The sequence below is a fragment of the Triticum aestivum genome, chromosome 7D (assembly GCF_018294505.1).
Source record: "Triticum aestivum cultivar Chinese Spring chromosome 7D, IWGSC CS RefSeq v2.1, whole genome shotgun sequence".
NCBI classification, from domain to species: domain Eukaryota; kingdom Viridiplantae; phylum Streptophyta; class Magnoliopsida; order Poales; family Poaceae; genus Triticum; species Triticum aestivum.
The window spans coordinates 236,732,670-236,804,758 of record NC_057814.1 but is presented as its reverse complement, the minus strand read 5'-3'; the positions used below and the strand labels follow the sequence as shown (position 1 = coordinate 236,804,758).

Sequence of the window (72,089 nt, the reverse complement as noted above, 5' to 3'; positions counted from 1 at the left end):
TCCCACAAGCTTGGGGGAGGCTTCTCCAATTACTCAATGCTTTGCCTGATCATCCTCTTAAGAAAAATGAAATACTTGATATCTTTTATAATGGACTAACCGATGCTTCCAGAGATTACCTGGATAGTTGTGCTGGTTCTGTTTTCAGGGAAAGAACACCAGATGAAGCTGAAATTCTATTGAATAATATGTTGACCAATGAAAATAATTGGACACTTCCTGAGCCAACTCCTAAGCCTATTCCTAAACCAACTCCGAAGAAGAGGGGTGTTCTATTTCTCAGTCCTGAGGATATGCAAGAGGCAAAGAAATCTATGAAAGAAAAAGGTATAAAAGCTAAAGATGTTAAGAATTTACCTCCTTTTGAAGAAATACATGGTCTAAATTTACCGCCTGTTGAAGAAATATATGATCTTAATCCTTCACCTATTGAAGAAACTCATGGTCTTGATAACCCGACACGGGTAGTAAAGGTAATTTCTCTCTATAGATATGATAAAGCTGAAATCCCTCCTACTAAGTTTGCTAGCCAATGTTTGGATGAGTTTGATAACTTTATGGTTAAGCAAGAAGATTTTAATGCTTATTTTGCTAGACAATTGAAACAAAATGCTTATATGATTGAACACTTGGGTGATTATATGTCTAGAGTTAAAGGTGAACTTAAACTCATTAGTAAACATGCTTCTATGGTTACCACTCAAGTAGAACAAGTACTTAAAGCTCAAAATGATTTGCTCAATGAATTAAATAGTAAGAATAATGACTATGCTGTTAGAGTGGCTACTAGAACTGGTAAAATGACTTGGGAACCTTTGTATCCTGAAGGCCACCCTAAGAGAATTGAGCAGGATTCTCAAAGAAATAATTTAGATGCACCTAGTCCTTCTAAAAAGAAGAAAAAGAAAAATGATAGGACTTTGCATGCTTCTAGTGAATCTGTTGCTGAAACACCTGAGAATCCACATGATATTTCTATCTCTGATGCTGAAACACAATCTGGTAATGAACATGGACCTAGTGATAATATTAATGAAGATGTTCATGTTGATGCTCAACCTAGTAAAGATAATGATACAGAAATTGAACCTGCAGTTGATCTTGATAACCCACAATCAAAGCAACGTTATGATAAGAGAGACTTTGTTGCTAGGAAGCACGACAAGGAAAGAGAACCATGGGTTCAGAAACCCATGCCTTTTCCTCCCAAACCATCTAAGAAAAAGGATGATGAGGACTTTGAGCGCTTTGCTGAAATGATTAGACCTATCTTTTTGCGTATGCGATTAACTGATATGCTCAAAATGAATCCTTATGCTACGTATATGAAAGAAATTGTCACTAATAAAAGAAAGATACTGGAAGCTGAAATTTCCACCATGCTTGCTAATTACACTTTTAAGGGTGGAATACCTAAGAAACTAGGAGATCCAGGAGTACCAACTATACCATGCTCCATTAAAAGAAACTATGTTAGAACTGCTTTATGTGATCTTGGAGCCGGTGTTAGTGTTATGCCTCTCTCTTTATATCGTAGACTTGATTTGAATAAGTTGACACCTACAGAAATATCTTTGCAAATGGCTGATAAATCAACTGCCATACCTGTCAGTATTTGTGAGGATGTGCCTGTTGTGGTTTCAAACGTTACTATTTTAACGGACTTTGTTATTCTTGATATTCCCGAGGACGATAGTATGTCTATTATTCTTGGAAGACCTTTTTTGAATACTACAGGGGCTGTAATTGATTGCAACAAAGGCACTGTCACTTTTCATGTTAATGGTAATGAGCATACGGTACACTTTCCGAGGAAACAACCTCAAGTTCATAGTATAAATTCTATTGGAAAAATTCCATCAATTATTTTTGGAGGTTTTGAATTTCCTCTACCTACTGTCAAGAAGAAATATGATATTCTTATTATTGGGGATGTGCATATCCCCGTTGAGGTAACATAGTGTTATTCGAAATTTTCTCCGGTTCCATGTTAGTCTGAATGAGTTTGTTAACAAGACATGATCAACCTTGTTAGTGGATTCCTTTTGATGAGCATGAGATGGATGAAGTTAGAAAGCACAACCTTCTGTACCTTCTCTCTACTTTCTGTTATTTAGTTGAAATAAAGCAAAAATAGTATTTTTCCTGTCAGTTTTCTGAATTATCCGTGCAATATAAAAATACCCCGAAAATAAAAGTTCTCCAAATGCCCTGAAATTGGAATATGTTTTTTTCTGGAATATTTGAGAATATCTGGCACTGAGAACACATCAGGGGGAGCAAGTACCTGGCCACGAGGGTCCAGGGCGCGCCCACCCCTACAGAGCGCGCCCCCTGCCTCATGGGCCCATGGTGGCTCCCCTCCACTTATTCCTGCACCCACACACTTCTTCTTCCTCCCAAAAAAATCACCATCCAGCTCAAGCACGAGTTCTAGCTCATTTTGCTGCGATTTTCGATCTCCTTCCTCAAAGCACCTCTCACAAAACTGCTTTGGGAGATTGTTCCTTGGTATGTGAGTCCTCCATTGGTCCAATTAGTTTTTGTTCTAGTGCTTTATTCATTGAAAATTGTGCTGCCTAGGTGACCATGTTCTTGAGCTTGCATGTCAAATTTATATGGTTCCAAGTAGTTCTAATGCATGATATAGTCTCTAGGCACTTGTGGGAGTAGTTGCTATCAATTTTGTTGAGCTTGGTTCACTTTTATTTGAAGTTACTAAATTTTTTAGAAATTTTGCAGAGGAAGAAATATGTTTAGGAAAATGTACCAAGGTGGTACTTCAAGGAAGCAAGGACCCAGGCTTGCAATGCGTGATGCTGATGATGAGCCACCAAGGAACGCTCCAGTGCGGCCTTGTGAATGGCCTTCAGAGGACTTTATGGATCGAGCGGGAATCAAGGAAGAATTTAACGCATATTTGCGTAACGCTGATCTTGTGAGCTTCGAGGAGGAAAAGTGCCGCCAGTACCACTATATCACTAGTTCCTTTGTGAGGAGGTTTGAATTTTCATCTTCACGCAATTCTCAAACTGTCCTGTTTGATCTTTATGAAAAATCTAATACGATGGACTTAGAGGATTTTACCACTGCTTGCAAACTTCCACAATGGGGTAGTGCTAGTGAACCTCGCAAATCTGAATTTAGAGATTTTCTTGCTAGTATAACTGTGGGGGAATCTAGAGACATAACACAAGCTACAATAGGGAGTATTCATTTTCCTGCTATACATTATTTTGCTCTCTTCATATGTAGGTGCATAAATGGTAAAGATGAAGCATGTCATATGTGTGTTCCTGACCTCGGTGTTCTCAGGAGTGATGCGTTAGGAGATAAATCTTATAATTTGGGAGCCATTGTTGCACGTAGGTTGCATCATAATAGATTTAATGGAGATTTCTTTGGTGGATTTTATGCAACCCGCTTAGCTGATTTTCTTGGTGTAACCATACGTGATGATGATATTGAATTGCCTCCTACTTATCTAGACTTTAATGCTATGGTTCACCATCAGTTTGTTGAGAGGAATGAACCGCCTCTCCAGTACCGACTAATCTTTGACAGGCGTCATGCTGTCAATATTGTCCTCCCTGCTCCCGCTTTCTTTGACTTTCAGGAAAAAGGGAGACATTACATAACCAGAGAGGAGGCGGAGGAGTATAAGAGGAGGGCTGAGATAGCTCGCCTCCAAGCTGTAGCACATGATGCAATGACCACTGCATCTCAGTACGACCCCGGTTATAACTTTGGATATCCGCCAGGCCATCCGTGGCAATAAACCAACTTAGGCCAAAAGCCTAAGCTTGGGGGAGTACGTATCTCTTACCGGCATTGCATTTATGTTCACACACTCATTGCTAGATGTCGGTGCTCTTACTCTTTCATTGTACTATCCATGCTAGTTTATTTCCTTTTTCTTGCTTTCTTCTTTGTGTTTGATAAACCTTAAGAAAAACAAAAAAAAAATAGTAATAGCTTTTAGTTAGTTTACTTTCTTACTGTAGTAGTAATAATTAAAAAGAAAACCCAAAAAGATTTCTTGTTCTTCTTTTGCTTGTTGGGAGCTTTCCCGTGTAAATAGTTTTATTTCTTTTCTTTTCTTTGGGGGTCGATAGGAGAAGACCATGATGAAATTGTTGAAGTGGCTCTTATATGCATTATTGTTGAATTAACGAAGAGCCCATATTGCCTTGTCTTCTCCTGTTTATTGAATGCTCACAGATTCCAGCTTAGTCCAATGCACGTGCACTCTTATTATTTTCACATCGTTCGGTCATGCAAGTGAAAGGCAATAATGACGATATATGATGGACTGATTGAGATGAGAGAAGCTGGTATGAACTCGACCTCTCTTGTTTTTGTAAATATGATTAGTTCATCGTTCCTGATTCAGCCTATTATGAATAAACATGTTTGCAATAACAATTAGAGATCATAGTTGCTCGTGCCATGCTTGATTAGCTATGAGTTATAATGGTTTACCTTGCGTGCCAACATGCTATTAAAATGGTTGTGATGTGGTATGATGGGGTGGTATCCTCCTTTGAATGATTTAAGTGACTCGACTTGGCACATGTTCACACATGTAGTTGAAACAAATCAACATAGCCTTCACGATATTTATGTTCATGGTGGATTATATCCTACTCATGCTTGCACCCAATGTTTATTAATTTTAATGCATGTTCATGACTGTTGTCGCTCTCTAGTTGGTCGCTTCCCAGTCTTTTGCTAGCCTTCACTTGTACTAAGCGGGAATACTGCTTGTGCATCCAATCTCTTAAACCCCAAAGTTATTCCATATGAGTCCACTATACCTTCCTATATGCGGTATCTACCTGCCGTTCCAAGTAAATTTGTATGTGCCAAACTCTAAACCTTCAAATGAAATTCTGTTTTGTATGCTCGAATAGCTCATGTATCAACTAGGGTTGTCCTTATCTTCCATGCTAGGCGGGTTATTCTCAAGAGGAGTGGACTCCGCTCCTCACTCACGAGAAAATGGCTGGTCACCGGGATGCCCAGTCCCATGCTTTATGCAAACTAAATTAAAATAATTGCAAACAAAACTCCCCCTGGGACTGTTGTTAGTTGGAGGCACTCGTTGTTTTGAGCAAGCCATGGATTGATGCTTGTTGGTGGAGGGGGAGTATAAACTTTACCATTCTGTTTGGGAACCTCCTATAATGTGTGTAGCATGGAAGATATCGCCATCTCTTGGTTGTTATGTTGACAATGAAAGTATGCCGCTCAAAATATTATTTATCTCTATTTCAAAATCGAGCTCTGGCACCTCTACAAATCCCTGCTTCCCTGTGCGAAGGGCCTATCTATTTACTTTTATGTTGAGTCATCACCCTCTTATTAAAAAGCACTAGCTGGAGAGCGCTGCTGTCATTTGCATCCATTACTATTAATTTATATTGGGTATGACTATGACTGGATCTCTTTTACCATGAATTACAATGTCTAGTCAGTCCTTGATATTTAAAGGTGCTCTGCATTTATGTTTTGCGGTCTCAGAAAGGGCTAGCGAGATACCATCTTGTTATATCATATCATGATTGTTTTGAGAAAGTGCTGCCATTCGAGATTTATTATTATTGCTCGCTAGTTGATTATGCCATTGATATGAGTAAACATGAGACCTAAGAGTTATTGTGAATGTGGTTAGTCATAATCTTTGCTGAAAACTTGAATGCTGGCTTTACATATTTACAAAAACAAGAGAAAACAGAGTTTGTAAAAGTTCTTCTTTATCACTTTCAGTTTATCAACTGAATTGCTTGAGGACAAGCAAAGGTTTAAGCTTGGGGGAGTTGATACGTCTCCGTCGTATCTACTTTTCCAAACACTTTTGCCCTTGTTTTGGACTCTAACTTGCATGATTTGAATGGAACTAACCCGGACTGACGCTGTTTTCAGCAGAATTGCCATGGTGTTATTTATGTGCAGAAACAAAAGTTCTCGAAATGACCTGAAACTCCACGGAACTTATTTTTGGAAAATATTAAAAATACTGGAAGAAGAATCCACGCCAGGGGGCCTCCACCTGTCCACGAGGGTGGGGGCGCGCCTGCCCCCCCTGGGTGCGCCCCCTGCCTCATGGGCCCCCTGTTGCTCCACCGACCTCAACTCCAACTCCATATATTCGTGTTCGGGGAGAAAAAAATTAGAGAGAAGGATTCATCGCGTTTTACGATACGGAGCCGCCGCCAAGCCCTAAAACCTCTCGGGAGGGCTGATCTGGAGTCCGTTCGGGGCTCCGGAGAGGGGAATCCGTCGCCGTCGTCATCATCAACCATCCTCCATCACCAATTTCATGATGCTCACCACCGTGCGTGAGTAATTCCATCGTAGGCTTGCTAGACGGTGATGGGTTGGATGAGATTTATCATGTAATCGAGTTAGATTTGTTAGGGTTTGATCCCTAGTATCCACTATGTTCTGTGATTGATGTTGCTATGACTTTGCTATGCTTAATGCTTGTCACTAGGGCCCGAGTGCCATGATTTCAGATCTGAACCTATTATGTTTTCATGAATATATGTGAGTTCTTGATCCTATCTTGCAATTCTATAGTCACTTACTATGTGTTATGATCCGGTAACCCCGAAGTGACAATAATCGGGACCACTCCCGGTGATGACCATAGTTTGAGGAGTTCATGTATTCACTATGTGTTAATGCTTTGGTCCGATACTCTATTAAAAGGAGGCCTTAATATCCCTTAGTTTCCATTAGGACCCCACTGCCACGGGAGGGTAGGACAAAATATGTCATGCAAGTTCTTTTCCATAAGCACGTATGACTATATTCGGAATACATGCCTACATTACATTGATGAATTGGAGCTAGTTCTGTGTCACCCTATGTTATGACTGTTACATGATGAACCGCATCCGGCATAATTCTCCATCACCGATCCAATGCCTACGAGCTTTTCACATATTGTTCTCCGCTTATTTACTTTTCCGTTGCTATTGTTACAATCACTACAAAACCCAAAAATATTACTTTTGCTACTGTTACCGTTACTTCCATATTACTTTGCTACTAAATAATTTGCTGCAGATACTAAGTTATCCAGGTGTGGTTGAATTGACAACTCAACTGCGAATACTTGAGAATATTCTTTGGCTCCCCTTGTGTCGAATCAATAAATTTGGGTTGAATACTCTACCCTCGAAAACTGTTGCGATCCCCTATACTTGTGGGTTATCAGTAATCTATCTACTCCTCTTTCAAACACACACAAATACACACACACAAACACACTCGCTAGTTGTGCCTCTGTGCCTACCGCGCACACTCTCGATACGTCTTTCTCTCCCTCCCCTTCCCCACCCCCAACCCCAACAATGACAGCAGAAGGGTGACAACTCGATCTGATCTTAATCTGTCAATCGGTTTCTCTCTCAAACATTGTGTCTCTGTGCCTTGCTCAAACACACGAGATACATCTTTTTCTCCGTAGCCCCCTCGATATATAGACTTCTTGCGCGCGCACAGCTATAGTGACGATGATGCTGAACCCAATGTGCCTTGTTTTCACCGGCCTCATGTGATAGTTTTCACACTGTTTTCTGTTAATTAACAAGACAACCTTTTCTTTGTTACTACTAGTGAATCTGAAATCATTCGGGGCAGACATATAATATATCACTTCAACCCACTTATAGCAGTAACTATTTTAAAAGAAACTAGCTAGATGCCCGTGCGTTGCACGGAACATCAAGATGCATTTGTATGAGTAGTTTATCTTGTGAGAGACTAGCAAGATGCCCATGCGTTGCACAAAACATCAAGATGCATTTATATGAGTAGTTTATCTTGTCAGAGAAAAGGATGAACGAGGGAAGGCCTTATTTGCAAATGTGGAGAGGGGTGTGGTTATCTTTTTGCAAAATTGCCATAGTTTCCTTCCTATCCGTCAGATATAAATCGGACGGCCTATATTGCAGGATGGCAGGCACACCATCATCACCAACTCTGTTTTTTATCTCTAATAACTCCTATAAAAGGCTCAGTTGGTGATGATGGTGTGTCTACCATCCGTCATTTCTGACCATCAGATCTGCATCTAACGACTATGATGTAAGTCATGGCATTTCTGCAACAAGACCCCACTTCTCTTCTCCAATTTGCAGAAGCCCCTTAGTATCTTGAAACCAACCACATCCCCCCCCCCACCTCATCAAAACAGCCACAAGGAATATGTTTTGAGTCAAACCTAATACAAGTATATTTTTAGTGATATATACACCGAACTAGAGTGTTTTTCTTTCAAGTTTGTGAACATGTATTATTCTATTTTGGATCCGTTGCAACGCACGGGCACATTGCTAGTAAGAGTAGAGAAAAGGATCAACGAGGGAAGGACTTATTTGCAAACGTGGAGAGGGGTGTGGGTATCTTTTTGCAAAATTGCGATAGTTTCCTTCCTATCCGTTAGATATAAATCCGACAGCCTATATTGCAGGATGGCACGCACACCATCATCACCAACTCTGTTTTCTACTCCCTCCGTTCCTAACTATTTGTCTTTTTAGAGATTTCAATAAGTGACTACATACGGTGCAAAATGAGTGAATCTACAGTCTAAAATATGACTACATACACATCCGTATGGTACTCCATTTGAAATCTGAAAAAGACAAATATTTAGGAACGGATGGAGTATAAGAGTAGACATGGAGATATATCTCAAGCATGGTCTACAACAAAAATGTGCTGGACTGGTTAGCGCCGGATGCTCGCAACGCGATGACCTGAGTTCGAATTCTGTCTTTAGCTTTAGATTTTTATATTATATATTACTTATTTAATATATACTTCTTTCGCTACTGTACTAACAGTGGAATCCATAGAGTACTTAGAATACAAGATTAAGGATGGACTTGTTTCTTTTTAACTTTCTGTACGAAGCTGTAGCCACCCTGCAAGTCACGTGTACATTGTACATTCAATTAACTTTTTATAGAGGGAGAATCATACACGTAATTAACTCAAATGGATTGGATGTGACTCTACTATTTCCAGCATAAGAGCATCTCCAACGGCAGCCGGCAAATTTCCTCCCGCTTCCTTCCGTGGAGGATGACATCAAACGCCAGCGGCATACATTTTCACAACTCTAACCAACCAGATGAAATTCATGCAAACACGGACTGTTTTCATATAAGCATGCAAGATTTCGTATAAAAAAGCCGGATCTTCATATAAACATGATGGATTTCATTACATTTACATGAACTAAGCGGTGCTAATCCGGCTCTCTTGGTATAATTAATACTCCCTCCGTCCGGAAATACTTGTCCTAGAAATGGATGTATCTAGACTTATTTTAGTTATAGACACATCCAATGTATCCATTCTTAGACCAAATATTTCCCGCCAGCAGGAGAGGGAGTACCTAATTAATGGCCGCCCGCGGATCCCATTGTCTTCCTCATGTCCGGCAGACACTTGCGGGGTCAACGAAGGTCCTCGGAAGAGACGATGCAGCAAAGAAACCACCTGAATGCGCAGTCGTCGCCTCGGCAGTGGCCTTCATGGGACCCAAGTGGCGGCGGCCTCCCGTGTTCTACTTCTCCTCAATGATGGCGGCGGACACGGAGAAGCTGGCCACCGACTCGTCGCTCTCCACACACAGGGCTTCAGTCTCTGCCTGCATGGTGTTGCCGCAGGCACGGGAGGCGCGACCGTAGGCACGGGAGGCGCGCCCACAGATACGGGAGGCGCGACCACCGCAGACACTGGTGGCGCGGTACGACGCGGCAGCGACGACACCCGTACCGGTGTGCTCACCGCCGTGCCGACGTGGAGCAACTCGCCACTCCTCATCGAGCTGAACTGGAGCCGCGAGTTGCTGAACCACGCGCTGGATTGGGGCGGCAACTGGCTCCGTCGGGCTAAGCGAGGTTGATGAAGCACCGAGCGGCCTCGCCCGTATCCGGAGGGCTTAGCGGGCCACCCAGCCGGGTAGTATGCCGGAGAATGGCTCCTGGGAAGCCATCAGAAGAGTGGAGAAAATGGTGGAGGAGGAGATGGGGGAGCGGTGGAGGGGTGCAATTCTTGCCCGCTGTCTATCTGGCCTCGTTTAAATAGAGGGCGGACGGTAGGAGCTTGGCCGGCGTCTGGCCTAGTTTAAACTGAGGGCGGACGGGAGGAGCGCAGCCGGTGTTGCGTTTAATTCCGGCCTGCTCATGAACGGACGTGTGGCCGGAGTAGGTTTCTCGGTTTGCATGCGGGTTTAACGGAGGGGTTTGATGGAGGCGAGGAGGCGTGTTCAGCCGGGCGTGCAGCGGGCGGTGTAGTACTATTCGATTTGACAGCGGGCGACGCAGTTCCCGATACGGCTTTAATGCAGACGAGGGAGCGGTAGCGGTTCCCGAAATGTTGAATGGCCAATGATGCATCCTCCTTCATTTAGCATCATGCATGCATGAGGGAAGTAATGGGAGGAGGACCGGGAAAAGAGGCTGCACGATGTGAATGCAACGCAGTTTGCACTCATATAAAGGCGCCCCTCCATTCCAATGCATCTACCACATCGTACGCACCTAAGCAATTGCCTAAGAACCTACACTAAGCACAAAAGTGCTCACTCCAGACCCATGGCGACGATGCGCGCGAGCGGAAAGCGGCTGTGCCAGATAGTCCATGATGCCAGCCTGCGGCATGGCGCCGAGGATCGTCTCCAGACGGTGTTCGTGACCGGCTGGTGGATGGCCGCCGTCGACGCCAACTACGACTCTCAGTGGACCAGATGATCGTTGCCACCACCAACAAGTTCACCATCCTCAAGAAGCTCGGGGACGACATCGCCGTACTCCTCCAGCCCGCGCGCCCGGGGTCCTCATTGCCTGCCACCCTGATCGGCCTCCATGGCTGGAACCTCTTTCAAGCACTGGTGGCCCTGCGACTGCCCGCCGACGCCACGAAGAATGTCCACCTGGAGGTCTCGCTCGCCGTGAGGCGCCTCGCCCTGCAAGAATTCGTCGACCTACACATCCACATGTACGAGCAAATCGTGTACATAGGTATCTACAAGGCCATTGAGGACGCTATGACGTTGGCCTTCCTCAACCGGCTGGAAGCCTTGGATGCCTTTGCTGAGAAGCACGTTGACCTCACCACAAAAGCCACCGCTCCTTAGCCGCCGGTCGGTGGCCCAACGCACTAAGTTGAGGAGGAGGAGGTCGTACGTTGATGGATGCATCTTTCTTCTTGCCTCCTGTAACCACCACTGTGATCGCATCATCGTGGCCTTAATTCTTATTGTGCTATTGCATTCTCGTTCCAGTCAATACCGACATGTGCGATCCCTTTGCTTAATTATATGCATCACTGTAACTAGTACTCCATCCATCAATTTATAAGTTGTGCTTACCTTTTGCATCAACTTCGTGCAACGCACGGGCATCTTTCTAGAAACACTAGAACATGTCAGACCGCATGTGACCAAACCGACGATGCGCCAACCTAGCTACTACGTACCCTGCTTATCTGGCGGAAATAGCCCCGCCCTAGCGTTTCCAATCGTTATTTCTATCTACCAATCGTGCCAAGGAGCAGAACCAAATGTTACAATTTATACATTTTTCTCTACTCCTACTCCTATAAAAGACTCAGTTGGTGATGGTGGTGTGTCTGCCATCCGTCGTTTCTGACCATTAGATCTGCATCTAACGACTGTGAGGTAAGTTGTGGCATTTTTGCAACAATAGCCCACTTCTCTGCTCCAATTTGCAGAAAACCCCTTATTATCTTGAAAGCAACCACATCCCTCCCTCACCTCATCAAAACAGCCTGAGAAATATATTTTGAGTAAAAAGTAATATATTAGGAGTATATCAAAACAAGAGTGATTTCTTTCAAGTTTGTGAACAAGTACTACTATTCTACTACTTTGGATCCATCGCAAAGCACGGGCACGTTGCTAGTAAAAGGAAAAGGCCTGCCGCGTTCGCGTCGCACCCCCACACGCCCGGGAATCGGGAGTGCTCCACGGCCCGTCCGGCACGCCACATAGCTAGGGAAGGCGTGTTGCCTAGCATTTTCACTTTCACGTGGGACCGCCGTTGAGCAAACCGACCATTGGCAAACCACACCCCGCCCGCCACCGGGTTGGAAAACAGAAACGAGGGGAAGATCTAGCTATAGCATGGAAGCCAAGAAATTTGGTGTCTGATGGGGCTCGTGGATAGAGTGTTATTTATTCATAACTAGCAAGATGCCCATGCGTTGCACGGAAAATCAAGATGCATTTGTATGAGTAGTTTATGTTGTGGGAGAAAAGGATGGACAAGAGAAGGCCTTATTTGCAAATGTGGAGAGGGGTGTGGGCATCTTTTTGCAAAATTGCCATAGTTCCTTCCTATCCGTCAGATATAAATCGGACGGCCTATATTGCAGAATGGCAGGCACACCATCATCACCAACTCTGTTTTTTATAAGAGTATAGATATAGATATATATATATAGATAGATATAGGATATAGATATAGATATAGAGAGTAGAGATTTGGTTACCAAATCTCATGCGTGCAATGCACATGTAGCTTACTAGTTGGTTACCAAATCTCATCCGGGTTTGACACGAGCTCGTACTACGGGAGCACCACAAGGCCTTCCTATCTGTCGCTACGCACGGACACATTTCCCTCTCGGGGCCCACGGGACCGAGCTTCAGTGGCTTAGTGCACCGACCTATGAGTCAATGACATGCGGACCTTAAATGCGGCTGGCCCACATGTCATTCTCATGGTGGTGGCATGGTTCGCGACTCACTCGTTCGAGATGAACCGGCCGGTGGTGGCGTGGCCGTGGCGAGGGTGCCACAGCTGGGCGTTGAGGCGTTATGAGGCGTAGATGGCCACACCGGCGGGTACTACCTGTTGTACAGAAGTACTCCAGCTGAGGATTGATGCCCGGGACGAAATGTGTCACAGCCGCTAGATGAAAATTCGATGGTGCGGGAATACGGATCGGAGAAGGCAAACCGCATCCAATCGGGTGTGGCTGTGGTAGAAAGTTGATGGTTGCCGCAGTTCAGCTGGCCCGCATGTCATGCACACAAAGGCAGAGGAGCGGTGGGGCCGAGAGGGATGAGGCGCACGTCGGGGGATGTCGTGCCGTGGTTTGGAGCGGCGGCGTGGGAATTGCATGTGGGTGTGGCAGTGGTAAAAACAAGAAACGTGATGGTCGCCGTGGTTCAACTTCCATGGAGAAGCTGTCATGTCTGCTGACACATGCATTGCATACCACTCACTGCAAGGAGCAGTAGTAGAGAAAACTTGTTCCAAAGATAACATTTCTCCGATAAAATTCTCGAGATATCATTAGTTTTTACACATGGGATTACTCCTGCAAGGGTCAATCACAACATGTGTTTTGAAAAAAATGCATCTTGATGTTCCCTGCAATGCACGGGCATCTTGCTAGTTATAGAAGAAGGCCACACGGGCATCTTGCCGTAGGGTGTACCATCGACCCAAACTTCAATTTTCTTTTCAGATGATTAGGTGCACCGGATGCCGTGCCATGCTAAAAAATGTTTTAAAAAATAGCTCCAAATTTTTTTAAACCTGTTATCTTCAAACCATCAAAACAACCCGAGGAATATATTTTGAGTGAAGCGTGATTTACTTTTACTGATATATCTATATCAAAACTAGAGTGTTTATATTTCAAGCCCGTGAACAAGTATTATTCTACTACTTTGGATCCATTGCAACGCACGGGCCGGCACATTGGTAGTAGTAGTCTCTATCTCTATCTCTACTCTACTCTCATAAAAAAACAGAGTTGTTGATGATGGTGTGCCTGCCATCCTGCAGTATAGGTCGTCCGATTTATATCTGACGGATAGGAAGGAAACTATGGCAATTTTGCAAAAAAAAAATACCCACACCCCTCTTATACTAGCAAGATGCCCGTGCGTTGCACGGAACATCAAGATCTTGTGGGAGAAAAGGATGAATGAAGGAAGGCCTTATCTGCAAATGTGGAGAGTAGTGCGTGTAAATTGTCATAGTTTCCTTCCTATCCGTTAGATATAGATCGGACGGCCCATATTGCAGGATGGCAGGCACACCATCATCACCAACTCTGCTTTTTTATAGGCCGTCCGATTTATATATGATGGATAGGAAGAAAACTATGGCAATTTTGCAAAAAGAAACCTACACCCCTCTCCACATTTGCAAATAAGGCCTTCCCTCGCTCATCCTTTTCTCTCACAAGATAACTACTCATACAAATGCATCTTGATGTTCTGTGCAACGCACGAGGATGTTTCCTTGGGGGTCTCTCCAGTGCGGCATGGCCATAGTTGCAAGTTGACGCCCCTTGAGATGCCGACGTTGAGGGGCACTCGGATTTTGTCCGATGAGTAGGTAAGATGAGTTTGATCACGTAGTAAATGCATTCTAAAGACTACTCCCGTGTCCATTTCCTAATTCTCCCCCTGCCCACTTTTTTACAGGTTAGGCCTGGTGCGAGTGGAGATTGGCTTGCATATGTACGGGAGAGTACCAACATCAATTTGCACAACATTTATAACGGTGACATCGTTCCCGTAGAACCTTTGTCCAACATTGGGATCAGCCATGCAACGGGCCACCACCTGAATTGGTACGATGGAACCACGGTGAGATTGAAGAAGATAGCACGAACCTTGCACATGGCGGTCAAAGGTGGACGATGCTGTCTGCGGCCGATTTGTTGCGTACGAGTACGAAGACGTTGTGCTCCTTTCTAACCGCATCTTCGCGGTGACAAACCAGGGGACTTGTTTCGTATGGGACACATCCAACGATATACTCCCTCTCTCCCAGTTTATTTGTTTTGAAATTTTTCGTTTTATAAGTTTCAAATTCAAATTTAGAGCTCCCCATCACATGTTGAGATTACAATGTCCATTAAATCGTTGCGTGCATGTATAGTAAAGAAACAAATCTTGAGTTTGCCATGATTTCGTGCAGCGGTAGCACCACAAGGCCTGGCACAGGAGTTACATTTACCTCTCGGGGCCCTCGGGTCTGAGCTTCAGCGCCTTACGGCACCTGCCTTTGAATCAAAAACATGTGGACCCGATAGGTGTCTGGTCCACATGTAATGCTCCCGAAGGCAGAGGGGCAGTGGGGCCGAGAGGGGTGAGCCGCAGGTAGGGGGACGTGTGGTGTCATGGGTTCGAGCGGCGTCGTGGGAATCGCGTGTGGCTGTGGTAGAAACTTGATGCTCGCCGCATTTCAGTTGGCCCACATGTCATGCACACAAAGGCAGAGGGGCGGTGCGGCCGAGAGGGGTGAGGCGCATGTCGGGGGACGTGGTGCCGTGGGTTGGAGCGGCGTCGTGGGAATCGCGAGTGGCGGTGGATGAAACATGATGGACGCCGTAGTTGAACTTCCATGGACAAGCTGTCATGTCTACGGACACATGCATTGCATACCGATCACTGGAAGGAGTAGTAGAGAAAGCTAGGCGGATAAATAGTTCCTTATAGTCAAGCGGACCCACGCTACTACTTGTTCCAAAGACATGCACACCATCGAAATAGTCCATCTATATCAATATACATAGAGAGGGAATATTTTTTTACAAGAGAGGAAATAGTTCATCCATCCATAATGCCCTATTGCTAGTGCAACTGACGGAAATATGCCCTAGAGGCAATAATAAAGTATTATATATTTCCTTATATCATGATAAATGTTTATTATTCATGCTAGAATTGTATTAACCGGAAACATAATACATGTGTGAATACATAGACAAACAGAGTGTCACTAGTATGCCTCTACTTGACTAGCTCGTTAATCAAAGATGGTTATGTTTCCTAGCCATAGACATGAGTTGTCATTTGATTAACGGGATCACCTCATTAGGAGAATGACGTGATTGACATGACCCATTCAGTTAGCTTAGCACTCGATCGTTTAATATGTTGCTATTGCTTTCTTCATGACTTATACATGTTCCTATGACTATGAGATTATGCAACTCCCGTTTACCGGAGGAACACTTTGTGTGCTACCAAACGTCACAACGTAAATGGGTGATTACAAAGGTGCTCTACAGGTGTCTCCAAAGGTACTTGTTGGGTTGGCGTATTTCGAGATTAGGATTTGTCACTCCGATTGTCGGAGAGGTATCTATGGGCCCACTCGGTAATGCACATCACTATAAGCCTTGCAAGCATTGTGACTAATGAGTTAGTTGCGGGATGATGTATTACGGAACGAGTAAAGAGACTTGCCGGTAAGATTGAACTAGGTATCGAGATACCGACGATCGAATCTCGGGCAAGTAACATACCGATGACAAAGGGAACAACGTATGTTGTTATGTGGTTTGACCGATAAAGATCTTCGTAGAATATGTGGGAACCAATATGAGTATCCAGGTTCCACTATTGGTTATTGACCGGAGAGGTGTCTCGGTCATGTCTACATAGTTCTCGAACCCGAAGGGTCCGCACGCTTAACGTTACGATGACAGTTATATTATGAGTTTATATGTTTTGATGTACCGAAGGTTGTTCGGAGTCCCGGATATGATCACGGACATGACGAGGAGTCTCGAAATGGTCGAGACATAAAGATTGATATATTGGACGACTATATTCGGACACCGAAAGTGTTCCGGAGAAGTTTCGGATTAAACCGGAGTGCCGGAGGGTTACCGGAACCCCCCGGGGAAGTATTGGGCCTTAGTGGGCCTTGAGGGGAGAGAGAGAGCAGCAGCCAGGAGGTAGTGCGCCCCCTCCCAGGAGGAATCCTAGTTGGACTAGGAGAGGGGGGCACAACCCCCTTTCCCTCTCCCTCTCCCTCTCTTTCCTTCCCCCCTTCTTTTCCTAGTTGGACTAGGAAAGGGGAGTCCTACTCCTACTAGGAGGAGGACTCCCCCTCTCTCCTTGGCGCGCCTAGGGCAGCCGGCCTCCCCCTTGCTCCTTTATATACGGGGGCAGGGGGGCACCTCGAGACACACTTGATATACGATATTTTAGCCGTGTGTGGTGCCCCCCTCCACCAGATTACACCTCGATAATACCGTTGCGGAGCTTAGGCGAAGCCCTGCGTCGGTGGAACATCATCATCGTCACCACGCCGTCGTGCTGACGAAACTCTCCCTCAACACTCGGCTGGATCGGAGTTCGAGGGACGTCATCGAGCTGAACGTGTGTAGAACTCGGAGGTGCTGTGCGTTCGGTACTTGATCGGTCGGATCGTGAAGACGTACGACTACATCAACCGCGTTGTGATAACGCTTCTGCTGTCGTCTACGAGGGTACGTGGACAACACTCTCCCCTCTCGTTGCTATGCATCACCATGATCTTGCGTGTGCGTAGGAATTTTTTTGAAATTACTACGTTACCCTACAGTGGCATCCGAGCCTAGTTGAACTTCCATGGACAAGCTGTCATGTCTATGGACACATGCATTGCATACCGATCACTGGAAGGAGTAGTAGAGAAAGCTAGGCGGATAAATAGTTCCTTATAGTCAAGCGGACCCACGCTACTACTTGTTCCAAAGACATGCACACCATCAAAATAGTCCATCTATATCAATATACATAGAGAGGGAATATTTTTTTTACAAGAGAGGAAATAGTTCATCCATCCATAATGCCCTACTGCTGGTGCAACATCTTCTTCTTCTTCTTCCTGTTCTCATTTTCTGTGGGAGACGGCTTCGCAACAAGCTCTCTGGACCTTGCAGCTATCTCGAAACTCACACGGGCATCGAGGGCAACATATTTTATCTGCTCGTACGTCAAGGGATAATTCTCCCATCCAGACGACCTTAGCCAGCGTATCATCACCCTTCTGAAGATTTGTTCCGAGCACAAAATTTGCTACGTCGAATAGGGATGGTGTCGGTTTATCACAATCTTCTACAAGAATTTTTATTTTGGTTTGTAGGTCAGCGATGCTTTTCAAATCAAGCTTGTACGGCTCCAACTTCTGTTTGTCCCCTGCGATGGCTGCCCCACAGAAGTATATGTCCTCCCGAGACAAGAAATCGTGAAGCTCACCTGGTATGGAGTGCGCGTGTATGATGTGGTACACCAAAACATCATCTTCGAGGCACAGCTGAAGGCCGGTGGCGCGTTGGATCTTCCCAGTGGCACGCTCCGTGTACTCTGCGTCGAGACCGATGACATTCATCTCCACCTTTTGGTGGGAGTTGGATACATTGTTGATCCACTTCCGAACAACCCTTGGGTGGTCGGTGACTGTGGCAACTATGCTCAACGAGACTTCAACGAGGACATGTTTGACGCTAAAAACCTGCATCTCGATCTCTTTCGCCATTTGGAACCGCTGGACCGGAGGGCTATGGTTTGGAGAATTAGGATTAGATGGCTAGTCTAACTGAAGAAGATGATTATTTATAAGGGCTTTGGAATTACTCCAGGAGGATGTGAAGAGGTTAAAACAATGTGAATGCAGTGTGGTTTGGATGCAAATGAAGATCAAGGAGTAGTGAAGAAGCCGAGGAAAATCGGTTCCCGATGGAGAAGTAAATGGGAGAAGTTATGCGCATGCATGAGGAGAGTTGCGGTGGTTTGACTGCTGCATGCAATGGATTGGACGGGCTCTTCGGTTGCCTTTTCTCTCTCCCACGCGCACAGAATGGCACACTTGCATGCTGCAGTTTATTGGCTGGAGTCCTGCTACAGCTGCTCATGCGTACGCTAATTAATGCCGTGAATGCGGGGCATGGAGGGAAATGGGCGCATGCAAAAGGGTATATACGCAGACTAATTAGAGAAATACTGAAAAAAGTTATGCGCAAACAAAAGAGGACCGGAGGGAGTACTACTCATGTTCCTACTACGGTTAAGGAATATGCGGTTATCCTCAAAAAAGAAAAGTCCTTCTTCGCGCTTCCGCATGCACCAGAATTTGGTTCTGCTCGCAATATGGATGATACCTGGAGGATGAAGTGAACCCAGAGGCATGCTAGCATGGGAGTACTACTCACTACTCCTACTACTAGTAGTAGTACAACTGTGGTACACTTGATGGTCAAAATACTATTATTCATCCGGTCCTCACAGTGAAGTGACAAGACCCTATGCCCGAGGTGACACCAGTCCACGCGGCGTGTCCGGGTTACCAAAGTCAGCCTCACCTTGTGCACTGTGCAGTCATTGCCGCTGTATAGCATGCCTCGCCTCATCTCCCTCTCCCCTAGCACCACTCCATCTCCATCTCCGTCTCGCCAGAGATCCTGAGGTCACTCTTCATCATCTCACTGTGCCCCCGCGTACCCTCGCCTCGCTCGCCTCCCCCAGTACCACTATTCCCTCGCTAGCCGCTCCAGCACCGAAAGCCTTCTCCCCCGTAAATCAAGCCCCCCAAAACCCCACCTTCCAAACTCCACCATGGCCGAACGCGAACCGCGCATCATCCATATGAGCCGCGATTGGAGCAATCTCCCCAGTGACGTCCTCGACCTCTGTTGTTTGTGTATGGATATGTTGAGCGCCCTGCGGCTGGCTGCATGCTCGAGGGGCATGCACACGGCCATCGTCGAAGCGAGGCCTAAGCTTTTCAAGACACCCTACTTGCTGATATCTGGTCTTGCGAGATTTGCTCACCATGATACGGAGGCGTACATGATGCCCCTCAACATCAATCCAACCTCCATTAGCCGAAACTTCTTTGCAAGTATGTAGTGGGTCGCCGTAAATCATTTCCCTCGACTTCGATCCGATCACCATCGCCCGAAACTTCTTGCAGGTATGTATTGGGTCAGCATGAACTCCCACTAGATGGTTGCCGTCAAAGAAGACGGGGGAAAGTTGGTGCTCGTGAACTTCCAGACCTCCAACAAGATTATCCTTCCTTCGTTGGATGATATAGAGTTTTACCTTCGCGGTCCAAGTCATCTAGATTACGTCGTCAGTTGGACGCACCTTGAAGATTGTAATCTGCCAAGTGCCCACATGACATGCGGATTACGCAGACTTCAAGCTAATTGCGTTGTTCGACAAGGGACTCGCCTATGTTTCCGCCGGTGCCTTCTTTAGCTGCAGACAGCTCAGCTCGCAGTGGATCGTCGTCAAAGCTGATACACACTTCTGTGATGCTATTGAACATAATGGCATCATCTACGCGATCGACAAAGCAGATGGCACCACGTATTGCTGGGACGGCGCGTGTAAGTTGTTTCCGTCTGATGTTAATGATGACGCCATGACACTGTTTGAAATTTTTGTGATGATTGACATATCCCTGTTTGAGCAGAATTTGAGTAGAACTATGGCAATGTATTAGAGACTTCGTAAATCAGCTATATTTGGAATGAGTTAATTCATGCGATTGTGACCATGTCATTACAGCCAATTTGTACCCCTGAATAATCAAACTGTTAGGAAGATATTGATATTCTCCTTATTTTATAGTAATCTATATACTACTAAATATGAGTGTGTATCAATGGCCATGTTAGTTTCCTCATTTTCATGATGTAGAAACATGCATCACACTGTTGATTTCATCTAACCATACATTAGGGAAGCAAATGTGCATATGGAGAACTCTATATTTTGAAGTAGTGAAATCCTGTAATGCTTACCATGTGTACATACCTATGTTCGCCCTTCAGCAATCAATAGCTAGAATAATATGCTCACAAAATTTTTGCCCACAGAACATGAGTATATAACAATGCATGGTCTGTTAGTTTCCTTGAAGAATTTGTTTGTGAGGACAGAACATGATTACATAACATGCATGACATGGTAGTTTCCTGTGAAGAATCGATTGTGAGATAACATGAGTATAACCATGCATGGCACTTCTATATTTTCGAACCCAATATACATTTCCCTGTATTTTCCTCCCAGTTCCAACAGGGACATATCAATGTTGTTTCTTGCATTATCCTACTCATACTCTGAACAATGCTAATCTTACATTAACAATGCCTGTCCTTTTTGATATGATGCAGTGTCCCTACAGTTACTGCCCTTTGTAATCACACCACCTTTGCCAAAAACAAGGAAGCACAACTGGTTCCTCGCTCGATCAGAGGACGGCAAAAGACAGATGATCATTCGGACACATGAGTTGGAAAAGTTATATTGCAAAAACCCCATTGTATGCAAGCACCGTGAAATACGTGAGTATCCGGACAGTGACTGTTACGTCTATGAGCAGGATACCAGCTTGTTGGGGCCTGCGGGATTTTTGAGTTGGAGGCGGGTAAACAGCCTTGGTTCATACTCTCTGTTTCTCGGACTCAATTATCCGATTAACCAGGAGATCACCGTTGGCAAGGACCTTGATGGTAGAGAGGCTCTGTTTGCTATGGAAAACTGTGTCTTCACGGCGAGCCCTAGGAGTTCGGGAGCAAACTCCCCTGATTGTCAATGATACAACCTGCAACCAAAAGAAGGTGAGAATGACAAAGGCATCTGGATTAACTTTGATCCTTGGATATGTCGAGTCCGACAAGCAGTGATGTGGTTCAAGCCTTCAGGTTGATAGGTAATTGGGTTGTTGCGTCGAAAGGGTGGAGTACTGGTGTCTCCGGATCACTGGTGGCTGAACCGGGGCTACAAATTATTATGGTGTTGGATCATCCCTCTTCGAATGTCTTGTTGTCTTTGCTGCTTGTTCTGGATGGGTAGTTCTCTCTTTTGTTATGCATATTCCTTGTCATTTGGTCATCCTCGTCTATGTCACTCTTACTATGTAATAGTTGCCTCTATTTAGAATGTCATTCTCGTCTGGATCACGAGAGTCTGAGCACTGCAGATGGGTGCGTTTTGGTGGTGTAGCAGGACTTCTTATGAACTATCATCTCTTGCTGTTTATGTCAGTAGTAGTCACTAGTCAGTGTTTGAATGTTGTATATATCGTTGTTTCGAACTGTTTATTGTCTCGAACTGATGGTGGGCTAAATGAGGGCATCACCATTCTCCAGTGTTTAGAGTATATCTCCTTTTTTCAAGTTATGATTTGAGCTTAGTGTCTTTTCGATGATGTACACTTGTTTGGGCCAGTGAGGTGTCGTTGAATATGGGCCGAGTAGTAACGCAATGCCAAATAGGTCAATTATGACTCTCAGGCCGGGCTCTCAAAAGATCCTCAAAAAAAGGCCGTGCTCTCAAAAAAGAAAGAATAGGGACTCTTAGGCTCACATGTGGGCACCACCAGTGTTTTCGTGCGCTTGCACGCCGAGAGCATATTGGCGCATGTTCGAAATTCATGCTACCTTTTCATCCCCAATCAACCGCCCCTCCCCCACCTCTGGAATCTCGATTCCTACTCCAGTTCCCCCAAATCCCCCTCCTCTACTCCCTGTACTCAAGCGCACTATCATGTCGCCGGTCAACGCGGATCTCCGAGCCGGAGATCCTGAGGTCCGTCCTGCCTTCGGGCGCTGCGTGCTGTCGCTCAATAGTGGCATGGCGGCACTTGACGACCAGTTTGCTGGCAAAGTGCTGATGGTAACCATCAACGGCGACCGGCCTCCCGTCTCGCCAGACGACCTTGTCAAAGCTCTTAGCATTGCGCACGGCATCCAAATAAGTGACTTGCTCGTCGAAGTCTGTCCGCCACCGGCTGATTTCTTCATCAGGTTCCGGACAACTTTCGACTGCAGACATGTGTTTGAATCTTCCCGGCGTTTGTTCTACGATGGCGCGCTGGTGAGCTTTGATCGGTAGCACCCAGGATGGGGCTCGATGCCCTCTGAGCTTGAGTTTTTAACAAAGCTTACCTTCCACGACATGCCTCGACGTGCTTGGAACAGCGAGTCCATGAATGACCTTATCAACGACCTTGGAGGTGAGCTCGTAACTATGTTTGTTCCTCTAGACAGCTGGACTCTGACGGTTATGGCATGGATGAAGAAGCCATCCACCATACCGAAGGTGATTGGTGTTGAGATACTGGTGCAGGAACCAGGGTTGTACTATTCGTCGCCACCAAGGCTGCCGCGGACCACATTAGGGATGTACCTATATCAAGTGTTCATGCATGTCGAAGAAGTGGTCAATCCATCAATCGAAGTCCTGCCGCCGCCGCTGGTGCCCGGGTCCATCGACGACGTCCATTACAGGAGTCAACGTTAGACTTTCCCCGTGTTGCTCGGAACGATGGATGGCACAGGGCCTACTCCATCGCGCGGCGAAGGCCACTGCTTCTTTGGGAGAAGAGGCATGGCTGGCTGCCTGGATGTGCTCGAATTTGAGGTAACAACTGAATCTTGTCAGATGACCTGTTCTATTTTTTACCTAAACTTTTTTTAGAAAGGGTTGTACGTCAACTTAATGTTCTAGCAGAACTTATATATTGTGTTGTCTGTCTGTTCTCTTTGCACAGCATTCAAGATATTTCTCCGTCATTGATAAAGACGATGAACCGTTATGTACGAGTTCGTTGGTTTCAACATAGCCCTACCCGTAGCGATCCACTGCTCCCACCCTGATTGTGCCGCCTGCGTGAAATTTTTGTATGCAAGTTCAGTGTGCTATGATGTTCTATATGATTGTGTCAACCATATAAGTTTTTGCCGAGCATCATCAATGCATATGGATGAAAGATGTATTTACGAGCATCGACTGATGGGTCTCTCTCTCTCTCATACACACACACACGCACGCACGCACACGCACACGCACGCACAAGTGGGACCCGTTGAATTATTTCTTCGCTCGTGACAGCTTTTAATTAGGTTCCATTGTACTCCAACTTTTTTCTTAAGTTATTAATTAAGCTCAGTGACTTCAAAAAGTTGTACAGAAGCCTTGTTTAGGCCTTTCCGGCGTTGCTGAATGTGGGCTGAGTAGCCATCTAAGGTTGTATTGTACTACACAGGCCTTTTTTTCAACATCAGCAATGCAACTGGGCCGACAGTTGTACACAATCCGGGTCAACTTGTTATTCTCCGCCCCGCTGGGCTGCAAATCTTTCCTAGGAGGGATGCATTAGGCTTAACAAGAAATGGGCTTTAAGAAATAATAAATCGGATGTAATTATAAAAAATGGGCAGTAACTATAAAAAATGCACCAAACACGTAATTAGTTTATAAAATATTACTTTTGGATTTTGAAAATTTTAATTTCATTAATTGTTGCACGCGCAATGTTTCGTTGGATTTTTACGTAATACAAATTTATATTGAAATTGTATTTAATCTGACTAGAAATTTCAGTACAAAAATATTTCGGATCCTATCAAAATGTGGGAAATTTTATTGAATTCTGTTTTGAACGGTTGGTTGAAATTATTAATCGTTGTCCTAGCTAGAAAATGGGCTGTATTTTTAACAAACTGTAAATGGTTTGTAGTAAATTCCATTAGAATTCAAAAATGGGTTGTGCATTCTTACAAATCGCAAATGGGCTATAAGTTCTCTGCCACACACTTGTGGGTCTACTAAGTTGACGCGTATGTAAGGCTTTGTCAACTTATAGTCAACACACGGTTCTAGCAGCAGTGTCCGTTGGATGTCCATCCAACGGTTGTCGTGCTTCTTCTTCAATCTCGGATATTCTAGCTTCAGCCGCCCAAAAAATGATTCCTCCCCCTAACATCTGGGGCGCACCATTTCGGAGGCTGACCTGTGGGCCTACTAAGTTGACGCGTACCAAGGGCTTTGTCAACTTAGTCAATATAAACGATTCTAGCTGCAGTGACCGTACGATGTCCATTCAACGACCGTTGTGATTCTTCAACCTCTGGTCTTCTTGCTCCAGCCGCCCAAAGCAGCGCCGGTCGTGCCACCTGCTCCTGCCTCCCGTGACCGGCTGTGCTGCCGCGGAGGCCTCACCTCCCCCTACCACTCCCACCGCTGGCCAGGCCCTGCGGCGACGGCATCCTCACACCGCAGCCGAACCAGTGAACCCTCGTACTCCTCTCAGCGTGGGCATCCACTCCTGCGTCTTCCCCGGCTCCGCGTCGTCCCCTTCCTAGGCCTCGCCGTCGTCCACCGCCTTGGTGCTCTCGGCGCGGCATGGTCAACGTGGTCAAGGAACAACTTCCATCGGAAGAGTACTGTATGTGGAGAGGCTGACAGCTGGGTCCATGGCCGCAGCAAGGAAGTGCCTCCTTATTACGCGCAAAATAATTATTCCTCCACCTGATAGCAGGGACCCACCGGATGGGCCATCGTATTTCGCGAAAAAAAACGTTTTCCCCTGACTGCTGGGACCCACCAGCTACATCTTCGCACGCAAGGAAGTGCGTCCATATTACGGGCAAAAAATGATTCGCCCCCTGACTGTCGGGACCCACCAGCTACATCTTTACACGCAAGGAAGTGCATGACAGTCGGGACCCACCTGATCGAAGCGTACGTAGCTTTGTCATTCTGGTCGCGAACGTGTACGTACATACTGGTCGATGTAGAGGCGCGCACGTGTCGTATAGAGGCGAGCACGTAGCATGTACACGTACGTACAGCGGCCAGGCTGCAAGAAAGAAAATACGGCCACGTATGTACATACGGGCGGGGTCTCGAACACCTACTCGCGCATACGTACGGCCAGGGCTCGTGTACATGGCTGGGTCGGAACAGAGAAACTGCGTCGTCATCGTGTTCATGGGGAGCCAACCGGCTGGGTCGGAACGGAACGCGTCGTCATGTTCATCGGGAGCCAACCAGCTTGGACGGAACAACCGATGGAAACGAGGCCTAGCGTACCGCAGAATGGAGGAAACGGCCTTGTGTTCGACTGGCCATGGTCGAAACGGGATCATGTTCATCGGGAGGGGTCTGGCGTACCGCAAAACGGAGGAAACGGACTTCTATTGGACCTCCTACGGTCGAAACGGGGTCCTGTTGACTGGGAGGGGTGTGGCGTACCGCAAAACGGAGGAAACGGACTTGTGTTGGAGTGCTACGGTCGAAATGGGGGTCCTGTTCATCGGGAGGGGTGTGGCGTACCGCAAAACAGGACTCCACGGGCTACTGTTCATCCACCGTCGACCTCCTCCAGCCTCCACGGGCTACTGTTCATACACCGTCGACCTCCTCCAGCCTCCACCTGCGACTGTTCATCCACGGGCTCCTGTTCATCCAGCCTCCACCGCGCGCTCCTCCACCGCCTACTGTTCAACCAGCCCTCTCCATGGGGTCCTGTTCAACTACCCCTCCACGGGCTACTGTTCATCCAGCCCTCCACCGGCTACTGTTCAACCAGCCCTCCACCGGCTACTGTTCAACCAGCCCTCCACGGGGTCCTGTTCATCCAGCCCTCCACGGGGTCCTGTTCATCCACCGACTCGATTGATCGGGGTACTGTTCATCCAGCGGCAACAGCCTCTACTACCACGGGTTCCTGTTCATCCAACCCCCCACCGGGAACTGTTCATCCAAACCCCCTCAACAATGCTCACTGTTCATCTAGAGGCAGCATCGATCGGCTTCAGTTAGCAGCAGTAGCGAAGGAATCACACTCGCGTTCAGTTAACAGCAAGGGATCGATCGATCGCTCGGGTTCAGTAATGCGTAGCCTGCAGTGCAATCGCTCGGGTTCAGTTAGAGCCCAACGCCTCGCTCGGGTTCAATTAGAGCCCAACGCCTCGCACACACGCGCGTACGTACGAGAGAAACGCGCATCGCTCGGCCCCCGACCACCCACTGTAACCGGGAACTCCCCGATATTTTCCTCGCCCTCGCTTCTACCACGGTTTTTTTGTCATGGACGGCCCAAAGAATGTCATGCAGCTGCGTCTCCGGCCCGCCCAGGACGAAAAGCCCATTTTCTCTCATGATTTTTTGTCATAGAAGTAGGACCCCACCACATCTATGATGATACCAGGTTTTGTCACAATTATCGTCATAGAAGTGTCATAAGTATGACAGATTTTTTTTGTTCGGCCCAAAATGTCACGGATGTGTCTTTTTTTGTAGTGTATGGACTTTGGTTGACTTGCCCGATGATCGGCAAGCCATAGAGAATAAATGGATCTTCAAGAAGAAGACTGATGATGATGGTAATGTTACTGTCTATAGAGCTCGACTTGTTGCGAAAGGTTTTTGAGAAGTTCAAGGAGTTGACTATGATGAGACCTTCTCACCCGTAGCGATGCTTAAGTCTGTCCGAATCATGTTAACAATTGCGCATTTTATGATTATAAAATTTGGCAAATGGATGTCAAAACTGCATTCCTTAATGGATTTCTTAAAGAAGAGTTGTATATGATGCAACCAGAAGGTTTTGTCGATCCTAAAGGTGCTAACAAAGTGGGCAAGCTCCAGTGATTCATTTATGGACTGGTGCAAGCCTCTCGGAGTTGGAATATACGCTTCGATAGTGTGATCAAAGCATATGGTTTTATACAGACTTTCGGAGAAGCCTGTATTTACAAGAAAGTGAGTGGGAGCTCTGTAGCATTTCTAATATTATATGTGGATGACATATTGTTGATTGGAAATGATATAGAATTTCTGGATAGCATAAAAGGATACTTGAATAAGAATTTTTCAATGAAAGACCTTGGTGAAGCTGCTTATATATTGGGCATCAAGATCTATAGAGATAGATCAAGACACTTAATTGGACTTTCACAAAGCACATACCTTGATAAAGTTTTAAAGAAGTTCAGAATGGATCAGTCAAAGAAAGGGTTCTTGCCTGTGTTACAAGGTGTGAAGTTGAGTCAGACTCAATGCCCAACCACTGCAGAAGATAGAGAGAAAATGAAAGTCATTCCCTATGCCTCAGCCATAGGTTCTATCATGTATGCAATGCTGTGTACCAGACCTAATGTGTGCCTTGCTATAAGTTTAGCAGGGAGGTACCAAAGTAATCCAGGAGTGGATCACTGGACAGCGGTCAAGAACATCTTGAAATACCTGAAAAGGACTAAGGATATGTTTCTCGTTTACGGAGGTGACAAAGAGCTCGTCGTAAATGGTTACGTTGATGCTAGCTTTGACACTGATCCGGCTGACTCTAAGTCGCAAACCGGATACGTATTTATATTGAATGGTGGAGTTGTCAGTTGGTGCGGTTCCAAGCAGAGCGTCGTGGCGGGATCTACGCGTGAAGCTGACTACATAGCTGCTTCAGAAGCAGCAAATGAAGGAGTCTGGATGAAGGAGTTCATATCCGATCTAGGTGTAATACCTAGTGCATCGGGTCCAATGAAAATATTTTGTGACAATACTGGAGCAATTGCCTTAGCGAAGGAATCCAGATTTCACAAGAGAACCAAACACATCAAGAGACGCCTCAATTCCATCCGTGATCAAGTCAAGGAGGGAGACATAGAGATTTGCAAAATACATACGGTTCTGAATGTTGCAGACCCGTTGACTAGGCCTCTTCCACGAGCAAAACATGATCATCACCAAGACTCCATGGGTGTTAGAATCATTACAGTGTAATCAAGATTATTGACTCTAGTGCAAGTGGGAGACTGAAGGAAATATGTCCTAGAGGCAATAATAAAGTTGTTATTTATATTTCCTTATATCATGATAAATGTTTATTATTCATGCTAGAATTGTATTAACCGGAAACTTGATACATGTGTGAATACATAGACAAAACAAAGTGTCCCTAGTATGCCTCTACTTGACTAGCTCATTAATCAAAGATGGTTAAGTTTCCTGACCATAGACATGTGTTGTCATTTGATGAACGGGATCACATCATTAGGAGAATGATGTGATGGACAAGACCCATCCGTTAGCTTAGCATAATGATCGTTAAGTTTTATTGCTATGGCTTTCTTCATGACTTATACATATTCCTTTGACTATGAGATTATGCAACTCCCGAATACCGGAGGAACACCTTGTGTGCTATCAAACATCACAACGTAACTGGGTGATTATAAAGATGCTCTACAGATGTCTCCGAAGGTGTTTGTTGGGTTGGCATAGATCGAGATTAGGATTTGTCACTCCGAGTATCGGAGAGGTATCTCCGGGCCCTCTCGGTAATGCACATCATGATAAGCCTGGCAAGCAATGTTACTAATGAGTTAGTTGCGGGATGATACACTACGGAACGAGTAAAGAGACTTGCCGGTAACGAGATTGAACTAGGTATGAGGATACCGACGATCGAATCTCGGGCAAGTAACATACCAATGACAAAGGGAATGACGTATGTTGTCATTGCGGTTTGACCGATTAAGATCTTCGTAGAATATGTAGGAACCAATATGAGCATCCAGGTTCTGCTGTTAGTTATTGATCGGAGATGTGTCTCGGTCATGTCTACATGGTTCTCGAACCTGTAGGGTACGCACGCTTAACGTCGATGACGATCTGTATTATGAGTTATATGTTTTGGTGACCGAAGATTGTTCGGAGTCCCCGATGAGATCACGGACATGATGAGGAGTCTCGAAATGGTCGAGAGGTAAAGATTGATATATTGGACGATAGTATTCGGACACCAGAATGGTTTCGGATATTTATCGGAGTACGCAGGGGTTACCGGAACTCCCCGGGGAAAGTAATGGGCCTCATGGGGAAAGTAATGGGCCTCATGGGCCATAGGGGAGAGAGAGAGGGCAGCCCACAAGAGGGTGGCGCGTGCCCCCCCATGGGGAGTCCGAATTGGATAAGGGGAGGGGGCGCGGCCCCCCTTTCCTTCTCCCTCTCCCTCTCCTTTCCCCTTCCCCCCTCCGAAAGAAGGAGGGGGGGCAAAATGGACTTGGAGTCCTAGTAGGACTCCTCCCCCTTGGGGGCACGCCTAGGCCGACCTTCTCCCTTTCCCTCCTTTATATACGGGGGCAGGGGGGCACCCCAAAGCACATCAATTTGTTTCTTAGTTGTGTGCGGTGCCCCCCTCCACCGTTTACTCCTCTGGTCATATTGTCGTAGTGCTTAGGCGAAGCCCTGCGCAGATCACATCACCATCACCGTCACCACGCCATCATGCTAACGAAACTCTCCCTCGACACTTTGCTGGATCAAGAGTTCGAGGGACGTCATCGACTTGAACGTGTGCTGAACTCGGAGGTGCCGTACATTCGGTACTTGATCGGTTGAATCGTGAAGACGTTCGACTACATCAACCGCGTTAAACTAACGCTTCTGCTTTCGGTCTACGAGGGTACGTGGACACACTCTCCCCCTCTCGTTGCTATGCATCTCCTAAATAGATCTTGCGTGATCGTAGGAATTTTTTTGAAATTGCATGCTACGTTCCCCAACACCGCCTAGTCATCGTCTTCTTCCTCCTTCTCTTTTTTCTTTTTAGTATGTAGCCCCTGTGACCTGCACGGGGGAGGGGGGGTGTCAAGATGAATAAGAAATGGGCATGAGGTGCCGTTAGTCTGGTGGATTGGCGCGTCTGGATGTGAGCGCCAATCCACCTTTTAATTATGAACTAGTATCTTCTATCTTGTCTTCGTTGTCTTCGAACAATTTTTATTTCTGTGTGCGCATTGTACCCTCGATTAGATTGTGCTTAGACACACAATATCTCGACCCTAGTGCATCAAGACTCTGCCTAAACCTCTACCACGTGAGATACTGTTTCCCAAGCACACGCATATACTTAGAAATGTCACAACTTATAAGAGCGTCGTTGGTCATCCAAACGATACCTTCGCCTGTTGCAATTGGACAATCGAAAAATGCTTCTTCACGAACGGGCAGAGCACATAGAAAAAGTTCAAAAAAAAAGAAATGAACCAAATATATACAGTTGAGATGTTTCACTTATTTGTGCTTGCTTGGTTCTTGTTCTGATTGGACGAAAAATCGTGAAGGTTGGCCTGCCATGGCCGTGTAGCCCCCGGGCTCGTCTGTGAAGAAGAATTTTGCCGCCTTAACGTTTCAATAGAAAAAGCAGACAAGCTTTGACCATGTTGTGCGTCCACAACACGTTCATTAGTTGTGAGCGTAAGGTATGTGATATGCAGCATGATGCAGGTCATGAATGTAACTACCAGATGCAGATCATGAGTTGCTCCTGTGTGTTTAGGTATTGTTAAAGGCCGTTTGCGTGGATCTCCTGTTGGTTCGATAAACCTTGGTTCTTAACCGAGTGAAATACTTTCTGCTGCTATATTTCTTCACCCTTCCTCTTCGGGGAAATCCCAATGGCTATCACAAGTAGCAGAAGAATTTCTGACGCCGTTGCCGGGGAGACTTCATCAAACAACTCAGGGTCCCTTCATACACTTTATCATTTACTTCTTCTATTTTTTACTTGCTTTTATTAGTTCCGGTTTAAAAAATACCAAAAATATGTGTGCTTGTGTTGACATGTGCCTCCTATTTGTTTGCATCTTCGCTTGCTAAAATATGGACCCCCTTGAATTTTTCTACTTGGGCCATCTTCGATCCATTTGTGCTCATGCTGAAACCCAAACTAGCTTAGTTGAGAGAAAATCATCCTACGAACATGCTTATTTTGTGCATCACAACTTGTCTAAAAAAGGAAGACACTTATGGGATCAAATACCTAGATTGGAATGTTATGCTCTGAATTTATGCGAAATACGTGATTTACTTGTTGCTCCGAGAATCCTAAAAAACACCTTCCTTTCCAATGTGAGTTTAATGATAATGAAATCTTATCTTCTTATGCCAAGGGTGTTTATTGTTATTATGATATTAAACAAATTGAAGAATTTATAACTTTGACGTGTGCCTATAAAATTGCTGCTTTGATTAAAAGTATGATGCTACTCTTTACAAATCTAATTTTTTCCATACTTAAATATTGCTACGAAGACTCTAATGCCCGTGTTAAAGATTATATTAAGAAAATCTCTGTTGTCCAAGAAGGGATTGATTTTACATGAATCTATAGATGATTGTTATGATCCGATTGAAATATCCCCTGTTGATGAATGTGATGCTTGCTATTCTTATAATCATGATGCCAATATTAATGATGCTTATGGAGATGAACTTGGTATAGTTCCTTATGTTAAAAATGAAGTTATTGCTATTGTACCCACACTTGGTAGTCCTATTTTTTTAATTCTTCCAACAACATTATATCGGAGAAGTTTGCACTTACTAAGAATTATATTGATGGGTTGTGTTTTACCATTCTACATGATGATTTTAATGGATATAATATGCATGTCTTGCTGCCCCTACTTGCACTTACTATGAGAGAGGAAGCACGTCTCACCTTTCTATATTTCTAATACAATCAAATCACACTAGGCTTTGCCTCAACCTATTCGTGTTATCCTGGCATGCAAACACAACCAAAATAATCCTCCGGCCTGTAGGAATGGATGGAGACACGGCCAACCATGATGCACAGCTTTTCGTCCAACGCGTTGAGAATAAACCTTTTTTTTCTTATGACCGCAATAGCCGGCAAACATTCCCTTGGGGATGATATTTGCAAACATTTCTATGACAATTTTTTCGAAAACACATGACAAAGTTTTCAGAAATACTAGTATAAAATTGGGTCATCTATTTTGGAACGGAGGGAGTACAGGACAAATTTTGATGTGAAATTTGCCCTCTTCACTAGAAGGAATTGCTATCTACCCGCAACATAAAATATCGCGAAAAACATTCGCAAATGTAACCCCAGCGAACGTTGGCTGAAAAGCATTACCGTTTCCTTATTGTTTGCTCTCGCCACGAAGCCAAAGCAGCAGAGGAGCCAGCCAGCCACCGCTGACCCGAGGGCACCGCCGCCCTCCTCCGTGCGCCGGTAGCCACTCGCCAGAGGGAGAGAAGGGGAGGAAGAGCGGCCGCATCGGATGGGGGTCCTGGGAGACCGCTCGGGGTGGTGCTTCTGCTCCGGCGGCGGGGCCAAGCTGGAGCGGATCAAGTCCACGCTGCTCGCCACGAAGGGTCCCGCGCTCGCGGCCGTGTCCTTCCCTCGCGGCGGGGAAGGGGCAGGAGGAGGAGGTGGAGGAGGAGGAGGAGGGGGGAAGCGCGGGGGAGGGTTCCTCATCCACCGCGCCCTCCTGCTCACCACACACGGGACCGTCCCATCAGCCGCCGTGGCGGGCGCCGCCGAGGTCCAGCTCAGCCACGGCCGCCTCCTGGCCCGCCTGGTGCCTCAGAGGTAACTAACCCCGAAGACATTGCTCGCATTTTCCTGCTTGGTTTTCGCTTGGGGTTGTTTGGCTGTGCAATGCGGTGCCAAATGGTTTGCATTTTTTTGTGTCGGTTCCGCCCGGAAGTCGATTGATGTTGCATACTGCTCCGTGCAAAGATTTGATTATGCAACACCTTTGGCAATTTCTTTGCGCTGCACTCGTGCTCTGGCTGTTCATGTTGTACCATGGTGGAAGAAGATCTGGTTTTCGTCTTCAAATTTAGGAGAAGCTTATCGTTTTCCGTAGAGATTCTCAGTTGCAATGCTGTTAAAAATGGCTCAAGGTTTTGGCGGATTTGTGGGTCCATGCCATATCCGTTCCTCAGTTCTTGCATTTGGGCTAGAAGGCGCAATCTCAAGAGTTTGGTGGTGGTGGGGTTGACTTCAATATGGTTCAGGGAATTATTTGAGTTTGTCTTGTGATTATGGACCTCGGCAATCTTGATGTTATTAATGCATCCAGTTATTGTAGCAACCGTACGTGCAAGGGGGGACACAATTTTGATTTAACTTTGGAAGATCAAATGCAACCAGGGGTAGATAGATTATAATATACTGCTATTACTTTAGTGAAAAACAAAGATATAATACATTATGGAGTAGCCAATTACTCCCTCCGTATCAAAATATAAGACGCTTTTTTACACTATCATGGTGTCAAAAAACGTCTTATATTTTGATAGAGAGGTAGTACCAAATAAGAATGTTCGCACCTTATGTAAGTCATAAAATGGCTTCTTGTCATGTGTTGATGTATGAAGGATTGAAGTTGATTTTGTACATACAATAACCTGCTGTAGCCGCATAGGATCACCTCACCGCTCTGTACAGGTAGACATAAATTCTATTTAATTTTGGATGCTCGACTGATAAGAATCAATGGGAGGTAATATCTGCTGAAAGTGGTCCTTGGTTCCATTTATTCACTCGATTCATGGGCGCAGGATGTGTTGTTTTTAATGCATTCTTTTCTCAGGATGGGCTCAATCTGGTTTTCCTCTAGAAAACTTCATTATCTAACAGTCCAACAGCGTTTGTAACTTTGTTGTATGAATTCTGTGAACAAAGAAAAGGTGATATCAGTGAAGTGGTTCGTGTGGGAAAAAGATGCAGTGCGCTGTGCACGCATTCTTTGTGCTACTGGAGCCGGAATGAGCTTAGCAAATACTCTATTTACTTTGGAGGAGCATTTACTCTAATGATCCTTTATCTGCCTTTGCTGGCATTTTTACCAGTTCTACATGTTGTTTCTTCATTTCAGGTTCTTCATTACTAGCCCCATTCTGGACCTTACAATAGTCGGGCTTGATGTCTTGGATGAAGGCTCAGATTCGCACGGGCAACAGCCTCATTTCCTGAAAACCTGCTTGAACCCCAGTTTGGACCTTGGCAGTACAGTTTTGCTCCTGGGCCACACAAACAGAAGAGATTTGGCAGTAGGTGAGGGGAAGGTTGTTATAGCAACTGACAACCTTATAAAGTTCTCAACTGATGAAGTCTCATGGCATCCTGGATCTGCTGGTTTTGATATGAACGGGAATCTAGCTTTTATGGTCTGTGATCCGATGAAGCTTGCACCTTCTACACCTACAGGGTATGCTTCTGCATCATCAACTGCGCTCCTTGCATCAAAGATGGATGTGCCAACACAATTTGGGATCCCCATCCCTGCAGTATGCGAATGGTTAAAACAGCACTGGAGTGGTAGCTTGGAAGATGTTAGCAAGCCAATGATGCCCCCTGCACGATTGATATCTGCAGCAGGACAACGAAGTGAACCTTCTCTGAGTCATCTTCATTATATTAAGACCACTGAGCGAGAGGGTGGGGCATTGTCATCATCGCAGATGCCAGCAAGACCGACACGGCAGCATGGGTCATGCAGTTCAGCATCTGCCAAGATTTCATATGGTGAAAATGATTCTGTTAATTCACACTCCTTTCAAGGCCAACGAGATCCAGCCTCACAGGTGCCCGGACCTAAGGAGCAACCTGGTTCGGTCATGGATAGCTTTCCTCCTGGGCATCCAAGATCTATTTTCTTACCGCTTCCTCTAAAGCAAATGATGCCTGTCGATAATAAGATCAAACCGAACTGCTCGGTTTCAGATGAATCACGGGTAGGTAATGCGCGAATCAACTGCGATGCTATGCACAATGTTGCTTACCAGGAAAACTGCTGGAATGAGGCGCAGTCAAGTTCTTCACCACCGGCAATATCAGAACAAGGAGACAAGAGGGACGGCTTCAGCAGTGGGGAGGAGACAATGTACTCCGCGGAAACTATGGAAAGCAGAAACATTCCGAGTCCAAAGGACAAGAGGCCCCAGATAGTTGGCCGGTCACAGAGTTTTGCGAACCATAGCAAATGGGATTCACCTAAAAGTGTTGAATCTTCGAAAGGGCCGCCCTCAAGGTCGCATACATTCATTCCTTTGAGAAAACCACACTTGCAAGCTGCATCAATTTCACAGAAAAGCCAGGTTTATTTTAGCCCCACTGTCTCCTCCAACATGAAAAAGAGGAACCTGTCTCAGATTCCCATGAAACCTCGTCAAAGTGCTCAAGTCACCTCCAAGTGGATTACCTGATAGGATCCCCGTTCCCTCTCTCCAGATCATACAAAGATATCGCATCTGTCGGTTTAGTCAGTTCCACTCAACATCTCCATTTTGCTGTAGTCGTGTCATGTAAATGTATACTAGCTGTAAACCACGCGCTGATGATTCTTTGAGCTTAACATTAGCTAGCATATTCCCATCTTTTCTATGCTTACTCTGTAGGGTAAAACCTAAAACGAATTATCACCAGAAATATAGCCTTCTTGGTTTCAGTCAGGTACGCTGTTGAGTGTTGAGGATGCTGCGGCGAAGACCAAGATTCTGTGCAGGGAGCGATGTTCAGGAATGCTTTGCCACAGGCAATCAGACCTGTATCATCACCTACATTGTTATCCTGTAAGCCGAATAAGCGAACGGCTCCATGTTTTCTAAAACCAATCCCTTCGTGTTTTGCAAGCTAGAGCTTTTTCCATATGCATCCTGTTCTATGTGGTGATGTATGTTCAACCCACTGCGCTGCATATGCAACGTTGAGTCGAGATCTTTGTATGATTCTATATATTTTTTATGGTCTACAAGAAATGCATTTTTTTTCTTTGTTCAACAAATTAATATATGTGGTGAATATTTTTTATATCTGCATTAAGAATTTTGTAATGCATCTTTTTGCACTGGACTAGAAGAGCATATAACACATTATCACAACATGGCGATCGTTTTTTTAGAACCGCGTGGACAAATTTGGATAGTCATCAAATGAGAAATAAGACTGTAAATAAACTCGTGGCAATGGACCACCGGCTGCAGAATTTGGACTTGGTTTGAAGGGGGGAGAATTTGGACTCGCTGAGCTGCAAAGTGCAACGGGTTGGTTCCCCTTGTTGCTTCGACTTTTCTCGCCGTCCGATCCAAGATCGTGCGGACCACAGCTCGAGCCGCCGGCAATTGCATAGTCCGCGAGGACCCCGACGCTCGAACCCACCCTCTCCGGCCCGTCCCTCGTCCCCGCGTCCGACGACCTGCTCCACCGCGCCGATCGACCCCGTCTCACCCACGCTGCCGCCGGTGATCCGGTAGCTGTTCTTCCCCGTTCACCCAGCCATACTTGTCTATGCACATCTCTCTCTTGTACCCACGTCTAGGGTTCATGGCTTCAGGGAGGCAGTCGAGGGGACAGCGCGCGACCGGAGGGGATGCGGCAGCAGCGGGGCGTCGGCAGGGGCGGGGGCCGGCGGGATCCCGGGCTGCTGACCAGGGTGGTGGACAAGGTCTTCCGCTTCGTCCGCCTCGCCGAGTTCGAGATCCTCTTTGTCCTCTTCTTCCTCATCGCCTTCATCCTCTTCAAGGATCTCGTAAGCCCGCATCCCTCTCGCCTTCTCCCCCCGTTGAACATTTCGCGTCTGACTAACACGGGTCAAAATTCTGGTGCGGCACCTGCTAGCAAGAGATCTAGTAGGGTGGTCTATGCCCCAAATTGGCATCGTTCGCCTGCCTTTATGGTGATTGAGCGTTTATAGAGAAAGAATCAATTGAAACCGTAGAAGAGATGGTAGTAGCTAGCTTGGAATTTGGGAAGTATTCTGTCTGTGGCTTGGAATTTGGGCGGTGTTGAATAATAGAGGTCGAATGTAGGCATTGGTGTCCATGGTTACTGCTGGAAGCCTCCAACTATGCTATTCAAATTGAAACTATTAGGCTTGCTCGTCTGGATACAGTCTATAATGTACTCCCTCCGTTCCAAAATAGATGACTCAACTTTGTACTAAAGTTAGTACAAAGTTGAGTCATCTATTTTGGAACGGAGGGAGTAACTGTGAATCTTTTAGTCAGATCATGCTACTTGGAGGTAGAGATGTATCAGTGGTAAATCATATGCCTGTAGTGGAACAAGTGTAGTCTGCTTTTATATGATTTGCTATATCTGGTATTCTGGAATTTGCTATATTATCGTCTTGCACTAATTATTGAATGTGTCTTTTGTTACAGATGTCTCGACCAGACTACAACCAGATCTTTGTCAAGAAGCCTGATCAAGATGACCGCTGGCCTTAGAGGGTAGGAATCATAAGTAGTGTAATCATCTTTTTCTTACTGTGTTGCGGTATGTACATTCTGTAGAGGCTCATTTAAGTTTCCTTGTTATGACTACTTATTCGATACTTTAAAGATGCTTTTGACATGCTGCCGCCTCCAGTTTTCTCTAAGATTCATCTGCTCACTATTGCTTTTGTGGTTGTTTTGTATGAACCCTGATTTTTCCGTTCTCTGCAAACAAGCTGCCACACAATGTTAAGTGGGCATAGTGAAGTCACCTATATTTCTTCTCCACAGCATGACGTTTTCTTCATTTATATCATGTGACATCCCCATGATCTCTGAGCGATTTGGTTTATGAAATGCAGTACTTTCTTTGGTCAGTAATGTGTGCCGAAGATTACCACCATTGAGGTCTGGACGATTGGCTCCGACGGTAATCTTGTTGAGAACAAGCTTATATGGTTCCTAGTCACTCGGAATCTTTGAAACCTAGATAAGCTATGCATCTTATTTTAGTCATCATTTGATGATGGGTCCTCCTTAAAGATCCAAATGGCGTTCTTCATTATCATAGAACAACTGAAGTTATTGATAGCTCTGCTTTGTAGAAACATGGTGTGTGACTATCAGATAAATATCTCACAATATCCACTACATAGATTCATGGGATCATGGTTATTAGATTTCGCTCTAGCTGTTATATTGTTTCCACAAGTGGATATTTTGTTTTTGGTCATATATAAGGTGCATTGAGCATTTGGGTGCCATGAGACTTCAGTCACTATTAGTTATCTGAGCTTTTATTTTGTTGATTGTTATACATGAACCTATGATGCTCTTTGAGCAAAGAAAATTGAAGGCCACTTAATAATACGGATAATGTGACAAATGTTGTTGTACAGCTTTGCTATTGGATTGAATCATCGTTCAGAGTGTTTCTTAAAATGAGCTCAGTGGCTGTTAGAGAAAGGGAATGTTTGATGTGATATAGCATGCATTCAATTTGACATGCACATATCAATTCATTTTACAACTGGATAGCTCTGGGATATCCATTGATCGATATCGGAGTTCTCACATATCTGAAATTTAGCACATTCAAACTTGCGGCAGTTTTCTGGGGAAACACGTCTTCTTGTGAAACGAAGTTTTTGGTGTCTAATTTTTGTGTGGTTGCGGCAGTATCATCTGTTTCTAGATAACCAGCATGATAAACCCCTATACCTAACTGGTTCTTCTGACAAGAAAAGCTTACTTAACATCTTAAGTACTGTGGTACTAGGTTGCTGGTCAACTCTAGTAACTCACTGAGAAGCCTTGGTCGACACTCATACAAAAGCTGACCATGTCTTGTTTAGCACACCCCTTTTCCTTTGTCATGTTACTTTGGAAGTGGAATGTCAAATTTTCATTTTTAATGCCACGTTTCTGTGTCAGTTTGATCTCCTCTCAATGTGATTTGCCCTAATGCCGAAGTGATGGATTGTCGGCGGGCGAAAAAATAGCCCATACGATGCATGCTCACAGACTCGACCGGAGATCAACTCTCTGATTGAAGGATGTAAAGGATCATGATTTCGAGAAGGTAACTGGACTATTGATTGCCAGCATTTCGTTGGGACGTCAAAATCATGTCAAATGCATAGATGTTTGTTGTTCGTCATAACTTTCACGTGGTCCCTTGGAATCGGGAGGTTGTCACGTAAGAATCAAGTTCATTTCCTGTAATGATAACATTGGAAGCTTTGCTTTGAGGTACTCCTACTAGCATATACATGGCCCTGGCTCAAAGTCAGATTTGAGCCATCGGAAATGATACTGTCCGTTCGTCGATGCTGATTACTACTCTCTGCGTTCGTAAGTGAGCAACTCCAACGCGCCGACCCGTTTCATCCGCACACGTTGGTTTGAGTCGGACAGAAAAGTCGACCAACGCGCTGACCCAAACGGACGCACGTCCGCTTTGGGTCTGCCTGCCGACCCATTCCTGGCCATTTTTTAGCCTTATTTATGTCGGCGCGGACACGAGACGGACGCGCGCAACGCACGCCTACTCCTCCCCCTGGCCCGCTAGTAGGTGGCACATTGGTCATCCTCTCCCATTCCAACAGCAAACCCTCGCCCGCCTCCTTCGTCGACGCCGTCACCGCCCATTTTCCGGTGCCTCTGCCAGCTGCTAGTGCCGCAACATCCCCCCAACCCTCCTCCAACACCGCCACCTCCCACGTTGCCGCCACCGCCGTCTCGTCGTCGGGGCTCCGAAAGCATCCCAGCCCCACCTCCCGGACACAGCCGCGACCAGGGAGCCGCCCGCCAGCTCCTTCGTTCTGACACCGGCCCGCTCGTCGGACGTCGGCACGCTCGTCAGACGCCGCCAGGGTAGCCAGCTGGTCCGAGGGCAGCGCGACTCCTTCGTCGACGACGCGCAAGCTGTTCGACAGGTTGCCAAGGTACAAAATGGACTTCGCCGACGAGTTCTTTTTCCATAATTTCCTTTGCGACTCCGACGATTCCTCGTGCGATGAGGATGAGGAGATCTTGGCTGTCGTGTTGGTCCATCACCACCTCAATAGCCAGCGGCCGTTGTTCCGTGGCTCCATTCCGGGGCACCTTCCGGCGTTGAATCGTAACCGAGAGAGCGGGCATTTCCTTCTTTGGAAGGACTACTTTGACACAACGAACCCGTTGTTCAAACATCAGAAATTTCGGCGCCGTTTCCGTATGAGTAGACATCTTTTCAACCGTATTAGAGAGGGGGTGGTCGAATACAATGACTATTTCGAGTGCAAAGAGGATGCCCTTGGAAAGATTGGCTTCTCCTCTTATCAGGAATGCACTGCAGCCGTCCGGATGCTTGCATACAGAGTGCCCAATGATCTCGTTGACGAGTACGTCCGTATGAGCGAGCCTACATGGACTCCATGTACAAGTTCTGCAAGGCTGTGATTGCTGTGTTTGGCCCTGAGTACTTGAGAGAGCCGACTCCTCAAGATACAGACCACTTATTGGCGATGAATGCCAGCATAGACTGCATGCACTGGGAGTAGAAGAACTGCCCTTCTGCTTGGCAAGGGCAATATAAGGGCCATGTCAGGGCTTGCACTGTCATACCTGAGGCCGTGGCATCACAAGATCTCTGGATCTGGCACTCTTTCTTCGGCATGGCCGGATCACACAATGATATCAACGTGCTTCAACGCTCGCCGGTGTTTGCAAGGCTTGCCAAAGGCAACAACCCAGCGGTGAATGTTACTACCAACGACCACAACTACGACAAATGTTACTGCCTAGGTGACGATATCTATCCTCAGTGGACCACTATTGTGAAGACAATCCCCAACCCTGTCGGAGAGAAGAGGAAAAGATTCGCCCAAGAGCAAGAGAGTGCTAGGAAGGACGTCGAGCGTGCCTTTGGTGTTCTGCAATCTCGATGGGGCATCATTCGGTATCCTGCTAGGACTTGGAGCACGAAGAAGCTATAGGAGGTGGTGACTGCTTGTGTGATCATGCACAGTATGATCGTAGAAGATGAGCGTCCTCAACGTATCTACAATCAAGGGTTTCAGTTTCAGGTGAGAATGTTGTGCCTGAGCATGGAGGAGCGGCAACGTTTGAACAATTCACCCAATTTCATCATGAAATGCGTGATTGGGAAACTCACATGCAGCTGCAAAATGATTTGGTCGGGTATATGTTGGCTCATGTTGGCAACCAATAGATGTATCTTTTTTATTTGGCTTGTAAAACTATGTGAGAACAATTTAATTTATATTCGGGCTTGTAAAAATATGCTTTATATTTGGTTGTGAAAACTATGCTTCCTTGTGAAACTATATATTTGCTTGTGAAATATGCAAAGTGTTTACTGAAACTGAAGGCCGGCCGGCCACGCCAGCAAATATGGGTCGGCGCCAAATCAAAAAGAGGGCGGACACCGAGCGGGTGGCTGGCCCAAACGGATAAAAAGCAAACGAATATACCATTCGTTTGAGTTGACGCATTGGAGTTGCTCTAAGTGCTTTTAAAGATTTTCATGTAGACTATATACGAAACAAAATGAGTAAATCTGCAATTTAAAATTTGTCTATATTCAGTAGTATCAAAGAAACAGGGGAGGAATCAGTTTCATGCACTCCAAATGCGACGCACACGCGTCGCCCAAGTCAAAGCAATCTTTCAAGCAAAACAAAAAAGAAAGATACTCGTACTAGCATCTTCATCGCGATTCACGAGGCCCGATGCGTCAACGCTTCCACGTGCGTGAGCGAGTAGTAAATCCAGGGAATTCTTGGTCACAATGGGGACGGGAGCCGGGCAGAGTTTGGTTGAATCCAACCCGACGCAAACAGGCCTCCCCTTTCCAATGATGCGGACTGACCTTTGTTCAAGTGCAGGCTTTCTTTAGCGACGTCACGAGCACGTCATCCCGCAGCAGGCGGGATCAGCACTCTACTCTTTTCTTTTCGGTTTATAAGGCTCGATTCAAAAATCTCACGAGCACGTCTGATAAACCCACGTCGCCGCACTTGCGTACGGCGCGTCCCGTTCTATGCACGTGGCACGAAAAATATATTGGCTATTCATTCTAGCAGACGAAGTTGGACGCGATTTTTCCTCAAAAAGAAAAGTTGTACTGTAGTACGCGAATCCTGGGTAGCATGAGAGCTCACGCGTTCCAGCGTTGCGTGACAAGGGCGGGGCGGTGGGTGAGCGCGCGAATCGGCACGGGACGGCGCGTCGGTGACACGGCAGGGGGCAAGAGAGAGCACGGAGCGGAGCGGCCAGCTAATATTTTCGAGCACTGGGCCCGTCCACTCCACCCCCCACGCCGCCCCGACCCCGAGAGAGGCCGAGGCCGAGATCCCGGCCTCTCACCGCCGCCCCCTCCCCTCCCCTCCCCCCTCCCCTCGCGCAACCCCCCACCCCACCCACTCGATCCGCCCGCCCCGATGCCTCGGCGCGCCCTCACCCTCCTCCTCCTCGCCCTCGCCGTCTCCGCCCCCTTCGTCGCCTCCGCCGCCGGGGACCAGGTCAGCGCCCCTCGCCCATCGGTCCTCACCCACCCCCCCGCGGGCGTGCTCTCTTCGCCGTTTGCCGCCTGCCGAGTTCCCCTCTGACTCCGGGCGCGTGGCTGATTTTGTTCTCCTCTCTCCAGTTTCAGGGTGCGCACGATGCCGCCGCCGGCAACGCCACCACCACGCGCCGCCTTGACCGCCGCACCAAGGTCAGTTCACACCGTACGCGCTGCGCCCTGGTTTTGGGAGCTCACTTGTTGTTGGTCTCACACAAAGGCCTCCCCCGGCCCGTTCTGTTGCTTCCCAGATGTTCGTCCACACGGCGCGCGGCGTCATCGGCGGCGGAGGCGACGCCGGCGTCGAGCAGGAGTCCGAGCTGGGCCTCTTCGACGCCTTCTTCGCCAGCCTCTCCATGATCCTCGTCAGCGAGGTGACCTGCCATTTCATACAAATGCTGCTGCTACTCCAGTGTCTCTGAATTTGCTCTCCTGCCTGTATATGCATATTCTGGTTTATGTGCTTATTACTCGGTGCTGCTTGTTCATGCCTTGCTGTGTGAAGATTGGCGACGAGACGTTCATCATTGCGGCTCTCATGGCGATGCGGCACCCCAAGTCGACGGTGCTCTCCGGTGCGCTGTCGGCGCTGGTTGTCATGACGGTATGTGAAACTGCAGCATCTGTTTGTTTGGCAGAATAGGATCGCAGTTTAGTGTTAATTACTCCTGTTGCATTTTATGCTCTTTTAGGTACTATCAACTGGGCTTGGCAGGATCGTTCCGAACTTGATATCGAGGAAGCATACTAACAGCGCAGCAACTGGTATTGACTTATCTGATTGTTAGCTTGATGTCCATTGATTCTTCAAGCTGGTGGACATCCGGGACATTGGAGAATATTGGTCAAATCATGAAATGAAATGGCACAATATGACCATAATTGTTCCAAAAGCCACTGTTCTTAAAGCATTGATAAACGTTTTAACATCAACTTGCTAAATACTGATCTATGCAACTACCTGAAATATGCATTAGATGGCCACCATTATCCAAAAACCAAATGATCCAGTTTTGATATATTCTCAGATAGAAGTTTAGAGGTTTGATACTTGCACCTGCATTTGCTAGAATCCTTCAGAATTAGTGCCTCTGTACAATTACAAGCCGTGCAAATTCCTGTAATGCTGTAATTATAGATAAATGCCTTTCCCCAGTCCATGTGTTGATTTATTTCTCCCTGAACCCAAGCGAGCCTCTAAATTAGAATTGAAAAATTGCATAAGCAACAATCTTCTAGTTTCCCTCTATCTTTATTTTATTGATATGTAAGAGTTCAGACAACAAGACATATAGAGCGCTATACTGGGATTGCCAGTTTAAGCAGGAATGCACCACTCCATGGCCTACTCACTCAAAACCACAGAAAAGGGTCCCCAGTTTCCTTTAGTCTGCTGACGTAACCCTTCCACAATCGTTGCCATGCTGTAAGAAGATGCACACCAATAGGGTGAGACTGAGATATCAACTTCTCTTTAACCAAGATCTTATATCTAGTAAACCATAGTACCCACCAAGCAGTGGCAAAACCAAATCACAACATTCAAACTATAATGTCATTAAAGAAATATATCTCGTTATGGACTGTGCTCTCATAACAGTGTGCAAACAAATTCAAAGTCTAGCTATCAAGAAATTAGTGTTGGCAAAAAGAAAGAAGCACATTTAGTTACCATGGAAATGTGCCAGTGCTAGTGAGGCTGTTCAAAACAGGGTTCCTGAACTTGTGCATAACTGTACTAAACTCTTCTTCGCCTTTTTCATGGAAGGCCTAGTGCAAAATTAGTGATACATCTGTGGAGATCCGACCACACCAACTTCACATGAGTTTAGCAAACCGGGATTGAAAAACCGTACAAAGGAGCTCCCGTCGGTCTTGTCATGCTTATAATAAGTTGTTGATTACACATATACTCCCTCTGTAAACTAATATAAGGTCGTTTAGATCACTACTTTAGTGATTTAAACGATCTTATATTAGTTTACAGAGGGAGTACACTCTTTAAATCTCAAGTAAGGTATTTCGTGAAATATGCATGTTTTGCCAATTGTATAGCACCAGCACGCAGTTAATTCACCAGTTTGTCTAATACTAACACCCTCCTTTTGTGTTTGTGCTTCAGTCCTTTACGCGTTCTTTGGGCTGCGACTGCTTTACATTGCTTGGAGATCAGATTCTAGGGCATCACAGAACAAGGAAATAGAAGAAGTATGTGCATTCCTTGCATGGCTCTTTACCTCTACAACTGCAAATTAGCTTACTTTATTCTTGTTTACCACGTAAACTGCTGATCATAAGACATCTGTTTGGGTTGCGATTCATTTTCTCAAAATACCGAATCAGACTGCTGAAGCATAAACATTGATTCATGTGGATACACCCTTACTTTTGTGTCAATAGCGGTTTTAGCATCAACTGGATATGTGTATCATGCATTGCTGTTGGCTCTAACCTGCTCTTATAATTTTTTGGTGTGCTAATTTAAACACCTGGTAGTTTTTAATTGTTTGAAATATGCAGGTACAGGAAAAGCTGGAAGCAGGTCAAGGGAAATCAACATTTAGACGTGTGTTCTCAAGGTTATGTACTCCTATTTTCTTGGAGGTACATTTCCCCTCCCTTTCTCATTTATGATTTAATGTTTCTTTCTTGATAACTATGTTTTCTACCATCTCATTTAAGATACAATTATATGGGATTGGGAAATCTCACAATTCCTTCCTTAGTCTTTTGCATAGGAGTAGTATATTTCTCTTCACATCAACTGTCCATATACAATGCTTGATAAAATATGCCTTCAGTGACGCTGCAATGAGTGCAATGCCTATCAACGGCTTTATTTATGACTTCTTTTTTATGATCCAGTCATTTGTGTTGACCTTCCTGGCTGAGTGGGGCGACCGAAGTCAGATAGCCACAATTGCGGTATGACTTGTTTCCTTTCCGCAATCAAATTCCCAACTTGTCTGTTGTCAAGCAAAAATCCATTTTAACCAGTAGCATGTTTCGAAATGCAGCTGGCTACGCACAAGAATGCTGTAGGTGTTGCCATCGGTGCAACCTTGGGGCACACCATCTGCACGTCATTCGCAGTGGTGGGCGGCAGTATGCTTGCTTCGAGGATATCGCAAGGCACCGTAGCCACCATTGGAGGCCTCCTGTTCCTTGGCTTCTCTGTATCATCATACTTCTACCCACCATTGTAATCGCACCCTGTGCTTCCTGCATCATTTTTTTTTGCATTTGTTGGTAAGATCACACTCCGTAAGCCCCGTCACCTCATCTTACTTAGCAGCATGTGATGCCTGGCATACAGTTTTTCGTTGTACCACGACACTGATATATGTATGGAGTAGGGATATGATCACTGCTAATATATACAAGTTGACCCGATTCCAAGAAATGGGTATCCTGAGCCCCGATTGCTTTGTCAATCTGACAGCATTTCTTGGACATGACCACTGTAAAATATATTGATGTTACATCTAGCTAAACTCTTAACCAACTAGCGGCAATGGCCAGCCGGCTTGGCTAGTAGTTGAACCACCAGCTCCACCGGCCGATGATCTTGCCGACGTACTGGTGGTCGTGTTTCGTGTAGTGGCACATGGTGGGGAAGATGCCGAGGATGTGCTTGCAGTCTCTGAGCAGCACGTCTCCGACGAGCTTCTTGTCCCGGTGCTGCCACGGCGCCGCCTTGGTGGCGTGCCTCCCGGTGACGAGGAACATCTGGCCATCCTGGAACAGGTAGCGGCACCCGCCGGCGTTGACGGCGCAGAGCTTGGCGTAGGGCTCGCTGCTGTTGAAGACGACCACGTCCTGGAGGAAGTTGCCCATGTAGCCCCACTTGCAGAGGATGGCGTAGTGGTCGGTCTGGGGCTGGAAGAAGGCGTGCTGCGGCTTGTAGGGGTCCAGGATGAAGTAGTGGAAGTACTCCCAGTTGCCCGCGAAGGCGGCGCGGCAGCTCAGGATCATCTGCCCGCCGGTCATGGTGCTCAGCATCCCCACCGTGTGGTTCTGCTCCGGCGACGCCACCGCCACCTTGGGCCCCGGCGCGTGCGGGGACAGCATGCCCACGAAGATGACGATGGACGGGATCGCCACGAACACGAACGGGATGGAGATGATGGTCAGCCGCCGTAGCAGGTCCTTCTTCTTGTCCTCCATCAATCAAATCAGTCTCCTAGCTAATTTATTATTATCAGGTCTCCCCTTTTTCTCCTGCCTTCTTGATTGGTAACTCCTCTGGGTGATTGTGTGGCTGACAAGGTGCTGCGAAATATAGGAGCTGCCCTGCAGAACAGAACAGCGTGCGAACGTGATGCATGTGTCGATCTTCATAGGCATGGTGCTTATATTTAGAAGAGGGCAGTCTATTTTTAGGCCATTTGTGGAATTGTGGTTGACAAAAGTGATCTTTTGCTCTAGTTGAACATTCAATGATTCGACCAGAAGATCCAAAAGAAAACACGAACAAGTTTATTTGTTTGATTCATGACCAACCGGCAACCTTAAACTGCATGCTCTGCGTTCCAAAACCGTCCTTGCTTGTAAAAAAAAAACATTCTTGAAGATTGCTTGCGACATCGATTACATCTTGCGAGGTTGCATGCATGGAGATATGTCAAAAACTGATGCAAGAGCTTGAGGCATATCTATTTGCAACGCGTACCTGCAAATTGGATTTGGCCGGAGTGAATCACGGCGACGGCCGATCGCTCTGCTCGGTTTGTATGTCTCGCGGTCGCTTGTGCAGAGGAGGATTGGGACGGGGGCCAGAGGCAAGGGAAGAAATGGAGAATGGAGGCGAACCGGGAAAAAGGAGATCGTTGCTGGCGTTGTTTCCAGGGAGAGAGAGGAATGAAAGGTTTCTCAAGGAAAAGCGTGCATGGAAGATAAATGGTGCCTATATATATGTGTTGGTAGCCTTGATGCGACGTAAGCACCATATTTTTTTGGGCGATGCGAATTTATGCTTAAGACGTTTTTTTTTTCAAAAACCGACACGCGGGATAATTGCTCTCGCATTGCATTAGGAGAATCTGTTCGGTTAGCGTGTCTCTAAAGCATCTCCAATGGCAACCCACAATTTTTTTCCTCATCCGTCCGCAGACACGGAAGGAGGCCGCCATTCAACGCTCTCTGCATACTTTAAACCCGCATTTGAACTAACAGGACAAAATTCATGCAAACCGGCCGATATTCATCAAAGTTCGGATAGAAAATAGCATAAAACATTCATACATAGCATGCAACTTAAGTCTGGTACAAACAATGTCTCTAATTCGACTAGATTAACCGAATGTCCAACAAGTTTTTCATCAACGGATCATGTCGTCCCACATATACTCCCCCTTCAGCTTCATCCAACAGTGTGTATACGTAAATGGCCGTCTCTTTGTCCCATGGTACATCACGGCAGCGCGTGCGGACTACATAATGTGTAGGCCAACATTGAGTGAATGAGTGGTTTAAACAAGTTGAGCAAGAAGAAGCAAAATTTACGATCTCCTCCTCTGCCGCCTTGCCTCCGGCTGACGAACCACTTGACAAAACTTGGTGATGCTGGTCTGGATAGCGTACCATCGATACTATAACGACTTCATATTGCGTTGTTGAATGATGTACATGTCATAGGGCGAATGTGCTTTCGTGCGTGAAACGGTTCATGCACTTGCTGCCAGAAGGTCCCCCCTTTGCTCCTGCCTATGAAATCCACGGATATGGCCAACCACACATTGCACAATAACTCATCCTCCATGGCCGAGTAGCTCGCCATCTTTCGTATTCTAGAAAACGACATAGCTTTGAAAATAAGCTCAACGACATTTGACAGAACACCTGCCAGCGTGTGGTGTCCGCCATGGAGGTCGTCGACAGGGGGTAGAGTGTACCTGGGTACAAATGGCTCCACTATGGACAACGTTGTTGTAAAAGGCGAGCGGGCGCGTCGATGCTAGTTGTGGATGTCCGGCAATGCCTCTATAGCGACCGGAGACGTACAAGACGACGGGGGAGATGGAGGGTGCGGATGCAAAGCAAGGGGGAGAAGGGGCGTTGTGGAAGGAAATGGGGCCGTAAGGGGGGATTGGGTGGGCCGGGGATGTTGGAGTCCTACGTGGCTGCTGTCCGGAGTCCCGCACCCCCACCCTGTCTCCAATTTGCAGAAGATAACATGTCAGGACCGTGCCGCAGGCCGATATCCGGACAGTGCAGTTCGGATGTATGCATGCGGTTTGAGGGTCGGCGTTGAAGATGCCCTTATTTTAGCTTACGAGGTGAATGTCCGTGCGTTACCGAGGAGTATGTATAACAATATGAGTGATATGTTTAGGTTGGTCCTAATATGAAACCTTATGTTCTTTTTAAGCAGCATATATGCTAGAATATTTTTGGTGCAAGTTATTTGATATTATCAATAGAAAACTTAAGGTCATACAATTTCTTGATGTAAACTACCGGCATCTAAAACTGAAGGAAACCAAGTAAGAAGAGTGTTGATGTAGTATTGTAGGGAGGCGATTGGTGGCACGCAGGTGCGGGGCATGCATATTGTGGATAGTCGATCTGCGTCGGAAATATGTTTGAGTATATCATCTATCTCCCCTCGTACAACCCTCGGTAAGTATTTGTAATTTGTTCACAACTTTAAAGCGATATACTTGTTCATCTACGGCCCATTTCATGGGTACACATATTTTTATAAACAACAGATGCAAGAAGTGGAACAACTTAGTTGTGGAAAAACCATTCGTTTTTTCTCTCTTCTAGCCTGTCCGTTCTACTAGTCCATTATTCTTTTCCAAGAACTTTTGTCTTCAAGCAGCAATGGTGTAGAAAAAAGGACATAACCAATTTTGTTCTCGGCGATTGAAAGACATGAAACATATTGACAAGAGGAGCACAGATATATTTGAACTCTTTGAGGAATATGTCAATTGTTCTTGTATGTGATCTACATTCAAGTTTCATGTTGGTATAGTGTTGTATATTTTTTGTATGTGTTGAATCTCATTGTTCATGTTTATGCTGCTAGTTGTCTGTTTTTGTAGTTGTTTTGATCTCTTCCAAGCGCTCTTATATTAGACGTATAGAATATTTGTGGTATATACTACTTTTATTTGCTTTCCTACAATGAAAAGAAAAATGGAGGTACTGCGTTTAGTAGGTAAAACGTTATTGGGATAATTTTGATACACAGAAACATACAACTGTCAGAATAAACAAGTTAGTTATGGAAACTAATACTTAACTGACACGTCACACATGAGTCCCCGGTTAAGTTCCTGGGACTAAAACTTAAGGTTATTTGATTGTATTAGTGACTTAATCACTTAACTGTAGGGGAACATGCTACCGAACAACAATTTTATGCTAAACTATCACATCTAGGGACATTATGAAGAGGCAGGTCAGATCAGTGCCACCAACTAGCAGAGTAGCCAAAGCAGTGTAGATTGTACCTCCCAACTAGGAGAACTTCTTCGAGACGATCGGTCATCTACAGTCGAAGTAGACGGCCCGTCTGAGGTATCCACATGTACTAAAGTAGTAATTCGGTAGCAGCAAGTCATCCAAGAGAAGAGCTTTGAGAAAACGTTGTCTAGCTGGAAATGCCATGGTCTCCGCGTTCCTACCATGCCACGTCAGACGGTCCACCCATGGAGATCCACACGTGGGTAGGGGCAAGCGATATGGACCATGGCGTCTCCCTATAACGCAAATACCACGATGGGTGGTGTTACATGAAAGGGCCAGGTCGTGAAAATGTTTGAAGGTAGCGTTATTTCATGCTAAACTTCATCATCAAGATCAAAAACAGTGATTTTGACCTTTGTTGCGGTTGACTTTCAAAGTTATGTGTGAAAACCTTGTGGGGTTAGTGTGCGTGTGAGTGGGGGGGGGGGGGGGGTGAGGAGAACATACATGGGGAGAGGTGTGACGAAGGACGAGCGAAACAGGGAGCCTTACGCCTTTTATAAGCAGGGTATATTGATAGACAATGAAGTAGTTTCAATCTAGTTGTGCATGCTAACCGAAGTACGAAGTGAAATAATTAAGCATTTATGTGCAGAGTATTATAATTGTATTTGATGTGGCTTAACATTTGAGTTTGAGATTTCATGGGGTGAAAACCCCTCTACTTAATTCATCGTGAATTATGAGGATGCACAACTGAAAGTGCAACTAATCCCTGGGTGGTTTTGGCAATTCTTAACAATATATAGCTCATTGAACTAATATTCTTTCAAGATAATCATTTCAGAAAGTTCAATGACTGGCATGGCATGGACTAGAGATGTGGACCCCTCAAAATGCTAAGGACACATATTGGCTCAAGCTCAAGACTCTACATTTTCATTTTAGTGATCCAAGATCACATTGAGTCCATAGGAAAAGCCAATACTATTAAAAGGGGATGAGGTGTTGCTTAATGGCTCGTTTTCTTAGAATGCTTAGTGATATGCTCCAAAATCCCTCAACCACTTTCTCATTTCCACATATGTCCCAAATCAAAAGTTAAACTCGGCCCCACCGATTTGATCTATCCGGCGCCACCGAGTTCATTTGACATAGCCATAGCCAGAAACCCTAATCAGTTCGGTCTCACCGATAGGGATCTCGGTCTCACCAAGATGGGATTGCAAACTCTCTGTTTCCCTTCGTAATGTTTCGGTCTAACCGAGGTGAGCGATCGGTCCCATTGAGTTCGCAATGCAAACTCTTTGTTTCCTTTTCGTAACGTTTCGGTCTCATCGGTTCCACCGGGTTGACATGTCGGTCCCACCGAAAATCCTAACGTTCACATTTTGAACTAAACTAGTCTGACCGAGTTTTAGTATTCGGTCCCACCGAGTTTGGTAAATTGTGTGTAATGGCTATATTTTGTGTGGAGGCTATATATACCCCTCCACCCATCCTCCATTCATGGAGAGCCATCAGAACGTGCCTACACTTACAACATTCATTTTCTGAGAGAGAACCACCTACTTATGTGTTGAGACCAAGACATTCCAATCCAACCACAAGAATCTTGATCTCCAGCCTTCCCCAAGTTGCTTTCCACTCAAATCATCTTTCCACCATATCCAAATCTGTGTGAGAGAGTTGAGTGTTGGGGAGACTATCATTTGAAGCACAAGAGCAAGGAGTTCATCATCAACACACCATCTATTACCTTTTGGAGAGTGGTGTCTCCTAGATTGGTTAGATGTCACTTGGGAGCCTCCATCAAGATTGTGGGGTTGAACCAAGGAGTTTGTAAGGGCAAGGAGATCGCCTACTTCATAAAGATCTACCCTAGTGAGGCAAGTCCTTCGTGGGCGATGGCGATGGTGGGATAGACAAGGCTGCTTCTTCGTGGACCCTTCGTGGGTGGAGCCCTCCATGGACTCGCGCAGCCGTTACCCTTCGTGGGTTGAAGTCTCCATCAACGTGGATGTATGATAGCACCACCTATCGGAACCACACCAAAAATCTCTGTGTCTACATTGCGTTTGCTCCCTCCAAACTCCTCCCCTTTACCTTCATATGCAATGCTTTACATTCCGCTGCTATACTCTTAGCATTGCATGTGTAGGTTTATTGCTTGACTTGTGTTAAGTTGCTAAAATCTGCCAAGACATAAAATTGGGAAAAGGCTAGATTTTTATTTGGTGAAGTAGTCTAATCACCATCCCTCTAGACATACTTTTGATCCTACAAGTGGTATCAGAGCTTTGGTCTCCATTTGCCTTGATTTCCATAGCTTTGGTGATCATAGCCTTGGTTTCACAATCTAGGAGAGTATGGCGTCTAGTGAGGGAAATTACCACCAAAGAGGTACTTACTTTGATGGCACTAATTTTGCTAATTGGAAGCATAAGATGAAAATGCATATTCTTGGACATAACCCCGCCGTTTGGGCTATTGTGTGTATTGGCTTGTAAGGTGAATTCTTCAATGGGAGAGAACCGAATCGTGCAGCTACCGCGGAAGAATTGAAGATGCTGCAATACAATGCTCAAACTTGCGATATCCTCTTCAACGGATTGTGCACTGAAGAATTCAAAAAATCAGCCGTCTTGAGAATGCAAAGGAAATTTGGGATACTTTGATTGATATGCACGAAGGTACCGACTCCATCAAGGAATCCAAATTGGATGTGGTTCAAAGTCAGCTTGACAAGTTCAAAATGAAGGATGGTGAAGGTGTCGCTGAAATGTACTCTAGGCTTGCTCTCATCACAAATGAGATTGCTGGCTTAGGAAGTCAAAATATGACCGACAGATTCATCATCAAGAAGATCCTAAGAGACTTGGATGGAAAATATGATACCGTGTGCACACTGATCCAAATGATGCCCAATTACAAAGATCTCAAGCCAACAGAAGTCATTGGTAGAATTTTTGCTCATGAGATGTCACTCAAGGATAAAGAAGAGCTTCACAACAAGTCTAGTGGTGCTTACAAAGCCTCATGTGATACTCCTACATCATCAAGTGAGAAACAAGCCTTCAGTGAGGAATTGAGCCTAATGGTGGAGAACTTCAACAAGTTCTACAAGAGTAGAAGCAAAGAAAGAAGTTCCAAGTCAAGGTCCTACAATGATAAAGGATCTTCTAGTCGTGAGCGTAATTACTACAATTGTGGAAGACCCGGACAATACTCCAATGAGTGTACGACTTCCTACAAAAGAAGATAAGACTCACCTAAAAGGAGAAGCAAAAGAGAAGAATCACCTCCAAGAGAGAGAAGGAGTAGAGATGATTGTTATGAACGAAGAACCTCTCGCAGAAGCAAGGATCTGGAGAGGAAGGACAAGTCATCAAGGAGCTACACAAAACGAAGACATCAAGCTGATACGTCTCCAACGTATCTATAATTTTTGATTGTTCCATGCTATTATATTATCTGTTTTGGATGTTTATGGGCTTTATTAAACACTTTTATATTATTTTTGGGACCAACCTATTAACCCAGAGCCTAGTGCCAGTTTCTGTTTTTTTCCCTTGTTTCAGTGTTTCGCAGAAAAAGAATATCAAACGGAGTCCAAATGGAATGAAACCTTCGGGAGAGTTATTTTTGGAACGGAAGCAATCCAGGAGACTTGGAGTACACGTCAGGGAATCAACGAGGAGAGCACGAGGCAGGGGGGCGCTCCTGCCCCCCTGGGCGCGCCCTCCACCCTCGTGGCTCCCCTGACCGACTTCTTTCGCCTATATATACCCATATACCCTAAAACCAACGGGGAACAGAATAGATCGGGAGTTCCGCCGCCGCAAGCCTCTGTAGCCACCAAAAACCAATCGGGACCCTGTTCTGGCACCCTGCCGGAGGGGGGATCCCTCACCGGTGGCCATCCTCATCATCCCGGCGCTCTCCATGACGAGGAGGGAGTAGTTCACCCTCGGGGCTAAGGGTATGTACCAGTAGCTATGTGTTTGATCTCTCTCTCTCTCTCTCGTGTTCTTGAGGTGATACGATCTTGATGTATCGCGAGCTTTGCTATTATAGTTGGATCTTATGATGTTTCTCCCCCTCTACTCTCTTGTAATGGATTGAGTTTTCCCTTTGAAGTTATCTTATCGGATTGAGTCTTTAAGGATTTGAGAACACTTGATGTATGTCTTGCGTGGGATACCCGTGGTGACAATGGGGTATTCTATTGATCCACTTGATGTATGTTTTGGTGATCAACTTGCGGGTTCCGCCCATGAACCTATGCATAGGGGTTGGCACACGTTTTCGTCTTGACTCTCCGGTAGAAACTTTGGGGCACTCTTTGAAGTACTTTGTGTTGGTTTGAATAGATGAATATGAGATTGTGTGATGCATATCGTATAATCATACCCATGGATAATTGAGGTGACATTGGAGTATCTAGGTGACATTAGGGTTTTGGTTGATTTGTGTCTTAAGGTGTTATTCTAGTACGAACTCTAGGATAGATTGAACGGAAAGAATAGCTTCATGTTATTTTACTACAGACTCTTGAATAGATCGATCAGAAAGGATAACTTTGAGGTGGTTTCGTACCCTACAATAATCTCTTCGTTAGTTCTCCGCTATTAGTTACTTTGGAGTGACTCTTTGTTGCATGTTGAGGGGTAGTTATATGATCCAATTATGTTATTATTGTTGAGAGAACTTGCACTAGTGAAAGTATGAACCCTAGGCCTTGTTTCCTAGCATTGCAATACCGTTTGTGCTCACTTTTATCATTAGTTACCTTGCTATTTTTATATTTTCAGATTACAAATACCTATATCTACTATCCATGTTGCACTTGTATCACCATCTCTTCGCAGAACTAGTGCACCTATACAATTTACCATTGTATTGGGTGTGTTGGGGACACAAGAGACTCTTTGTTATTTGGTTGCAGGGTTGCTTGAGAGAGACCATCTTCATCCTACACCTCCCACGGATTGATAAACCTTAGGTCATCCACTTGAGGGAAATTTGCTACTGTCCTACAAACCTCTGCACTTGGAGGCCCAACAACGTCTACAAGAAGAAGGTTGTGTAGTAGACATCACAAGCTCACGTTGGTGAATGGGTTTCCAGCTCCGACTCCGACCATCACTCCGACTCAGAATATACTCAAGATGAAGGTGTTGCCGGTCTAGCACTTGTGTCAACCAACTCCTATGACATATTTGACTCACCAAATGAAGGAATTGGAAGATGCTTCATGGCTAAAGGCCCAAAGGTATCACATTCCGAGTATGTTGATTTCAATAGTGATGAAGATGATTTGCTAGGTGATGATGATTTACTTGTTGACAACTCTAGTGATGAAAACTATGATGAACTTGCTGTTAATCATGCTAATCAAGATAAAACAAATGACGATGATAATAAGTAGATTGAGCGTCTAACTAAAGAACTAAACACTCTTAAGTTAGCTCATGAAACTACCTTGGAAGATCATCGAGAGATTTTAAAGACTCATGAGAAGCTACGCTTTGAAAAGCTCAATCTTGATCAAGGGCATGGGTTCTTAAAAGCAATCAATGATGATCTTCGTAAGAAAAGTTCTTCTTACATTGTCAAGCGTTTACTCTTGTCTACTAACATGCCACAAGTAAAATCTAGCAAAAAGAGTATGAAAGATTCTTCTTGTAGTAGTAACAATAATCATTCTGAATCCAATGTTGTTGCTTCTAGTTGTTCCCTTGATTCCACTAATGATTCTCTTAGCCAAGTTACACTTGAGCAAGAAAATAGCTTATTGAAGGGAATTATAGAGAAAAGTGTTTACAAGAGCCTTGCCGGAAGTAAGAAATTTGAGGAAATTGTACGCAAGCAAGGAAGGCACCGGAAGAATCAAGGTGTTGGTTTTGAATGAAAGTTCAATGCCAATGGAGTTGAGTGGGAAGAAGATTAATACCCCAAGACGAAGTTTGTTCCTCAACAAGAGAAGTATGATCCTACTTCCTTCGAAGGAACACAAGATCAAGATGATCTTCCACCACAAGACCACAAGAAAAAAAGGCAAGGGCAAGCTTCAAGAGGAGATTGATGCATTTGAAGAAGCTCCCAAGGCCTTGGTCAAGTGGGTTCCCAAGACTACATCAAGTTCTAATTCATCAAGTACAACCACAACTCCAAGGATTCCCATCAAGTTGATGTGGATCCCGAAGAAGAAGAACTAGAGAGTTCTTGAGGGTGACTCCGCCAACATACTTCACTCATATCATTTTGGCGAGAACAAGTGCAAACAACTTCCACATCTTGCACTGATAGCCCACAAGTATAGGGGATCGTAACAGTTTTCGAGGGTAAGTATTTAACCCAAATTTATAGATCCGACACAAGGGGAGCCAAAGAATATTTGAAGGTATTAGCAGCTGAGTTATTAATTCAACCACACCTGGAGATTAATTATCTGCAGCAAAGTGATCAGTAGCAAAGTAGTTTGATAGTAGTGACAGCAACAATAGTAACAGTAACAGTGATAGCAGTAATTTTTAGCAAGTGTAACAGTGATGATAGCAGTAGTAACGCAGTAAGATCAATAAGGATAAATTCGTAGGCATTGGATCGGTGACTTGTTGGATGATATTCATCATGTGTCAATTATAACCTAGGGCGATACGGCACTAGCTCCAGTTCATCGATATAATGTAGGCATGTATTCCGTAAATAGTCATACGTGCTTTATTAAAAGAACTTGCATGACATCTTTTGTCCTACCCTCCCGTGGCAGCGGGGTCCATATTGGAAACTAAGGGGTATTAAGGCCTCCTTTTAATAGAGAACCGGAACAAAGCATTAACACATAGTGAATACATGAACTCCTCAAACTACGGTCATCATCGAGAGTGGGCCCGGTTGTTGTCACTCTGGGGTTGTCGGATCATAACCGTAGTAGGTGACTATAACTTGCAAGATCGGATCTAAAATATGGATATAATGATGAATTCATAAACGGTTCAGATCTGAGTTCATGGCACCCGGGCCCAAAGTGACAAGCATTAAGCATAGCAAAGTCATAGCAACATCAATCTAAGAACATAGTGGATACTAGGGATCGGGCCCTAACAAAACTAACTCGATTACATGATGAATCTCATCCAACTCCTCACCGACCAGCGAGCCTATGAAGGAATTACTCACTCCCGGTGGGGAGCATCATGGAATTGGCGTGGAGATGGGTTGGTGATGAAGAAGAACGAAGATCTCCCTCTCCGGAGCCCCAAACGGACTCCAGATCTGCCCTCCCGAGGAAGAACAGGGCTTGGCGGCGGCTCCGTCTTGTGGATCACGATAATTCTTTCTCCCTGATTTTTTTCTGGAAATATGTGAATTTATAGTATCAGGGGGGTCGTCAGCGGGGCCACCATGTGGGTACAACCCACCTGGGCGCGCCAGGAGAGGGGGGCGCGCCCTGGTGGGTTGTGCCCAACCAGGGGCCCCTCTCTGGTGGTCGTTGGCTCCAAAAATCCTTATTTATTCCATAAAAAATCCTCGCAAAGTTTCATTCCATTCCGAGAACTTTTATTTCTGCACAAAAACAACACCATGGTAGTTCTGCTGAAAACAGCGTCAGTCAGGGGTTAGTTTCATCCAAATCATGCAAATTACAGTCCAAAACAGGAGGAAAAGCGTGAGAAAAAGTAGATACGTTGGAGACGTATCAACTCCTCCAAGTTTAAACCTTTTCTTGTCCTCAAGCAATTCAGTTGATAAACTGAAAGTGAGAAAGAAAAACTTTTACGAACTCTTTTGCTCTTGTTTGCATAAATAAGCTTAAACAGCACCCAGGTTTTTAGCCAACATTATAACTAACCATGTCAACAATAACTCTTAAAGATTATAATGATTCACATCAATGACATAATCAGCTAGCGAGCAATAATAAGATATCTCAAATAGCAACATGTTTTTGAAACAACCATGATATAATATGACAATAATGGTATCTCGCTAGCCCTTTCTGAGACCGCAAAACATAAATGCAAAGCACCTCCAAAGTTCAAGCAGCGACTAAACATTGTAATTCATGCTAGAAAAGATCCAGTCATGATGCATCCAACATTAGCTATACACAATGCATAAATCATGACAACTGTGCTCTACTCAGTTTCTGGCGCTTATTTTTAGAAGGTGGTGACACAACATAAAAGTAAATAGAAAGTCCCTTCGCAGAGGGAAGCCGTGATTTGTAGAGGTGCCAGAGCTCAGATTTTAAAACAGAACTAAATGATAATTTTGAGACATGCCCCCTTCTCATTCACTTCACGACCATCAGTTATCAACATCTTCCATTCTAAGCACGCTAGTGGCGGTCCCCAAGCGGAAAGTAAAAGTTTTGACTCCATTGGGAGTTTTTGTTTGATTATTCAAGAGATGAACTCTTTTTCATATTTGCAATTTGGGACTGGGCATCCCTAATACCACCCATTTCCTCGTGCGATGGCGAGTGAATAAACACTCGACCCGAGGATAACATGCTTAGCACGGAAGATATCGACCACCTCCTGTCGTTCCATGAACGATCCAGGCACACAAAAAGGATAAAAAAATTTAGAAGTTTTTAGAGGTGGCACGTGCAAATTTACTTAGGACGGCAGGGTAATACCGTATATAGGTAGGTATGGTGGACTCATCTGGAATAACTTTGGGTTCAAGTTTTTGATGTACAAGCATAATTCCCACTTAGTACAGGCGAATGCTAGCAATTAAGATTGAGAAGCGGCCAGCTAGAGAGCAACAACGATCATAACAATGCATTATGCATAAGTAACATTGGACACTAGCATGAGTAGGATATGAACACCATGAACATAAATATCATAGAGGCTATGTTGGTTTTGATTCAACTACATGCATGAACATGTACCAAGTCAAGCCACTCAAACATTCAGAGGAGGATACCATATCATCATACTACATCACAATCATTTTAACGCTATGTTGATATCAAAGATAAATCATTATCAACTCCCAGATACTTATGCATGGCATGAGAAACTATAATCTCTAATTGTCATTGCAAACATGTTTAATCATAATGGGCTGAAGCCTGGATACTAGGTTAAACATATTTACACAAACAGAACAAGTTGAGTTCATACCAGTTTCTGTTTGCCACGACCAGTTCATCGGATGTCGCCATTATTGCCTTTCACTTGCACGACCGAACAATATGAAAATAATAATAATAGTGCAAGAGTGCCGTGGACTAAGCTGGAATCTGCAACATTTTATTCAACAGGAGAAGACAAGGTAAAATGTGGTCTTTATTAGTTCAACAATTATTCATATGAGAGCCACTCAACATTTTCATCGTGGTCTTCTCCTCGGTAAGACTCGAATAAAAAGAAAAGAAATTCAGAGAAACAAACTGAAATATTTTTTGAGTTTTTGGTTTTCTTCAACAAGCAAATAGAAAGCAAAAACGAGAAAAACTATTTACACGGGAAAGCTCCCAACAAGCAAAAGAAGAACAAGGAAATATTTTGGATTTTCTTTTTAATACTACTACTAAGCATGCATAGAAAGTAAATTATTACAACTATTTTTTTTGGTTTTTCTAAAGTTATCCAAACACACAAGAAGAAAGCAAAAAAAATCTAGGCATGGATGATACAATGAAAAAGTGTGAGCACCGACAGATAGAATGATATGTGATCATGAATATAATGTCGGTGAGAGACACGTACTCCACCAAGCTTAGGCTTTTGGCCTAAGTTGGTAATCAATCAGTAGCCTGGAGGGTAGTAGGGATCCTGAGGAGCGGGCATCCACTCATCCCACTGCGGTGATGCCTGTTCAGCCTTGACAGCAGCCTGAGCGTTCCAGTAGGCGAGGATGTCTGCCGGCATAATCCGGTATCCGCCCTCATCTCCGACAACCTTCGAAGGTGGAAATCATTGTCAGAAGACTCCCCAATAACACCCTTGGAGTTCTTCCTAGAGCCAAATTTCCTGAAGATATACATGTCCGCGTACAATTTTTCCTATGAACAAAAATCTGAATTTTTAGTTCACAAATTTTTTCCAACAAAACTTCACAAAACTAATAGCAACTACTCATAGGGACACATAGAGGCCATAGAAAGCATTCAAACTACTTAGAACACTAAGAATTGAACATGCAAGCACATCTACAACAGCACCAAGAGTAGCTATTTATTCAAAGTATAAACCACTAGAACAAAAACTAATTGGACAATAGTCACATACCAAGCAACAATCCCCCGAAACAGTTTCGGAAACGTAGCTTCGAGCAAAGAGATCGAAATCCGCGGATTTGGGCTCAAGAACACGGGAGAGAGAGCAAGAGTGATTTTTTTCTGGAGGTAGGTGACAATGTGGGATGAAGAGATAAGTGAGGGGGCCCACGTGGGGACCACAACCCACTAGGGCGCGCCTGGGGGCTCTGGCGCGCCTAGGTGGGTTGTGCCCACCTGGTGCACCTCCCTCTGGTTATTTTTGCACCACAAATTCTTAAATATTCAGGAAAAAATCATATAAAATTTTCAGGGCATTCTGAGAACTTTTATTTTTGGGTCATTTTTTTATTGCACGGGAAATTCAGAAAACAGACAAAACATGGCACTTTATTTTATTTAACTAATAAAAACAGAAAACAAAAGGTAGGGACAGAAGGTAGTGCTTACCAAATTCATCAACTTCATACCGTTCAAAAATGATTCATTAATAAGGTTGATCAGGTCTTATTAACAATCACTTTCGATTAGCATGAGACCGAAGAACTTTCGTAAATCACTAAGTTACCTCAATGGGGATATGCATTTCCCCAACAATAAGTGTTTCATATTTCTTTTTAACAGCAGGTGGAGGTATTTGAAAACTTCCAATAGTGATTGTCGGAGATTTTTCAATAACATTAATACCGTTCACTTGGAATTGTTTCTTCGGAAAGTGCACCGTATGCTCATTACCATTGATATGAAAAGTGACCTTGCTTTTATTGCAATAAATAACAGCCCCTGCAGTATTCAAGAAGGGTCTACCAAGGATAATCGACATGTTGTCTTCCTCAGGCATCTCAAGTATAACACAGTCAGTCAAAATAGTAACATTAGCAACAACAACGGGCACATCCTCACATATACCGATAAGTATGGCAGTTGACTTGTCAGCCATTTGCAAAGATATTTCAGTAGGTGTGAGTTTATTAAAGTCAAGTCTTTTATATAAAGAGAAAGGCATAACACTAACACCGGCTCCTAAGTCACACAAAGCAGTTTTCACATAATTCTTTTTGATAGAGCAAGGCATAGTTGGTATTCCCGGATCTCCAAGTTTTTTAGGTACTCCATCTTTGAAAGTATATTTAGCAAGCATAGTGGAGATTTCAGCTTCCGGTATTTTTCTCTTATTTGTGATGATGTCTGTCATATACTTTGCATAAGGAGGCATTTTCAAGATATCAGTCAAGCGAGTACGCAAAAAGACTTGCCTCGGCATTTCAGCAAAGCGTTAAATTCTTCATCATCATTCTTTTTAGTTGACTTGGGTGGAAAAGGCATAGGTTTTTGAACCCACGGTTCTCTTTCTTTACCGTGTTTTATAGCAACAAAGTCTTTTTTATCATACCTTTTATTCTTAGGTTGTGGGTTATCAAGATCAACAGGTGGTTCTATATATCTCAACATCATTATCTGGTTCTTTACCATTATTTGTTTGAGTGTCTTCATGAACTTCATCATTATCTTTTTCATTATCACTAGGTGAGTGTTCATTACTAGATTGAGTTTCAGCATCAGAGATAGAAGTTTCATTATCTTATCAGGAGGTTCTTCTATTTCAGGTTCACTAGAAGTATGCAAAGTCCTATCATTTTTCTTTTTCTTTTTCTTTTTAGAAGGACTAGGTGCACTAATGTTAGCTCTTTGTGAATCTTGTATAATTTTTTTGGGTGTCCCTCAGGATAAAGTGGTTCCTGAGTCATTTTACCTCCTCTAGTTGCAACTCTAACAGCAAAGTCATGCATATTATGATTCATTTCATCAAGTAATTCTCTTCGTGATTTAGCAAATTGTTCTAACTGAGTTTGGACCATAGGAGCATGTTTTACAACACCACTAACATCATTTGGTAGTCTAAATAACAAGTCACTCAAGCGAGCAATCATATCAGAATTATATTTCAATTGTTTCATAACATTTGCATTGAAGTGATCTTGTTTTCTAATGTAGTTTTCAAACTCATAAAGGCATTGACTAGGATGCACGTTGTGAAGATTGTCATTATCATTGAACTTCATAAGAGAATTTACCTCTACCACCTTAGGCAGTGGTGGTGTATTAAGCCCATGTATTTCTTCAATAGGAGGTAAAATTTTAACATCCTTAGCTTTAATACCTTTTTCCATCATAGATTTCTTTGCCTCTTGCATATCTTCAGGACTCAGATATAATATACCCCTCTTCTTTGGAGTGGGTTTAGGCGGTGGTTCAGGAAGAGTACAATCATCATAATTTTTCAATATATTATTCAATAATTCTTCAGCTTGTCCAACAGTTCGTTCCCTGAAAACACAACCAGCACAACTATCTAGGAAGTCCCTAGAAGCATCCGTTAGTCCATTATAGAAGATATCAAGTATTTCCTTTTCCTTAAGAGGATGATCAGGCAAAACATTAAGTAATTTACAAAGCCTCCCCCAAGCTTGTGGGAGACTCTCTTCTTTAGTTTGCGCAAAGCTAAATATTTCCTGTAAGGCAGCTTGTTTCATATGAGCAGGAAAATGTTTTTCAGAGAAGTAATAAATCATATCCTGGGGACTACGCACACAACCAGGAGCAAGAATATTGTACCAAGCTTTAGCATCACCCTTTAACGAGAAAGGAAATAATTTGAGAATAAAGTAGTAGCGAGTTTTCTCATCATGAGTAAAAAGGGTGGCTATATCATTCAACTTTGTAAGATGTGCCACAATAGTTTCAGTTTCATAACCATGGAAAGGATCAGATTGAACCAAAGTAATTAACTCTGGGTCGACAGAGAATTCATAATCCTTATCAGCAATACAGATAGGTGAAGTAGCAAACTTAGGATCACATTTCATTCTAGCATTCAGAGATTTTTCTTTATACTTGCATAGTAATTTCTCTAGATCATCTCTATCATTGCAAGCAAGAATATCTCTAGTTGCTTCTTCACTCATAACATAACCTTCCAGTACCTTAGGCAATTCATATCTAGGAAGGCTAGTTCTAGCAGGTGTTTCAGGAGTTTCAGTTTCAAGCTCATCATCAGATTCAACAACATCATGTTGTATAACTCTAGCAATTTGTTCATCAAGAAAATCACCAAGTGGCACATCATCATTATCAAGCAAGGTACTAGCATCATCATAAGCATCATTCCTAGTAGAAGTAGCATCATCAATAACTTGCGACATATTGGAATTCATAGCATGTGGTGGTGTTGCAAGTTTCCTCATAACAGAAGGTGAATCTAAAGCAGAACTGGAAGGCAGTTTCTTACCTCCCCTCGTACTTGAGGGAAATATCTTCGGTTTAGGATCCTTTAGATTCTTCATAGTGATAATATGATAATAATCCCAAGTGACTCAACAAATATAGCTATGCTCCCCGGCAACGGTGCCAGAAAAAGGTCTTGATAGCCCACAAGTATAGGGGATCGCAACAGTTTTCGAGGGTAAGTATTTAACCCAAATTTATAGATTCGACACAAGGGGAGCCAAAGAATATTTGAAGGTATTAGCAGCTGAGTTGTCAATTCTATCACACCTGGAGATTAATTATCTACAGCAAAGTGATCAGTAGCAAAGTAGTTTGATAGTTTTGATAGTAGTGACAGCAGCAATAGTAACAGTAACAGTGATAGCAGTAATTTGTAGCAAGTGTAACAGTGATGATAGCAGTAGTAATGCAGTAAGATCAATAAGGATAAATTCATAGGCATTGGATCGGTGACTTGTTGGATGATATTCATCATGTGACAGTTATAACCTAGGGCGATACGGCACTAGCTCCAGTTCATCGATGTAATGTAGGCATGTATTCCGTAAATAGTCATACGTGCTTTATTAAAAGAACTTGCATGACATCTTTTGTCCTACCCTCCCGTGGCAGCGGAGTTGATACGTCTCCAACGTATCTATAATTTTTGATTATTCCATGCTATTATATTATCCATCTAGGATGTTTTATATGCATTTATATGCTATTTTATATGATTTTTGGGACTAACCTATTAACCTAGAGCCCAGTGCTAGTTTCTGTTTTCTCCTTGTTTTTGAGTATGGCAGAAAAGGAATACCAAACAGAGTCCAATTGACGTGCCAATTTTTGATGATTTTTTATGGACCAAAAGAAGCCCCCGGAGTAAAAGAGTTGGGCCAGAAGAGTCCCGGGCCGTCCACAAGGGTGGGGGGCGCGCCCCCCCCTGACGTGAGACCTATGCCAAAAATTCCTATAAATACAGAAACCTCCAGAAAATAATCTAGATTGGGAGTTCCGCCGCCATAAGCCTCTGTAACCACCAAAAAAGAATCGGGACCCTGTTCCGGCACCCTGCCGGAGGGGGGATCCCTCACCGGTGGCCATCTTCATCATCCCGACACTCTCCATGACGAGGAGGGAGTAGTTCACCCTCGGGGTTGAGGGTATGTACCAGTAGCTATGTGTTTGATCTCTCTCTCTCTCTCTCTCTCGTGTTCTTGATTCGGCTCGATCTTGATGTATCGCGAGCTTTGCTATTATAGTTGGATCTTATGATGTTTCTCCCCCTCTACTCTCTTGTAATGGATTGAGTTTTCCCTTTGAAGTTATCTTATTGGATTGAGTCTTTAAGGATTTGAGAACACTTGATGTATGTCTTGCGTGGGATACCCGTGGTGACAATGGGGTATTCTATTGATTCACTTGATGTATGTTTTGGTGATCAACTTGCGGGTTCCGTGACCTTGGGAATCTATGCATAGGGGTTGGCACACGTTTTCGTCTTGACTCCCCGGTAGAAACTTTGGGGCACTCTTTGAAGTTCTATGTGTTGGTTGAATACATGAATCTGAGATTGTGTGATGCATATCGTATAATCATACCCACGGATACTTGAGGTGACATTGGAGTATCTAGGTGACATTAGGGTTTTGGTTGATTTGTGTCTTAAGGTGTTATTCTAGTACTAACTCTATGATAGATCGAACGGAAAGAATAACTTCGTGTTATTTTACTACGGACTCTTGAATAGATCGATCAGAAAGGATAACTTTGAGGTGGTTTCGTACCCTACCATAATCTCTTCGTTTGTTATCCGCTATTAGTGACTTTGGAGTGACTCTTTGTTGCATGTTGAGGGATAGTTATATGATCCAATTATGTTATTATTGTTGAGAGAACTTGCACTAGTGAAAGTATGAACCTTAGGCCTTGTTTCCTAGCATTGCAATACCGTTTTTGCTCACTTTTATCATTAGTTACCTTGCTGTTTTTATATTTTCAGATTACAAAAACCTATATCTACCATCCATATTGCACTTGTATCACCATCTCTTCGCCGAACTAGTGCACCTATACAATTTACCATTATATTGGGTGTGTTGGGGACACAAGAGACTCTTTGTTATTTGGTTGCGGGGTTGCTTGAGAGAGACCATCTTCATCCTACGCCTCCCACGGATTGATAAAACTTAGGTCATCCACTTGAGGGAAATTTGTTACTGTCCTACAAACCTCTGCACTTGGAGGCCCAACAACGTCTACAAGAAGAAGGTTGTGTAGTAGACATCAAGCTCTTTCTGGCGCCGTTGCCGGGGAGGTGAGTGCTTGAAGGTATATCTTTAGGTCTTGTAATCAAATCTTTTAGTTTCTTGTTTTATCACTAGTTTAGTCTATAAAATAAAACTACAAAAAAATGGAATTAAGGTTGCCTCATATGCTTCATCTTTTTAATGTCTTTCGTGAAAATGATGGAAAGGAAAATTGTGCTCAAGTACTAGAAGAAGAATTGCATAGAATGCTTGGCATAAAATATTTGAATGATGAGCATGATTGCAATGTTGTTAGTATGAATTCCTCGATATCCATGATGCTAATGATATGCAAAGCCATAAGCTTGGAGATGCTATGTTTGACGAAGATGATATTTCTTGTCCCCCAAGTTTTGATGAGGAAATTTATTATGATGATAGCATGCCTCCTATTTATGATGATTATCATGATGACATGTATGCTATAAAGAATAAAGTTAACCATGAAACTTGTCATCATGATTTTAATTTTCAATTGGATTATGCTTCACATGATAGTTATTTGGTTGAGTTTGCTCGCACTACTATTCATGAGAAAAAATTTGCTTTTGTGGAGAGTAATAAAATTTCTATGCTTGTAGATCATGAAAATAATGCTTTATGTGATAGTTATATTGTTGAATTAATTCATGATGCTACTGAAAATTATTATGAGGGAGGAACATATGCCTGTAGGAATTGCAATAATATCAAGTTTCCTCTCTATGTGCTTAAAGTTTTAAAGTTATGCTTGTTTTGCCTTCCTATGCTAGTTGATTATTGTTCCCATAAGTTGTTTGCTCACAAAATCCCTATGCATAGGAAGTGGGTTAGACTTAAATGTGCTAGTCATATTCTTCATGATGCTCTCTTTATGTTTCAATTCTTATCTTTTATGTGAGCATCATTGAAATCATCATGCCTAGCTGGGGGCGTTAAACGTTAGCGCTTGTTGGGAGGCAACCCAATTTTATTTTTGTTAATTGATTTTTGCTCCTATTTAGTAATAAATAATTCATCTAGCCTCTGTCTAGATGTGTTTTTATGTCTAATAAGTGTTTGTGCCAAGTATAACCTTTGGGAAGACTTGGGTGAAGTCTTTGCGATCTTGCTTAAAAAACAGAAACTTTTGCGCTCACGAGATTAGCTGCCATTTTTTTACTGGAGAGTGCTTTTAGGTTGATTCTTTTTTAAGATGATTAATAGACAAATTCCTCACGTCCACCAATTTATTACAGAATTTTTGGAGTTGCATAAGTATTCGAATGATACAGATTACTACAGACTGTTCTGTTTTTGACAGATTCTGTTTTCTAAGTGTTGTTTGCTTATTTTAATGAATCTATGAGTAGTATCGGAGGGTATGAACCATAGAGAAGTTGGAATACAGTAGATATTACACCAATAAGAATTTAGAATGAGTTCACAACAGTACCTAAGTGGTGGTTTTATTTTCTTATACTAACGGAGCTTACGAGTTTTCTGTTGAGTTTTGTGTTGTGAAGTTTTCAAGTTTTGGGTAGATATTAGATGGACTATGGAATAAGGAGTGGCAAGAGCCTAATATCCCAAGGAAACCCAAGGTAATGTTCAAGGACAACCAAGAGCCTAAGCTTGGGGATGCCCCGGAAGGCATCCCCTCTTTCGTCTTCGTTCATCGGTAACTTTACTTGGAGCTATATTTTTTATTCACCACATGATATGTGTTTTGCTTGGAGCGTCATTTTATTTTATTTTGTTTTTCTTGATATTTGAATAATATACCAAGATCTGAAATTCTTAAATGTTAGAGAGTCTTCACATAGTTACATAATTATTCAACTACTAATTGATCTTCACTTATATCTTTCGGAGTACTTTGTCATTTGCTCTAGTGCTTCACTTTTATTATTTTGAGAGTCTTTAGGACAACATGGTAATTTGCTTTAGTTATGAAACTAGTCCTAATATGATAGGCATCCAAGGTGGGTATAATAAAAACTTTCATATAGAGTGCATTAAATACTATGAGAAGTTTGATACTTGATAGATGTTTTGAGATATAAAGGTGGTAATGTTAGTCATGCTAGTTGGGTAATTGTGAAATTGAGAAATACTTGTGTTAAAGTTGGCAAGTCCCGTAGCATGCACGTATGGTAAACGTTGTGTGACAAATTTGAAGCATGGGGTGTTCTTTGTGTGCTTTCCTTATGAGTGGCGGTCGGGGACGAGCGATGGTCTTTTCCTACCAATCTATCCCTCTAGGGGCATGCGTAGTAGTACTTTGCTTCGAGGGCTAATAAACTTTTGCAATAAGTATATGAGTTCTTTATGACTAATGTGAGTCCATGGATCATACGCACTCTTACCTTTCCGCAATTTGCTAGCCACTACGGTACCGTGCATTGCCCTTTCTCACCTCGAGAGTTGGTTCAAACTTCGCTGGTGCATCCAAACCCCGTGATACGATACGCTCTATGATACATAAGCCTCCTTATATCTTCCTCAAAACAGCCACCATACCTACCTATCATGGCATTCCATAGCCATTCCGAAATATATTGCCATGCAACTTTCCACGTTCCGTTTATTATGACATGCTCCATCATTGTCATATTGCTTTGCATGATCATGTAGTTGACATCGTATTTGTGGCAAAGCCACCTTCATAATTCTTTCATAAATGTCGCTCTTGATTCATTGCATATCCCGGTACACCGCCGGAGTCATTCACATAGAGTCATATTTTGTTCTAAGTATCGAGTTGTAAATAACTAGAAGTGTGATGATTTTCATTATTAGAGCATTGTCCCATGTGAGGAAAGGATGATGGAGACTATGATTCCCCTACAAGTCGGGATGAGACTCCGGACGAAAAATAAAAATAAAATAAAAAAAGAGGCCAAAGAAGCCCAGACAAAAAAAAGAAAAAAATGAGAGAAAAAGAGAGAAGGGACAATGTTACTATCCTTTTTCCACACTTGTGCTTCAAAATAGCACCATGATCTTCATGATAGAGAGTTTCTTATTTTGTCACTTTCATATACTAGTGGGAATTTTTGATTATAGAACTTGGCTTGTATATTCCAACGATGGGCTTCCTCAAAATGCCCTAGGTCTTCGTGAGCAAGCAAGTTGGATGCACACCCACTTAGTTTCTTTTGTTGAGCTTCCATACTTTTATAGCTCTAGTGCATCCGTTGCATGGCAATCCCTACTCCTCGCATTCACATCAATTGATGGGCATCTCCATAGCCCGTTGATTAGCCGCGTCGATGTGAGACTTTCTCCTTTTTTGTCTTCTCACATAACCCCCATCATGATATGCTATTCCACCCATAGTGCTATGTCCATGGCTTGCGCTCATGTATTGCTGATACGTCCATTTTGCATCATGCTTTTATATCGATATTTATTGCATTATGGTTTGTTATTACACGTTATGTCACAATACTTATGCATATTCTCTCTTATTTTACAAGGTTCACATGAAGAGGGAGAATGCCGGCAGCTGGAAATCTGGGCTGGAAGAGGAGCAAATATTAGAGACCTATTCTGCACAGCTCCAAAAGTCCTGAAACTTCACGGAAGTTATTTTTGGAATTAATAAAAAATTCTGGCGAAAGAATCCACCAGAGGGGGCCCACACCCTGGCCACGTGGGTGGGGGGCGCGCCTTACCCCCCTGGGCGCGCCCTACCCCCTGGGCGCGCCCCTGCCTCGTGGGCCCCCTGGCAGGCCTCCGGTGACCATCTCCTGCTATATGAAGTCTTTTACCCTGGGAAAAATCATAAGCAAGCTTTCGGGAAGAAACTCCGCCGCCACGAGGCGGAACCAATCTAGGGCTCCGGCAGAGCTGTTCTGCCGGGGAAACTTCCCTCCGGGAGGGGGAAATCATCGCCATCGTCATCACCAACGATCCTCTCATCGGGAGGGGGTCAATCTCCATCAACATCTTCACCAGCACCATCTCCTCTCAAACCCTAGTTCATCTCTTGTATTCAATCTTTGTCTCAAAGCCTCAGATTGGTACCTGTGGGTTGCTAGTAGTGTTGATTACTCCTTGTAGTTGATGCTAGTTGGTATATTTGGTGGAAGATCATATGTTCAGATCCTTTATGCATATTAATACCCCTCTGATTATGAACATGATTATGATTTGTGAGTAGTTACTTTTGTTCCCGAGGACATAGGAGAAGTCTTGCTATAAGTAGTCATGTGAATTTGGTATTCGTTCGATATTTTGATGAGATGTATGTTGTCTTTCCTCTAGTGGTGTTATGTGAACGTCGACTACATGACACTTCACCATTGCTTGGGCCTAGAGGAAGGCATTGGGAAGTAATAAGTAGATGATGGGTTGCTAGAGTGACAGAAGCTTAAACCCTAGTTTATGAGTTGCTTCGTAAGGGGCTGATTTGGATCCATATGTTTCATGCTATGGTTAGGTTTACCTTAATACTTCTTTTCTAGTTGCGGATGCTTGCAATAGGGGTTAATCATAAGTGGGATGCTTGTCCAAGAAAGGACAGTACCCAAGCACCGGTCCACCCACATACCAAATTATCAAAGTAACGAACGCGAATCATATGAGCTTGATGAAAGCTAGCTTGACGATAATTCCCATGTGTCCTCGGGAGCGCTTTTCTCTATATAAGAGTTTGTCCAGGATTGTCCTTTGCTACAAAAAGGATTGGCCATCTTTCTGCACCTTATTTACTTTCATTGCTTGTTACCTGTTACAAATTACCTTATCACAAAACTATCTGTTACCGATAATTTCAGTGCTTGAAGAGAATACCTTGCTGAAAACCGCTTATCGTTTCTTTCTGCTCCTCGTTGGGTTCGACACTCTTACTTCTCGGAAGGACTATGATAGATCCCCTATACTTGTGGGTCATCAATTGCGTGAGGGTTGAAAAGGCTGAAGCACGTTAAAAAGTATGAACCAATTGCTCGGTTTGTCATCGGGGTTGTGCATGGTGGGAGCATTTTGTGTGACGAAAATGAAGCATGGCCAAACTATATGATTTTGTAGGGATAAGCTTTGTTTGGCTTGTTATTTTGACAAGACATAATTGCTTGGTTAGCATGCTTGAAGTATTACTATTTTTATGATGATATTAAAACTTTGTCTAGAATCTTTTGGATCTAAACATTCATGCCACAATCAAGAGAATTATATTGAAAAATTATGTTAGGTAGCATTCCACATCAAAAATCCTGTTTTTATCATTTACCTACTCGAGGATGAGCAGGAATTAAGCTCGGGGATGCTGATACGTCTCCAATGTATCTATAATTTTTGATTGTTCCATGCTATTATATTATCCATCTAGGATGTTTTATATTCATTTATATGCTATTTTATATGATTTTTTGGGACTAACCTATTAACCTATAGCCCAGTGCCAGTTTCTGTTTTTTTTCTTGTTTTTGAGTATCGCAGAAAAGGAATACCAAACGGAGTCCAATTGACGTGCCAATTTTTGATGATTTTTTATGGACCAAAAGAAGCCCCCGGAGTAAAAGAGTTGGGCCAGAAGAGTCCTAGGCCGTCCACGAGGGTGGGGGCGCGCCCTTACCCCCTGGGCGCATCCCCCTATCTCGTGGACAACTCGAAGACCCCCCTGACATGAGACCTACGCCAAAAATTCCTATAAATACAGAAACCTCCAGAAAATAACCTAGATCAGGAGTTCCGCCGCTGCAAGCCTCTGTAGCCACCAAAAACCAATCGGGACCCTCTTCCGGCACCCTACCGGAGGGGGATCCCTCACCGGTGGCCATCTTCATCATCCTGGCGCTCTCCATGACGAGGAGGGAGTAGTTCACCCTCGGGGCTGAGGGTAGGTACCAGTAGCTATGTGTTTGATCTCTCTCTCGTACTTTGATTCGACACGATCTTGATGTATCGCGAGCTTTGTTATTATAGTTGGATCTTATGATGTTTCTCCCCCTCTACTCTCTTGTAATGGATTGAGTTTTCCCTTTGAAGTTATCTTATCGGATTGAGTCTTTAAGGATTTGAGAACACTTGATGTATGTCTTGCGTGGGATACCCGTGGTGACAATGGGGTATTCTATTGATTCACTTGATGTATGTTTTGGTGACCAACTTGCAGGTTCCGTGACCTTGGGAATCTATGCATAGGGGTTGGCACACGTTTTCGTCTTGACTCTCCGATAGAAA

General features: G+C 44.3%; 3 protein-coding genes across 3 annotated transcripts; all 3 read left to right on the top strand.

Annotated features, from left to right (window-relative positions):
- The first annotated feature begins 32,500 nt into the window (after window positions 1–32,500).
- LOC123168653 (uncharacterized) lies at window positions 32,501–35,866 on the top strand. The gene is made up of 2 exons (XM_044586525.1): window positions 32,501–32,996; window positions 34,291–35,866. The coding sequence occupies exons 1-2, from the start codon at window positions 32,686–32,688 to the stop codon at window positions 35,618–35,620; spliced, it is 1,641 nt and encodes a 546-aa protein (XP_044442460.1). The 5' UTR covers window positions 32,501–32,685; the 3' UTR covers window positions 35,621–35,866.
- A 504-nt stretch (window positions 35,867–36,370) lies between these two features.
- Window positions 36,371–37,794, top strand: LOC123166277 (uncharacterized). Its single transcript, XM_044584051.1, has 3 exons — window positions 36,371–36,663; window positions 36,748–36,942; window positions 37,577–37,794. Exons 2-3 carry the CDS (start codon window positions 36,784–36,786, stop codon window positions 37,640–37,642), a joined length of 225 nt encoding a protein of 74 aa, XP_044439986.1. The 5' UTR covers window positions 36,371–36,663; window positions 36,748–36,783; the 3' UTR covers window positions 37,643–37,794.
- A 4,708-nt stretch (window positions 37,795–42,502) lies between these two features.
- On the top strand, window positions 42,503–46,101 carry LOC123167369 (GDT1-like protein 4). Its single transcript, XM_044585211.1, has 9 exons — window positions 42,503–42,657; window positions 42,783–42,851; window positions 42,950–43,072; window positions 43,204–43,302; window positions 43,391–43,463; window positions 44,821–44,906; window positions 45,219–45,302; window positions 45,564–45,623; window positions 45,716–46,101. The coding sequence occupies exons 1-9, from the start codon at window positions 42,577–42,579 to the stop codon at window positions 45,902–45,904; spliced, it is 864 nt and encodes a 287-aa protein (XP_044441146.1). The 5' UTR covers window positions 42,503–42,576; the 3' UTR covers window positions 45,905–46,101.
- The last annotated feature ends 25,988 nt before the right edge of the window (window positions 46,102–72,089 follow it).

Coding starts and splice junctions, on each gene's coding strand:
- LOC123167369 (XM_044585211.1), top strand. CDS start 42,577: ATGCCTCGGCGCGCCCTCACCCTCCTCCTCCTCGCCCTCGCCGTCTCC. Junction 43,464..44,820: donor TACTAACAGCGCAGCAACTG/GTATTGACTTAT, acceptor TTTGTGCTTCAG/TCCTTTACGCGTTCTTTGGG. Junction 45,303..45,563: donor GTACTCCTATTTTCTTGGAG/GTACATTTCCCC, acceptor TTTATGATCCAG/TCATTTGTGTTGACCTTCCT.
- LOC123166277 (XM_044584051.1), top strand. CDS start 36,784: ATGCGGCAGCAGCGGGGCGTCGGCAGGGGCGGGGGCCGGCGGGATCCC. Junction 36,943..37,576: donor TCATCCTCTTCAAGGATCTC/GTAAGCCCGCAT, acceptor CTTTTGTTACAG/ATGTCTCGACCAGACTACAA.
- LOC123168653 (XM_044586525.1), top strand. CDS start 32,686: ATGGGGGTCCTGGGAGACCGCTCGGGGTGGTGCTTCTGCTCCGGCGGC. Junction 32,997..34,290: donor GCCCGCCTGGTGCCTCAGAG/GTAACTAACCCC, acceptor TCTTCATTTCAG/GTTCTTCATTACTAGCCCCA.